General features: G+C 43.9%; 1 protein-coding gene across 1 annotated transcript; it reads left to right on the forward strand.

Moving 5' to 3' along the window:
- Window positions 1-16,815: 16,815 nt before the first annotated feature.
- On the forward strand, window positions 16,816-47,324 carry LOC115133282 (insulin receptor substrate 2-B-like). Its single transcript, XM_029666360.2, is given in 4 exon segments — window positions 16,816-19,309; window positions 19,312-19,847; window positions 19,849-21,185; window positions 42,957-47,324. Coding segments are annotated over 4 exon segments (4,047 nt in total). The 5' UTR covers window positions 16,816-17,140; the 3' UTR covers window positions 42,962-47,324.
- The last annotated feature ends 24,765 nt before the right edge of the window (window positions 47,325-72,089 follow it).

Consider the following 72,089-nt stretch of genomic DNA (forward strand, 5'->3'; position numbering starts at 1 on the left):
TGAGGTTGAAGAGGCGCTGTTGCACCGCCTTCACCACGCTGTCTGTGTGGGTGGACCATTTCAGTTGTTCCGTGATGTGAACGCCGAGGAACTTAAAACTTTCCACCTTCTCCACTACTGTCTCGTGGGTAGGAGGCTGCTCCCTCTGCTGAAGGAATTCATGTGTGTTATTATCACAGCTGTTTACATACTGTCACAAGCAAATGCCCGGAGGCAGTCTTTATTGTCGTGGGTGATTTTTAACCAAGCACGTTTAAAGTACATTTTTCCAAAATATCACCATGTGTCCACGAGAGGAAACAACGTGCTGGACCATCTATATGCAAACATCTGTGATGCATACAAAGCCATTCCCACCCCCACTTCAGCCAATCAGATCACGTCTCTCAGTTCCTACTCCCTGCCTACAAGCAGCAACTCAAGCGAGCCAACACAGAATATTGAGGCGCTGGACAAAAGAGGCAGACTCAATACTGCAGGACTGTTTTGTGAATACTGATTGGACTTCAAAGCTGTTTGTTGCCAAACGAAGCCTCACGCCCAGAAAAGCTTAACACATTCTATGCTCCCGTCGAGGCAGACAATACTGAGCTATGCAGAAAGACTCTCGCTGCTCTGGATGACCAGGTGCTTTTGCTCTCCAAGGGTGACTCTCAAAGTAGACCAAAGCCGTCGGCCCAGATGGCATTCCTGGTCATTGTCCTGCCATTCATTCGCCGCCATTACCTCATGTTACAATATGATAATGCACGGCTCCATATCGCAAGGATCCTCATCAATCACACAATACCTCATAATGACAAAGCAAAAAACAGTTTTTTAGACATTTTGGCTAATTTATCATTTAAAAAAAATGTCATTACATTACCATAGGTATTCAGACTCTACTCAGACTCTACTCAGTACTTTGTTGAAGCACCTTTAGCAGCAATCTTGGTTTCATCAGACCAGAGAATCTTGTTTATCATGGTCTGAGTCTTTAGGTGCCTTTTGGGGAACTCCAAGCGGGCTGTCATGTGCCTTTTACTGAGTAGTTGCTTCTGTCTGGCCACTCTACCATAAAGGCCAGATTGGTGGAGTGCTGCAGAGATGGTTGTCCTTCTGGAACGTTCTCCCATCTCCACAAAGGAACTCTGGAGCTCTGTCAGAGTGACCATTGGGTTCTTGGTCACCTCTCTGACCAAGGCCCTTCTCGCCTGATTGCTCAGTTTGGCAGGGAGGCCAGCTCCAAGAAGAGTTCGTGGTTCCAAACTGGGGATCTTCAATGCTGCAGAAATGTTTTGCTACCCTTCCCCAGATCTGTGCCTCGACATAATCCTGTCTCTGAGCTCTACGGACAATTCCTTCGACCTCATGGCTTGGTTTACACTGTTTTGCAATGAAGGTCTACAGTAACTTCAACAGCACTGTCTGGGATAGCACCATGGTGTAGCCGGAGGACAGCTAGCTTCTGGCCACATTGACTTAAATACAAAATCTAGTAGCTGGTAGGTCTCACCCCCTTCTATAGACATACATGGTAATTATGACCACTTCCGGAGGACGTCCTCCAACCAATCACCTTTTGCTGTATGAACTGACATGTTGTCCATCAATCATAGAATTAGGATCAGAGAATGAACCTGGTGAGTTGTATTGGGGTTGTGCCACAGAGCATTATGGGGGTTCTATGTGTTGAGAAGCTTGGTGACATTGTTGGATAGAGATTAAGAGTGTGTGTGTAACCTTTATTTAACTAGGCAAGTCAGTCAAGAACAAATTCTTAAACAAGGATGACCCTGGGCCAATTGTACAGTCCCATATGGGACTCCCACTTACAGCCAGTTGTGATACAGCCTGGATTCGAACCAGGGTGTCTGTAGTGACGCCTCTAGCAAAGATCAGTTTCATGATGAAGGATGAAAAGGTGCGTGCGTTCAATACCAACTGGCATCAAAAGTATAGCTGGTTAACAGGAGCCTTTCATCAAGCCGCCTGTATTGCTAGCCATAGCTTGTTTTTTGAAAGTCTGAGCCTTGGTACATTGACCATCGATTGTTCAGCAGGCAGCATATACATGTCCATATCGGATTCAAGCTACTGGGAAAAATCTGCATCGGTCATGACGAAAGTCTGCGTCTCCAAACTGGGCGACACAGCCAGAAAGTTAGAAGAAAATGGGATGTTCTCAAGCGGTTTTATCATCACCACTGCGTTTTGGGGCATGCAAGAATGTGCTTTTAGAGGACACTACGAGGTGGAAAGTCCCGCCGACAAAAAGTTAACTACAATGAGCTTGCAGAGGTGATTGCACGTAACAAAGCTTTACTTGCTGAACATATCGAACTTTTGAATGTCTTTTCTGGAATTCCGAATGATTTGATAGCTTCCATTAAAATATTAGAGGTTGACGCAGCTCATGTAGGCTTTCCACTTTCCTCCGGTATTTATTTAACAAAGATGAAAACACAATCACTCCGGACAGACGAGCAAAAACTCATAATATAAATGTTGCAGCAGTCTAGGCTACACCTTTAACATTAGAGATCTGATATGCTGTATGGGATAAAAACTAGACCAATGTTCAGTCTGATCAACGGCAAGCTACTAATAAGAGCAGATGCAAACAGCCTATGTGAGCTGTCCATTTGGTCAGGATATTGGTAATTGGTAACTTTATGTATTTATAGTCCATTTGTGTGTCAGAAGAAAATGTCAACATTGGGCTGGCTAGGCTGGCAATACGTTTTCAATCAAATTATTAACTGGAATTAATCAATCAACATAAAAGTGATGACCGATGTGAGTCAATGTTTTATAAGGCCTAGAACTGCATGATGTAAAAATAAGCAAGCTCAGCCCTGTGAGTTCTATTGTCTATCAGTTGCCTGGGTAGAGGAAATCCCCCCCCCCTAATCTAGTATAAATATAATTCAAATTAACAAGTGTAAGGTTGATGCAGTTTGACAGGGTTTTCATCCGCCCAGGGCCAGGAGTTTTTTTTTCTTCAGTTTTTAAAAACATGTGACTTGATTAGGAAAAACGGGTCCCATCATAACCCTTATAAAAACGTTTTGCAACTGATTAATCACTGTCTTTCCTTATAGGGTCCAGAGTTTTCCTGGTTAGGTTAACAGATAAGGAAAAACTCTGGGCCCCAGGGGGTAAAAATTGCCCCACGGCTCTGGGACCTATGGTGCCACCAGTCTGCTTGCAGTTGTCTGTTATGGTCAGGTATGTGGATGATCAGGGCTTTATTCAGGAATGTTTCTTGGGCTACTTTGATGTGTCAAGTGGGCGAGATGCCAACTCTGTGTTTAACTTCACAGAGAAGCTTCTTAAAACCTACGATGGCGCAGCTGTAATGTAATGTATCTGCTATTTGTATTTCCAGCAAAGTCCCCTCCTGTTCCCTGATCTTAAGAGGTTATGACCAGTCCACTCTGCTAACATTGTCAACTCTGTCCTGACATGAACTGAAGCCACGTCTCATGTGCCCACTCATCCACTTTCACATTGAATGTTTCCTCTCCAAGCACTGTGTACCCCTTTCAATTTTCTCTCATTACTCAATGTAGAGTCAATCACATACACAATCACATTATTACACATCAATGATTTTGCTCCTTGCTTGGACTAACTCATTCTAAGCTCGTTGGTCTAACTGTGTTGTGTTACTGTTTTTTTTGTCTTCCCAGACATTCTGTCCTGCACTGAAGTCAAGCCTCTCACACTCATTCAATCACTGCTGTGATCCCTTCCAACCACTAAGTAACCCTCTTATTCCAATTCCCCATAATATTGTACTATAAACGTCTTTTATTAAACGCTTTAGGTTAAATAATTACTTTTTTGACGATTTTTGAAAAACTCTGACATCTCCGTGCGTTCAGCACCTATACCGTGGGTCTCCATCATCAATTTCTCAAGTTACCAGCCTCCACTGATAGACAGATATATATATATATAAGTCAAAGGTTTGGACAACACCTACTCATTCAAGGGTCAAAATATATTTTCTATTTGAGGTTCTTCAAATAGCCTCCCTTTGTTTTGATGACAGCTCAAATAAGCAAGGAGAAATGAGTCCATCAATACTTTAAGACATGAAGGTCAGTCAATCTGGAAAATGTTACGAATTTTGAACATTTCTTCAAGTGCAGTCGCAAAAACCATGAAGCTTCATGATGAAACTGGCTCTCATGAGGACCACCATAGGAAAGGAAGACAGTTACCTCTGTTGCAGGGGATTTCATTAGAGTTAACTGCACCTCAGACATTGCAGCCCAAATAAATGCTTCAGAGTTCAAGTAACAGACACATCTCAACATCAACTGTTCAGAGGAGACTGCGTGAATCAGGCCTTCATGGTCGAATTGCTGCAATGAAACCACTACTAAAGGACACCAATAATAATAAGAAGAGACTTGTTTGGGCCAAGAAACACGAGCAATGAACATTACACCGGTGGATGTCTGTCCTTTAATGAGTCCAAATTTGTGTCTTTGTGACGTGAAGTAGGTGAATGGATGATCTCTGCATGTGTGCTTCCCACCGTGAAGCATGGTGGAGGAGGTGTGATGGTGTGGGGGTACTTTGTTGGTGACACTGTCTGTGATTTTATTTAGAATTCAAGGCCCACTTAACCAGCATGGCTACCACAGCATTCTGCAGCGATACACCATCTAATCTAGTTTGCGCTTAGTGGGACTATCATGTGTTTTTCAACAGGACAATGACCCAAAACACACTTCCATGCTTTGTAAGGGCTATTTTACCAAGGAGAGTGATGGAGGGCTTCATTAGATAACCTGGTCTCCACAATCACCTGACCTCAACCTGATTGAGATGGTTTGGTAAGAGTGGGACCGCAGAGTGAAGGAAAAGCAGCCAACTAGTGCTCAGTGTCTGTGGGAACTTGTTTTAAGATAAGCATTCCAGGTGAAGCTGGTTTAGAGAATGCCAAGAGTGTGCAAAGCTGTCATCAAGGCAAAGGGTGGCTACTTTCTAAAATATATTTTGATTTGATTTATTATTTCATAGTACATTTGATTTATTATTTAATGTGTTATTTCATAGTTTTGATGTCTTCACTATTATTCTACAATGTAGAACATAGTAAAAATCAAGAAAAACCTCAGTGCTGTGGGCACCTACAAGATGAGACACACGCTTGATGTCCCTATACGCATAGGACTACAGTCAGGTGAGTGGGGACACATACCTTACCTCACCTATCTGTGTCTATCCAATAGGTCCATGTGTAGCAGGGGTAGTAACATCAATCATCAACTAACATCAAGGCGGTGGCCCGTTCCTGTAGGTTCATGCTCTACAACATCCGCAGAGTACGACCCTGCCTCACACAGGAAGCAGCGCAGGTCCTAATCCAGGCACTTGTCATCTCCCGTCTGGATTACTGCAACTCGCTGTTGGCTGGGCTCCCTGCCTGTGCCATTAAACCCCTACAACTCATCCAGAACGCCGCAGCCCGTCTGGTGTTCAACCTTCTCAAGTTCTCTCACGTCACCCCGCTCCTCCGCTCTCTCCACTGGCTTCCAGTTGAAGCTCGCAACCGCTACAAGACCATGGTGCTTGCCTACGGAGCTGTGAGGGGAACGGCACCTCAGTACCTCCAGGCTCTGATCAGGCCCTACACCCAAACAAGGGCACTGCGTTCATCCACCTCTGGCCTGCTCGCCTCCCTACCACTGAGGAAGTACAGTTCCCGCGCAGCCCAGTCAAAACTGTTCGCTGCTCTGGCCCCCCAATGGTGGAACAAACTCCCTCACGACGCCAGGACAGCGGAGTCAATCACCACCTTCCGGAGACACCTGAAACCCCACCTCTTTCAGGAATACCTAGGATAGGATAAAGTAATCCTTCTCACCCCCCCTCCCCCTTAAAAGATTTAGATGCACTATTGTAAAGTGGCTGTTCCACTGGATGTCTTAAGGTGAACGCACCAATTTGTAAGTCGCTCTGGATAAGAGCGTCTGCTAAATGACTTAAATGTAAATGTAAAATAAATATTTCTCAGATTATTACCAATCCCACAAGGTATGACTCCAAAGACCCAGAAAAGGTTACTCTTCCTCACCATTTTAGATAAGCATGCTCCGTTCAAAAAATGCAGAACCAGGAACAGATCTAGCCCTTGGTTCACTCCAGACCTGACTGCCCTCGACCAGCACAAAAACATCCTGTGGCGGACTGCAATAGCATCGAATAGTCCCCGCGATATGCAATTGTTCAGGGAAGTCAGGAACCAATACACGCAGTCAGTCAGGAAAGCTAAGGCCAGCTTCTTCAGGCAGAAGTTTGCATCCTGTAGCTCCAACTCCAAAAAGTTCTGGGACACTGTGAAGTCCATGGAGAACAAGAGCACCTCCTCCCAGCTGCCCACTGCACTGAGGCTAGGTAACACGGTCACCACCGATAAATCCATGATTATCGAAAACTTCAACAAGCATTTCTCAACGGCTGGCCATGCCTTCCGCCTGGCTACTCCAACCTCGGCCAACAGCTCCGCCCCCCCCCCGCAGCTACTCGCCCAAGCCTCTCCAGGTTCTCCTTTACCCAAATCCAGATAGCACATGTTCTGAAAGAGCTGCAAAACCTGGACCCATACAAATCATTGCGGTACTCGTTAGTATCATGGAAAGGAAACAAAACAAAAGGCTAATTTAATTCTTTAGTAAAACAGCCCCAATGTTGGAAACAAACATCATTATGTTGTCATCCCGAGTCACATTTAATTTATTTTCCAAGCTATGGCAAACAATATAGAACAGGTTTTCAAAGGACAAACGAGTTAGATCTGCTTCGTGTTCATTTTTGCCATTGTACAAAATATTGCGATACTGGTATCGTCCAGGCCCTAATATGAAGCACGTACTATAGTTTCTTATAGCATTTTATATCAGCTGCCAATAATGCTCCCTACTGTATGTGTGGAATCCTACATATGTTGTTTGTACTGTACAGTCGTGGCCAAAAGTTCTGAGAATGACACAATTTTTATTTTCACAAAGTCTGCTGCCTCTTTAGATATTGTCTTTAGATATTTTTCTCAGATGTTACTATGGAAAACTGAAGAATAATCACAAGCATTTCACAAGTGTCAAAGGCTTTTTTATTTTTTGGGATGGTTTGTCCTCAGGGTTTCCCCTGCCATATCAGTTTTTAGAAACTTTAGAGTGTTTTCTATCCAAATCTACCAATCTACATATCCTAGCTTCTGGGCCTGAGTAACAGGCAGTTTACTTTGGGCACGCTTTTCATCCGGACGTCAAAATAATACTGCCCCTACCCAAGAGAAGTTAAGTTCCATCCCTTAATGAAAACCAGCAGCAGTGTTGCTGCCAGTCAGACCTCCAGGCTTAGATTTGAATACCCCCTAGTAGAGCCATGTATTTCTAGAGTTATTTAGAAGTTGTAGAATGTTGAATCTTGTTCTAATTCTAGACATTCAGTTGCATAGTATTATTTATTATTTCATGTCCTTCTACAAAACCTTCCAAGATGATGGGGCAGCAAAGCTAAAAGCACTCTTACTAGACTCCATTCTTGTGTTGGGAACATTCATATATAAAACTCTCTCGTGTCTTTCAGGTCTGCCCAGGAGATCAACGAGGACTTCAAGCGGCTCCTCCAGAAGGCCGTGAAGAAGATCTCCACCATCAGAACAGTGGCTCAGATCACAATGCTGGACGATGACAACGTCATGATGCACCACGACTGACCTTTGACCCTAGCCAGAAAGACGGGCATTGTGCAAAGGCTTATTTTGACTCCATTTTGAACCAATGGAACTTGGGTTTGACCAATGAGGGTCACCAATTGACTACTTTAAAAAACAAACAGATTCTGTGGCTCAAAACAATCTCTCCATGGTCAACTTTGAAAGAGAACAGCAGAGTCTAGTGACCAGCTTGTGTATGCAAGTTTTTGGTGACTCTTCAAAAAGGGCAAGTGTTTAGTCATGCATTGCACAAGCCCTGGAACTGTCTCGGGGGTGGGGCAAAGTTGTGTGCTGTGCAGAGGCTACTGCCACTTGTTTTAAATAAGAAGCACCTTGCAGGATGGTAGGATGATGAGTCACATTAGCCAGGGACTATTAATAGGACTCAGTAGGACTGTATTACTCAGCAAACCACGGATTGAATCTTTCAGGAGATGAACACTTTATGCAAAGCCTCATCCTTCTGCTCCCTTCTTTCTTCTCCTACTCCCCCCCCCCCCCTCATTCTCTCATTGTGACCTAATGAAAGTCTGACATGATTGGACACAGGGAACATGACAAACTTTCAAAGGAAGCGCACTTTGTCCGTCTGCTGACTTACTGAAACACAAGGTTTGCATTTTTTTTTTGAAGTCTTATCGTGTGTTAATAATGATGTTCTTTTATGTAAACCTCAGTCTTCTGGGAAAACGCTCCTGGGTTTTGAACAGCAGAGGTTCCACTGGTGGGTAGCTACAGGTGGAAAGACCAAGTCCCCAAATAAGGGAAAAGCTACTGCAACATGTACATTGGTTGATTCACAATGTTTTTTTTCTCCTTTCTATTTATGGGAACTAAGAGGTTGCTGCTATGAACACGGAGACACATTTATGTAATTTAACAGGTCTTATTGTCAGAATCGTGTGTATAGGTGGCAGGGAAGTCAGGCGCAGGAAAGTCAAACGGAGTGTAAATGGAGTATTTTAATATAAGTCCACTTAACATGCTCCAAACACTACATACATACATACATACATACATACATACATACATACATACATACATACATACATACATACATACATACATACATACATACATACATACATACATACATACATACATACGCGCACCTATAAAACAACACTTGACATAAAACAATCTCTGAGGAAGACAGAGGGTTAAATACACAACAGGTAATGAATGGGATTGAAAACAGGTGTGTGGGAAGACAAGACAAAACCAATGGAAAATGAAAAATGGATCAATGATGGCTAGAAGGCTGGTGACGTCGACCGCCGAGCACCACCCGAACAAGGAGAGGCAACGACTTCGGCAGAAGCCGTGAAACTTATCCAGAGCAACTAACAATTATTCATCATAGACATTTTTTTTTAATGTGAGAGACAATCCATCAAAGCTCAATTTGTAAGAGTTATCTGATGCACAATCATACACTCTGAAGCACAAACATTCCCTGTATAAATGTTTTATCTGACTTTTTGTATTGATTGTATTCATCTATAATTGTGTACTGTAATTTTGTTAGCATGGCTTGCATTAGATACAATTTTCATGGCTTCATAATAGACTAGTCACAGACTAGTCACTACTGGTCAATTTACTCACAATAATGCACTTCCATGATCCATATGTGGTGACTCAGACAAACAGTACAAATGCCTACAGTATGGCCATATAGCTAAATGACTGTAACAGTGTGCCGTCTTTCAATAAACATATTTCCCAATATCACAAATACTGTAGCTTTGGTATTCTGAATGACATTCAAATTAGATCCACAGAGGAGCAAGTAAAACCTAATTGCTTACATCAATTATGAAAACTTGTATCTGTACTTAGAGTGCACATTCAACCTACTCCCATGATCGAATGATATCTGACTGTTATAATAAACAAATATGTATCTTCGGTGTTCTGAATGGATCTCAAATGAGATAAAAGATGGGGCAAATAAAACCTAAATCTCAATGAAAGGGTTATGAAAAATATATGTATCATTGGTTACAGGCAACCCCTGTACCTGTAGGCCTACTGTCTCTCCCTATGTACCAGTACATGTCTCAGGGTTTAATCAAACTACAGCACTCCCCCTGGTGGCAGAGGGAGTAAAAGCAGCAGATGGTAACCCAGAATGCAACTGGGACTGGGATTATCTCATAGAGATAGATATAGGACTCAAGTGCCCAAAAGCCTGTTTTAGCATGGACAGTGCCATTGAGGACTTTCACCATTTTGAACTAGCCAACTGGGTGGGACTTCCCATGGGTTAAGGAAGGCTCACATGAGTCCATCTTGATCATAATTAGGGATCAGCCAATGAATTACACTAGTGAGCAAACATTCCATAACTAGGTGGCAGTAAATCTCCAACCTTGGCTTTATACCTGTTCAAACAACACACTCTAGGTGGCAGTTTGCACCCTTTCAGTGTGTTTGCCAACTCATAGAAGTAGTAGTAGTACATGTACTATTTCAAAATGAAGATGGCCTCAATGGCGCTGCCCATGCTCTCACGTGTGCCATAATGGGACAGATACAATGATGCTATGTCTATCTACTCTGAACAAAAATATAAACGCAACATGTAAAGTGTTAGGCCCATGTTTGATGAGCAGAAATTAAAGATCCCAGAAATGTTCCATATGCATAAAAATAGTATTTCTCTGTTAGTGAGCATTTCTCATTTGCCAAAATTGTCCATGGACCTGACAGGTGTGGCATATCAACAAGCTGATTAAACAACATGAACAGGTGCAACTTGTGCTAGGGACAATAAAAGCTCATTCTAAAATGTGCGGTTTTGTTACACAACACAATGCCACAGATGTCTGAAGTTTTGAGGGAGCATGGAATTGGCATGGTGACTGCAAGAATGTCCACCAGAGCTGTTGCCAGAGAATGGAATGTTAATTTCTCTACCATAATCTTCTTCCAACGTAGTTAAAAAAAAAACATTTGCAGTACGTCCACCCGCAGACCACATGTACAATGAACACAATTGCATTTTATTGATGGCAATTTGAATGCACACAGATACCGCGACGAGATCCTGAGGCCCATTGTGAGGCCCATATTTTTAAAGGTATCTGTGACCAACAGATGCATATCTGTATTCCCAGTCATGTGAAATCCATAGATTAGGACCTAAGGAATTTACTTCAATTGACTGATTTCCTTATATGAACTGTAACTCAGTAAAATCTTTGAAATTGTTGCATGTTGCGTTTATATTTTTATTCAGTATAAATCTATGAATTATCTACTGCTCTACTCCCTGCGGCCGGGGCAGTCTGCCTGCTCCTAGAAGGACATCATGTGTATGAGGGCTGGGTCATCCTTTACCATATTATAATCACACTACAGCCCCAGTTATAAACCTGCTCGTAGATAGAGCCACACACAGATTATATGCTGCCTGGGAATATGTATCAGACTACAATACATTAACATTTCAGTGTTATCAGATTCTACTACTGGACAGGGCCAAAAAACAGCAAACCCAGATTATAGTCCCTCTGCACCATTTATAAACCTAATCATAGAGCCACAGACAGATTGAGGTTATATTAGAACACACTGCTGCCTGAGAATATGTATCAGACTAAAGTATAATTTAGTTTACAGTATAATCTGGGTTAGCAGATATTTTTTCAACCCCACTATACAGAGTATATGATAACACTGCTAGTCTGCTGGGAATAAGTATCCGTCTAGTCACCATTTATTGTACATGGGGGCTACTGTCTGAGTTTGCAGAGATTTTTTCCAGACCAGCACTACAGACAGATTATATTACAACACTTCACTGGTCTGCTGTGTTGGGAATATGTATCAACAGACTAAAACACAATTTACAGCACATCAGAATGAGCATAAATACTATGGTTTGCAGGGTTTCGTTCTTGTCCAGCACTAACCAGATCAGTTTAAAAATATTTATGGTGGACTTTAATCAACAGATCACTTCAGTCTGGACCCTAGTTAGTCATATTGGATGTATTAGTGTCAGGCTAGAACAAAAGCCTGCACATAGCTCTCCAGAAATTATTATTATTAATGATAAAGTTCTGTAATACATACTGGTTAAACACAGTAATGTATGTATTGCACAGTATGTCTGCATATGGATATACAGTGCATTCGAAAAGTATTCAGTCCCTTTAACTTTTTCTGCATTTTGTTACGTTACAGCCTTATTCTAAAATTGATTAAATTGTTTTGTTTTTCCCTCATCAAACTACATACAATACCACATAATGACAAAACAAAAACAGGTTTTTATAAATATTTGCAGATTTATTAAAAATTAAAAAACGGAGATATAACATTTACATAAGTATTCAGACACTTTATTCAGTACTTTGTTGAAGCACCTTTGGCAGCGTTTACAGCCTTGAGTCTTCGTGGGTATGACTCTACAAGCTTGGCACACCTGCATTTGGGAAGTTCCTCCCATTCTTCTCTGCAGATCCTCTCAAGCTCTGTCAGGATGGATGGGGAGCGTCGCTGAACAGCTATTTTCAGGTCTCTCCAGAGATGTTCAATCGGGTTCAAGTCCGGGCTCTGGCTGGGCCACTCAAGGACATTTACATTTACATTTAAGTCATTTAGCAGACGCTCTTATCCAGAGCGACTTACAAATTGGTGCATTCACCTTATGACATCCAGTGGAACAGTAGTGCATCTAAATCTTTTAAGGGGGGGGTGAGAGGGATTACTTTATCCTATCCTAGGTATTCCTTAAAGAGGTGGGGTTTCAGGTGTCTCCGGAAGGTGGTGATTGACTCCGCTGTCCTGGCGTCGTGAGGGAGTTTGTTCCACCATTGGGGGGCCAGAGCAGCGAACAGTTTTGACTGGGCTGAGCGGGAACTGTACTTCCTCAGTGGTAGGGAGGCGAGCAGGCCAGAGGTGGATGAACGCAGTGCCCTTGTTTGGGTGTAGGGCCTGATCAGAGCCTGGAGGTACTGAGGTGCCGTTCCCCTCACAGCTCCGTAGGCAAGCACCATGGTCTTGTAGCGGATGCGAGCTTCAACTGGAAGCCAGTGGAGAGAGCGGAGGAGCGGGGTGACGTGAGAGAACTTGGGAAGGTTGAACACCAGATGGGCTGCGGCGTTCTGGATGAGTTGTAGGGGTTTAATGGCACAGGCAGGGAGCCCAGCCAACAGCGAGTTGCAGTAATCCAGACGGGAGATGACAAGTGCCTGGATTAGGACCTGCGCCGCTTCCTGTGTGAGGCAGGGTCGTACTCTGCGGATGTTGTAGAGCATGAACCTACAGGAACGGGCCACCGCCTTGATGTTAGTTGAGAACGACAGGGTGTTGTCTAGGATCACGCCAAGGTTCTTAGCGCTCTGGGAGGAGGACACAATGGAATTGTCAACCGTGATGGCGAGATCATGGAACGGGCAGTCCTTCCCGGGAGGAAGAGCAGCTCCGTCTTGCCGAGGTTCAGCTTGAGGTGGTGATCCGTCATCCACACTGATATGTCTGCCAGACATGCAGAGATGCGATTCGCCACCTGGTCATCAGAAGGGGAAAGGAGAAGATTAATTGTGTGTCGTCTGCATAGCAATGATAGGAGAGACCATGTGAGGTTATGACAGAGCCAAGTGACTTGGTGTATAGCGAGAATAGGAGAGGGCCTAGAACAGAGCCCTGGGGGACACCAGTGGTGAGAGCACGTGGTGTGGAGACGGATTCTCGCCACGCCACCTGGTAGGAGCGACCTGTCAGGTAGGACGCAATCCAAGCGTGGGCCGCGCCGGAGATGCCCAACTCGGAGAGGGTGGAGAGGAGGATCTGATGGTTCACAGTATCGAAGGCAGCCGATAGGTCTAGAAGGATGAGAGCAGAGGAGAGAGAGTTAGCTTTAGCAGTGCGGAGCGCCTCCGTGATACAGAGAAGAGCAGTCTCAGTTGAATGACTAGTCTTGAAACCTGACTGATTTGGATCAAGAAGGTCATTCTGAGAGAGATAGCGGGAGAGCTGGCCAAGGACGGCACGTTCAAGAGTTTTGGAGAGAAAAGAAAGAAGGGATACTGGTCTGTAGTTGTTGACATCGGAGGGATCGAGTGTAGGTTTTTTCAGAAGGGGTGCAACTCTCGCTCTCTTGAAGACGGAAGGGACGTAGTCAGCGGTCAGGGATGAGTTGATGAGCGAGGTGAGGTAAGGGAGAAGGTCTCCGGAAATGGTCTGGAGAAGAGAGGAGGGGATAGGGTCAAGCGGGCAGGTTGTTGGGCGGCCGGCCGTCACAAGACGCGAGATTTCATCTGGAGAGAGAGGGGAGAAAGAGGTCAGAGCACAGGGTAGGATATTTAGAGACTTGTTCGAAGCCACTCCTGCGTTGTCTTGGCTGTGTTCCGAGGGTTGTGAGTTCTATTGGAAGGTGAACCTTCGACCCAGACTGAGGTCCTGCTCCACTCATCTTTCCCTCGATACTGACTAGTCTCCCAGTCCCTGCCGCTGAAATACATCCCCACAGCATGATGCTGCCACCACCTTGCTTCACCGTAGAGATGGTGCCAGGTTTCCTCCAGACATGACGCTTGGCATTCAGGCCAAAGAGTTCAATCTTGGTTTCATCAGACCAGAGAATCTTGTTTCTCATGGTCTGAGAGTTTTTAGGTGCCTTTTGGCAAACTCCAAGCGGGCTGTCATGCGTCTTTTACTGAGTGGCTTCCGTCTGGCAACTCTACCATAAAGACCTGATTGGTGGAGTGCTGCAAATATGGTTGTCCTTCTGGAATATTCTCCCATCTCCACAGAGGAACTCTGGAGCTCTGTCAAAGTGACCATCGGGTTCTTGGTCACCTCCCTGACCAAGGCCCTTCTCCCCCGATTGCTCAGTTTGGCCAGGTGGCCAGCTCAAGGAAGGCTCTTGGTGGTTCCAAACTTCTTTCATTTAAGACTAATGGAGGCCACTGTGCTTCTTGGGGACCTACAATGCTGCAGACATCTGTTACCCAGATCTCTGCCTAGACACAATCTTGTCTCGAAGCTCTACGGACAATACCTTCGACCTCATGGCTTGGTTTTTGCTCTGACATGCACTGTCAACTGTGGGACCTTATATAGACAGGTGTATGCCTTTCCGAATCATGTTCAATCAATTGAAATGACCACAGGTTGACTCCAATCAAGTTGTAGAAACGTCTCAAGGATGAATTTCGAGTCTCATAGCAAACGTGTCTGAATACTTATGTAAATAAGGTATTTTTGTTTTTTATTTATAATACATTTGCAAAAAAAATCTAAATAAACTGTTTTCGCCTTGTCAATATGGGGTATTGCGTGTAGATTATTTAGGGGAAAACATAATTTAATCCATTTTAGAATAAGGTTGTAATTGTGAATGTGAAAAAAGTCAAGGGGTCTGAATACTTTCCGAATGCACTGTATGGCATGCAGAATAGGAAGGAGACGAGAGAACAGTCATTTTGGGATTAATTATGCAATCTGGAGTTGAATGGTGGTTGAGGGGGAGGGGTAGAGGGGAAGGATGGAGGGAATTGAAGGGGGATTGGAAATTGAAGGGGGAGGAAAGGCAATAGCCTATAGCATTATATGTGTAAACATGCAAAGTAGGTAAGCACTTTTACTATTCACTATTCCATTTTAGTTCTATGTCCATGCATCTTTAGATAAAATAACCAAACAACTACAATACATAACTATAGATGTAACTACAGCACACCCATTGCTCTGACACATTGCTTAATCAGGCCTATTACGACATATTATGGTGGTCCCATTATTATCAGATGGCATAACATTTACAGCACAATGGGCAGACCTTCTGTAATGTACTAAGGAAACCAGTAGAGGATGCTCTAACTGTCTGTCATAATGCCAATGCAATACTGTTGAACATTCGTCTAACAAAAGTACTGACAAACACATAACAATGACTATTAAAGGTTGTGGTATAATGTCTTACAGATATGCCAGGAAAGGAGTATCCACTCCTTCAATGGCCAGTATTGTTTGATAAATTCACGTTGGGTAGGCCGTCATTGTAAATAAGAATTTGTTCTTATCTGACTTGCCTAGTTAAATAAAGGTTCAATAAAAATAAATAATAATAAAGATGGGGGGGGGGGGGACTAGTCCAATCCAGGGATGTCCCATGTCAAATAATGAATGTGAAAAGTGATTAAAATAATGTTTGGAAAGAATGAATAACTCATTATTATACTTTTCACCCATCTCTGTCTCTCTGGAGCTTGACCAGACAGCAGGTCACAGGTAAAGTATTGCACAAGCGCCAAGTGGCAACAACAAAACAAAAACATAGGCATGCTGAGTCATGATTCAAACCACTAATCATTGTACAGCAAGCTAACTAATAAGATGATTGCAAAAAGAAAACACAAATTGTCAACAGATTCTACAAACAACACCCTAAATAATTACTGTGGCCCCTGACTGTGACACCTGGCCCTTCCAATTTTGCAGATCTGAAATAATCAGATAGGTGCTATCAGTTTGGTAATATCTGCAACCATTCCAATGGTTTTACTGGAGCCCACTTCTTTGGAATCTGTAAAGTACACCAAATGGGAAGGAGGCAAGGGGTTGTTTTGGGGCACATTTTGCCCAAGGCTTTGCAAAATGTTGGGGTGGCAAGTAGCCTAGTGATTAGAGTGTTGAGCCAGTAACCAAAAGGTTGCTGGATTGAATCCCAGCGCTGACAAGGTAAAAGTCTCTCATTCTGCCCCTGATCAAGGCAGTTAACCCAGTGTTCCTAGGCAGTCATTGTAAATAAAAAACACACCTTCGTGCCAAATCAAAACAGTGGTCAATCAACAATATTGTCCAATGAAAGGGGTAGCATCAACGAACGCCTATCACTGACCCTATAATCATTGGCCAGTCAGCTGTCAATCATCTCGAACACCTCTCTTTAACTAAAGAAAATATGTGCGATGTCTCATTGGTCCACCGTATTGACGTAAAACACGAATGACACAAAACAATTGTCTCGTTTGCCTGTCAGTTCCTGTCAATCTCGCTGAACTTCCAATGAGAAGCCCCGTCTGGCTCATTATTCCTCCTTACTTATGGATGACGCACCAGTCACGTGTTGTTTGTGCTCCGCTCTGTAGAGATATGTAGAGAGGGAGAAGGGGACAGATTGCTAGCCAGCTAGCTTGGATTCTAACGATTATAGAAACGTTGCACAGGGGCGGCTTTATTTCATAAAACCCCATATTGGATACCTATTTTTCGCGAAGAGGCCTGGACCGGTCGTTTTTAACTTAACAATCTGACATTTTTGCTTTGATTGTAGCTAACCATCGCGCGGTGTAGCCACCACAATACAGCAGCGCCAGCCGGAGTCCGTCTCCTAAACAAGAATGGGGTCTAGGTCCACAGCACTGCTTAGGTAAAGTGACCTTTGGTTGTGTTCTATAAATGGCCAATTTGATGAATTACCAAGAAAACAAAGCCGCTATGTTGTTGGTGGAGACGCAACAGAGGGGCATCGGGACGACACCAACGGCTACGGCAGCCAACGGCTACACCTCAATTGGGGAACCCCCTTCCCCCTTATTGAATATCTGCGGTGGCAGTGGAGCTCGTTTTCATCAGCACATGCCGCCCTCCAACCACCACAGCCACCATCACTACCCCCAGAGCTCGCTGCCCAAAGAACAACGCCCGCTGTTGCACCACTATCCGGTGGCGACACAGCAACAGCAGCATACTCTCTCTGGTGAAAACATCCCAGGGTCCCCGGTAAGGAAAGCCTCGTTGTCGTCTTTGAACCTGGTACATGAGGACCCCTCTGCTAGCCACCACGCACTCGCTGCATCGGTGAACGCGGCGTCGGCTGCAATTCAATTGGCTGCGAATGCTAACGTTAGCGTCGCTACCTCAGGGGTCATGGACGACATTCGGAAGTGTGGCTACCTACGGAAACAGAAGCATGGACACAAGAGGTTTTTCGTTCTGAGGGTGGCGAGCCACCTAGGCCTCAGCCGGTTGGAGTACTATGACAGCGATAAAAAATTCCGCAGTAGCCTGCGGTCTTCAGCAGCAGCCCCGAAACGGGTGATCTATCTGTATCAGTGCTTCACCGTCAACAAAAGAGCGGATTCCAAGAACAAACACCTCATAGCCCTCTACACTAAGGATGAGTACTTTGCCATTGTGGCTGAAAACGAACAGGAGCAAGAGGACTGGTATGTAGCCCTGAGTGAACTAATGAGTGAGGGGAAAAAGGGGCATCTAGACTCTGACGAGTTGGATGATGGCTATGGTACAGTCACACCAGGTACGGTTTTCAAAGAGGTGTGGCAGGTGAATGTGAAACCCAAAGGTCTGGGTCAGACCAAGAACCTCACAGGTGTGTATCGTTTATGCCTCTCTTCTAAAACTATCCATCTGGTCAAACTAAACTCTGAGACACCGTATGTCAACCTCCAGCTAATGAACATCAGACGATGTGGACACTCAGAAAGCTTCTTCTTCATCGAGGTGGGTCGGTCATCCTCCATAGGACCAGGGGAGATATGGATGCAGGTAGATGACTCTGTCGTGGCTCAGAACATGCACGAGACCATCTTAGAGACCATGAAGGCTCTGAAGGCCTTCGCAGAGATCCGCCCTAGGAGTAAAAGCCAATCATCGGGCTCCAACCCCATGGCGTTCATCACCACCCGCCGTCACCTAGGCAACCTGCCGCCGAGCCAGACGGGTCTCCAGCGCCGCTCCCGGACTGAGTCGGCGGTCGGTACGCCACCATCGAGTAAGAGCTCCGGTGCCAGTGGCTACCGCTTCAGGACGTCAAGTGAAGGCGAAGGGACGATGAACCGGCCATTCCGGTCTGTTACCGGCAGCCTGATCCACCTGAACACCGCCCGGATACACCTAGGGCGCCAGGAGGGTGGGGGAGGGGCAGGGAACACTGGGGGAGGAGGGCGCTACGCCAGGGCGCTACCGGGCTCCAACTGCCACACCCGCTCCGCCTCGCTCCCCGTCTCCCACTTCTCCTCCACCACCTCCCCCGTTAGTGTGTCCAGCAGCAGCGGTCACGGCTCAGTCTCTGACACCCTCACCCGGCCCTCCAGCTCGTCCATATGCGGCTCCCCCTCTGACGGAGGCTTCAACTCCTCAGACGAGTACGGCTCAAGCCCCGGAGACTTTCGCTACTTCCGAGTCCGTAGCAACACACCCGATTCGCTGGGCAACACTCCACCAATCAGAGAAGAGAACTGCCTGAGTGACTACATGGCCATGGGCTGGCACCGCGAGGTGTTTGGAGCGGGCGGCGTGAGTAGCTCTGGCGGTGCCGAGGCCCCCCACCGGGACGAGAGCACGTCGACGGACGAAGACCGGTCTCTGAGGCGGCGGACACACTCGTTCACGCGGCCCGGGAGTCAGGGTGGTGTTGCCGGCGGTAGCAGCTGCGTGGCTGTGTACCAGAAGATGACCCAGACCACCTTCTCACAGGACGAGTTGGTGTCTGTGGAAGAGGCTCTGTCTCTGGGCCGCACCGGCAGCAGCAACCAACCTTCCTCCACATCGTCCTCCCTCCGCTCCGACTACAGCTCCTGCTCCGAGCACAGCCAGGGCAGACCCCTCTTTCCTCCTACCCCTCCTCCTCGGCCAAGGAGGACAGTGGCTATATGCCCATGTTGTGTGGGGTGACAGCCTCACCCCGTGACACCCCAGATTACATGCCTATGCAACCTAGCTCCCACTCTCATCCCCATCACCACTCTCTCTCACACCCTCCCCAGCCCTCCCACTCCCCCCAGGCCTCTAGCCCAGCCCTGGCCCCACGCTCGGCCCACCAGCTCCAACCCCACCAGCCTACGGACCCCCAGGGCTACATGATGATGCTACCAGGGGGACCAAGCTCCTCTTCTCCAGTCCAGGCCTCCCCAAGTCCCCACAGCAGTAGCAGTAACATGGGTCTGGGTGTCGGTAGTTCTGGTAGTATAGTGGAGCGGCCTGAGACTGGAGAGTATATGGACATGTCCTACAGCAGTGGAAGAGGAGGGAACGCGACAGGAGGACGGAAGCTCTCCAACGAGGGAGGATACTACACACTGAACAACCCTGAAGGTATCCCTAAATCATACAGTCCCTACTTCTCCCTGCCTCGCTCCTACAAGGCCCGTCGCCAGAGATGGTGAACAGAGAAAATGGGAGCATGAGGAATACGTGCCTATGAGCTCCCCAGCTAAACCCATCTACTCCCAGGTCACTGGTGTTACGACAAAGGGTTTCAGTAGTGGGGGGTCAGACACCCCTCACGCCCACCACCCCCCGCCCTACGGTGCCCACCACCAAGCAGCTCGAGGTGACCGACGAACGACTGCGGTTCGGCCCAACCGCCTTCCCTTGGGCCGCCACAGCTTCCATGGGTCGCTGAGGGTTAGTGAGCCAGCTGCTGCCGAGGGACCCTCCAGCCCCGGTGAGTACATCAACATCGAGTTTGGGGATCCCTACGGACCCCCCACATCCTGCCCTCTCTCTGACCAGTACGTCTCACCCTCGATGGGCTCCGCCGAGCAGCGTCACTCCCCTCCCCAGAACCAGGACTATATGAGTGTAGAGGTTGGAGGTGGGCGTGATGATGGTTGCCGCCTGACTAAGAACCAGTCACCCAGACCCTCTCTGGTGGCCCCATGGAACCCACCCAGCTACATTCGACCGCCGACCGCCAATTCCTCCCTGAGTGGAGCTCCTGGCTCTTCTGGAGCTCACTGGCGGAAACAGATGGGAACAGATGACTACACAGATATGACCTTTAACCTTAGCAAGGATGAGGGGTCGCGGGGGTCACAGAGTAGCCCCACAGCTATGCTGCAGCACCTGTGTGTGATGGAGGGCCGGTACCCCCCTACCTTACTCCCCCACACCATCAGCCCTCCCTCATCCTTCAGCCCCCAGCCTGAGCCCCCCAAAGTGGTACGTGCTGACCCCCAGGGGCGACGCAGACACAGCTCTGAAACCTTCTCCTCCGCCCCCGGAGGAGGCAGAACCACAAGCTCCAGCACCGGCACTAATCCCCCCTCGGGCTCAGCCAATCCCTCGGCCATCAACGGAACTCTCCTGGCCGAGGGCTCCAAGTGGGCCAGCTCTGGCTCCTTTGACAGCGTGTGGATGTGTGTGGAGGGGATAGGGGTAGATTTGGCCGCTTTTCCTGCCCAGCCAGGGCCCTCTGATCTGGGCATGGACTCAGCCTCCTCTGGGGGCCCTCCTGGAGGACATATGTGCAGAAATGTGTCTGTGGGATATCAGAACGGCCTCAACTACATTGCCCTGGAGCTGAGAGAGGACCAGGAATCTAACACACTCCCCATACCACAGCAGCAGCAGGGGGGAACCGGGCTGACCCCCAATGCCCCCTCAGCTGGTAATGTGACTGTGCCGGTAGCGGAGAACAACGGCGCCTATGCCAGTATAGACTTCACCAAGTCAGACGGGATGACTGCCACGTTCACGGGTGAGTGACGGAGAGCGTGTTTTTGTGGGGGATGAGTGGGGTTTGTATGTTTGGGGGGGTCTATATTAGCCTAATGCTCATAAGTGTGTGTGTAGCCCTCCAGTTGTCTGTTGGCATGCAGGGAGGCATGCTTGCCCTGCAATGTAAAAGGTGATAATGAGGAGAGGGATTCTCCCCTACTGTACTCAACTAGTGATTGGGGGGTAATCGATAGTTGCATATTGGGAAATAATTTGATGATATATCGTCTCGTTTTGACTATCGCAATGTTATTTTTTTCACTAGTTGGCTGTACCTGCACCAACACTCCAGTATCTTTACTTAATAGCTTGTTCTCCATCTTCCTTTTGAAATAGAGAGCCTATTTTGTTTTCAGCACTCTTGTTTATTTCCATGACTGATCAAAACACATTTTCTCATGCTCTCTTTTCCAACTGCAGCAGACATATAATGAGCAATATATGTTTGCAACATAGAATCACAGTATTGGACCGCAGTAGATATAGAATCGTGAGAATGGCAATGCATATTGTGTCGGCACCAAAGCATCGTGATAATATCGTGTTGCGAGGTCCCTGGCAATTCCCAGCCCTATACTCTGCCCACACTTTTTAAAAAAAAGTTTTTTAATGAATCCGCAGCATTCCTGTATAATGCTGTAGGTGCATCAGTCATGAGTTCAAATGTAACGCCTTGGATGATTTTAAGGTTGCTTCGTAAATTCACTCTAGAGTGTCAGAGGGTGCTCGGAGCGTTTTATAAATTCAAAGGTTGTCAATTGTCCCTTCCTAAATTCAGTGTTTCACTCTGAGCGTTCAGAATGCACACTAGACGCTCTGCAGACCTGCAAACCTGCACACATTTTGCGTACCATGCACGCAATTTGAGTTCAAAGTACGCTGGCATGAAAAACGAATGTAAAATATGCAAAAATAGACTTTTAGTTGGCACATTGGTTTTTGACTCAACCGTCTGAAGTTGGGGCTAGGAGGAAAAAATTAAACGCAATCAATTTTACAACTGGTGTAGAACTTAACTGGCATACATAGGCGGTGTGTGAATTTGGAGAAGATAATTTTCCATGGAATTCTAAGCAAATCTTGTCTGCTAAATGAACTGCTGCTAAATTAACACAGCCAATATGGCATAGCCAGATCCGGGCCTAACATAAGGACAACCCGGAGTATGCTATTCTGTTCTTCTGAAATAGACTAAATATTTTTTATATTTCTTTAGACCTGTCTAAAATGAATAATGGATTTATTGTGATGGTGTTGGCAATATTATACGGATTTATTGGACTTTTTTCAAATGTAGATGTTCCAAAGGTCGGAGTCGGTTGAGACTGGCAGTTATTTGCTTGACCGTCACCAGCTGACAACATTTTGTTGCCCTAGGTGTACCGTATTTTAATATATACCGGTATTGATGCACGGACCGGTTTGGGTTTTTACTTTACCTTCTATAACACTATTTAAATGTTTGGTTTTCTAAATGTGATACGCCTTGCATAAAGTCAATTGTTATAGTTTACGCTGCTACTTCAGTCATCTCTCTCTATGCCACTTTCCACAGACCTAGCCCCGCCCCCTGTCACTCGAGGAGCACGTTTGTTGTTGCTCGACCACGAGACACTTGCATTCAGTCTGCGTGGTTAATGCAGCACAAGCAACAATGTTGATGACTGCGATGCTGTTTCCACTTTGCTTCTTAATATAAATCCACAAGCATTCTATAATTACACTATTAGTTTGTGTTTCTTACATCTGCAAACAGCTAGTTTGCCTTAGCAAGTTGTGGCTAAGTTGTGTTAACCGCTAATGTTAATCGCTAGCTAGCTAATAAAAGTACTGAGTCAGTGCAAAGGTAGCTAGCTATACAAGCCTGATACAAGTGATGGCTTGGCCTAAATCAGCATGTTTTTACAACCTTCTAAATCAGAGGAATATGTCGAAGCATGACTGTTAGCTACATGAAGTAACTAAGAGAATATTTAATGTAGCCAAAGATTATAGGGTGCCCTAGGAAATGATGACCAACTCTTTGATTCCTAACCTGTCACAATAACTCCTCCCTGGCATTTTCATTCGTTGCCATGTCAAACAACACTGTATTCAATGTGCCCCCTATTATCTTACGGTTCACGCAAGTGTTTTGATGCAAATCGCAATTGCAACACTTGGTTAAAAAGAAGAATCTTTCTCTCCCCCATATCTTACAGCCCTATGTGGCAGTGTGAAAATGATCTCAAACGCGTGCAGGAAATGCATATTTTTGTGTGGGCCATAAAACATGAGCAATGGATAATATACCGGTTGAAGTCTGTCCTTTTGGTCTGTTGAGTTCAAATTTGCGATTTTTGGATACAAAACTGCCGTGTCTTGAGACGCAGAGTATGTGAACTGATGATCTCTGCATGTGTGGTTCCCACCGTGAAGCATGGAGGTGTGATGATGGTGCTTTGCTGGTGACACTGTCTGTGATTTATAATTCAAGGCGCACTTAACCTGCATGGCTACCACAGCGATACACCATCCCATCTGTTTTTAATTTTCCTTTATTTAACTATGCAAGTCAGTTCAGAACATTTCTTATTTACAATGACGGCCTAGGAACAGTGGGTTAACTGCCTGGTTCAGGGGCAGAACGACAGATTTTTTACCTTGTCAGCTCAGGGATTCGATCTAGCAACCCTTCGGTTACTGGCCCAATGCTCTAGCCACTAGGCTACCTGCCACCCCTTGCGCCTAGTGCCACTATCATTTGTTTTTCAACATATAAGGACTTCCAGGCTGTGTAAGAGCTATTTGACCAAGAAGGAGAGTGATGGAGTGCTGCATCAGATGACCTGGCCTCCACAATCACCCAACCTCAACCCAATTGAGATGGTTTGGGATGTGAAGAAAAAGCAGCCAACAAGTGCTCAGCATTTGTGGGAACACCTTCAAGGCGGCAGGTAGCCTAGTGGTTAGAGCGTTGGGCCAGTAACCGAAATGTTGCTAGATCAAGTCCCCGAGCTGACAATCTGCCGTTCTGCCCCAGAACAAGGCAGATAACCCACTGTTCCTAGGCTGTAAATAAGAATTTGTTCTTAACTGACTTGCCTAGTTAAATAAAAGACATGGAAAAGCATTCCAGGTGAAGATTGTTGTAAGAATGCCAAGAGTATGCAAGGCTGTTATCATGGCAAAGGGTGGCTACTTTAAAGAACTAAACTTCTTTTTTTTGGTTAGTACATGATTCCATGTTATTTCATATTTTTGATGTCTTCATTTTTTTTATTCTACAATATAGTAAAAATAAAAACCTTTGAGTAGGAGTCAACATTTGACTGGTACTGTATGTGTTGCCACTCTAGGGGTCGCGCACTACTTATAAAGCACATTTTACCATTTTATAATTGTAAAACTTAAAATACCATCCGAAATTGGAAAAATACTGGGATATACAGTATTTTGGCCATATCGCCTTAACCCAGTAATCCCCAAATAAAGTTAAGACAGTTTACATTTTCACTAGACTATTGACATAAAGACACCTAATAATCAATACCCCTACATTTTAACCTAGAAAGAATGTGAGGGTGTTATTGAGACGACTAACTCAATTTCATCTAGGATTCAACACAAGACTTCTGTGTTGTCTACATTGTTTGATATAATTTAAGACTGTTTCAGGAAATGGCATTCAAAAATGCAAAATGCTCCAACTTCCTGAGGGGGAAGTTGACTGACCCAACCTTAGGCCTACATCAGCACCGCCTAGTCAGAAAATCCTAGGGAGATCCCTGATTGTACATTTTAAATATTTCTAGTTAGCTAAGGAAGAGCACCAAGTACTCGTAACAGTCTATTGCCTCAGCAGGAATGGTAGGCTGTCTTCAAACAAGATCATTATTAGGCTAAAAAAGGTGCATTTGCTTATGATTAGAGCAGTGTGGGTGTCACACGTGCCACCGTAGTGGCTGGGTGTGCCACCGCCACGCTGAAGTGGTACTCGTAACAATTCAGGTCTGACTCTGGCTGAGGAGTAGGGTTGATCTGAACGTTCTGACCTCACAACGGTGGTCAAGCACCCAAGCCAACTGGCTGAAGTTGGCTATCTTACTAGCTAGCTATTTCCAGACACAAATGAGAGAACACCTCTCTGAACATATGACTCGCCCTAGCAGAGCTGGTAGAGCTGCTAGTGTTTTCATGTTACCAAGAGGGTTAGTGATGAACTGTTAATGGCAACAATTTAATTGTTTATTTTTGTCTGTCTACTTACACCTAGCATTCCTTAATTATTCTGATGTTTTATGATTTCTTCTTGGAAATGTACTTAATCTAACTGCACTGTCCAATATACAGTAGCTATTAGTGAACAAATGCCATGCTATTGTTTGAGAGTGCACAGTTATGATCTTGAAAATGTATCAATAAACCAATTCTGCACATTTGGGCAGTCTTGATACATTTTGAACAGTAATGCAATGGTTCATTGGATCAGTCAAAAACTTTGCAAATTGCTGCCATCTAGTGGCCAAAATCTAAATTGCGCCTAGACTCCGTAGTCATATAATGGCCTTACTTGTGCATTTCAAAGACTATGTACCAACATTTTTATTTTTGAAATAATGCATATCCTTGCTTCAGGTCCTGAGCTACAGGCAGTATGATTTGGGTATGTCATTTTAGGGAGGGGGGGGGGGGGCGGTGGGGCGTACGATCCTTAAGAGGTTTTAACTTTAGGACAGCTAAACCCTTGTCTTGTGATGAATGGATACTTTTGTAACCACGAACTGTCCCTTGCCATACCCCCGTCGGCAGAGACTGACTCGGCCATCCTCTCTTTGGTCTCGAGTCTCCTCAACCTTTTCCTGGCTGCTATTTCCTCCACCATCACTACAAGCACTTGTTTGCTGAAGCTGTTATTGTGCTTTCCTTGGTTATCCATTTTTGATATAGCTAGTCTGATGGCTATAATGTGTGAAAAATAACATTTGTTTTTGTGTATAAATGGTTTGCGAGCCACCAAAAAAATATATATATTCTCGAGACATAAAGCAGATACTTCAAATGTATTACATTTATTTATCAACACTTTATTATAGTGGGCCAAATCCTACCATCCCTGTCACAGGCTTAATTATGGTTTCAAGCACGTCACTAATGTCAATTAGGAGATATTTACAAAGTTTTTAGGAAAGGTATTTACGAAGTTCCTAAGAACATTTTGAGGAATTGCACTTGTGAACTTGTATTTTTTCCCCTTAAACTTCTTACGTTTTTTTTGTAAGTAGTGTTTTGTGAATCCGGCCCCAGAACTTAATTTGTTTCTACAACATATCCTATGAGCAATCTAATGAAACAAACAAATCCTAGACAATGAGCAATTTCATCCGGGGTGATTGGTGCTTGATAGTTTGACTCAATGGGTTCATACAACCACAGGCTGACTCATATGTTAACTGTTGAGCTGGGGCTGAAATGGACAAAGAGATATATACGTTCGTTGACCCTGAGCCTGGCCAGTGTGCCAAAGTGGGTCAAACAGTACCAAGGTAATCTGGAGAAACCTTGACCTGCAGGGTGTGTGTGTGTGTGTGTGTTCACGTGTGGTGAGTGTGTGTTGCATTGACCCCTTTCTGCACCCCTTAGTGATGTCATGCTCCCATAGGAGAATCAATACTGTTTGTGGGTATGCATGTTTTTGGTTTTCCATAGGGAAAAAACACCTTTCTGACGAAGGGTGTGTTCACTGAAGTGTTTCCGCTGTTGTGTGCCTGAGTCATGCGGATGGTCTTTGATGTGCTCTAATTGGCCCAGCGTGTCTCAGCAGCCTGGCAAGAGGCACAGGAAACGCATCATCACACAGGAATGCACTTCCTGTGGTCTGCCCTGAGCAGCCAGGCACACCTGAGTCTCTTTCAGTACCCTTTCCATTTCTTCCTCCATGAGAAAATTTTGGAAATGGAGTGAGACAAGGAAGTTAGTGGGCTACTAGGTCCTGTTCATTAGGGCACGCCGAAGTGAAACCTTTTGAAATGGGAATATGGGCAGAATGTAGGCTACTATTCAAAGTTGTCTGATAACAGCGCAGACTTTCCTTCTCGTTTTGCTATGTGTGGCATACTGAACACGACCCTGGCTTCAGAGTGAGAGTATATGGAGGGTTTGTGTGTGTGTGTGGAGCATGGTTGAACGAGCGTACCGTGTTGTGCTTGCTGCTGCCCTTTCCTATCCCTGTGACATCCATAGGTAAGGCTCCAGAGTGTGAAAGTGTGAGTGTAGCCTACTGGTTGTCTGGAGCATGGAGTTATTTGGAGCTTGCTTATGGTCCTGTTGAGTACAGAGTAGCGAGTTTTAGCTAGCTGGCTACTGTTTTAGCTTAGAGTAGAGAGGTTAGAGGGCGTTAGCTAGCTGCTGCCCATTCCTATCCCACATCCATAGGTCCCCTTCAGAGTGTGACTGAGTATACTGGTAGTATGGGGCTGAGTTCAGTTTCCTACAGCGGTGTATCAGCTAGCTGCTGTTGAGTGTTCACTTGCTGCCCTTTCCAATACCACCTCATCTATATTTACTGCTTTATTTTCAGACTGACAATTATTTATGAGCCGGGCCTAGCAGTAAGCATGTATAAGCTGCGTCCCCAAATGGCACCCTATTCCCTATGTAGTGCACTACAGAATGTACACTGGCCCTAAAGCAGGACACTACCCAGGCACAGGCAACTGGATCCCTGTGTGTGTATGTGTGTCGAAGAACCTGAACTTGCTTTCAAACACTCTGACGTAAATACATACAGATGTTAATGTAATCACAAGATGTTCGGTCAAATCAATGTTTTAGTAGGCTATATACCGGTCTCATTAATTGCAGGTTGATGTTTATTGGGAGGAGCGCATTAATTGCCCTATCGCTGTATAATAAGTTGCTCTGTAGTAAGTTGCTATGAATGACGATATAAGTCTGGGTCGTTTAATCTCAAAAAGCACGATTTGATTTCAACACATTGTGTAACCACAGCATTCAAACGAGGCTGCAATAAAAACGAAAGGGAATGGTAGTGATTGTGTAGCATTAAAATGCTTGAATATGTTTCTATTCAAGCGTTGCTTGACATGGTAATGGACTAATAGTGTTTGAGAAAAGATGAAAAACCGGACCCCTCTGACACTGTACGTTACATCGTGTGTGTACTTACTACCGTTCAAAAGTTTGGTCACTTAGAAATGTCCTTGTTTTTGAAAGAAAAGCACGTATTTTTTTCAATTAAAATAACATCAAAATGATCCGAAATACAGTGTAGACATTGTTAATGTTGTAAATTAATATTGTAGCTGGAAACTGCTGACGCACAAATTAGTTTTTCTTTCAAAAACAAGGACATTTATAAGTGACCCCAAACTATTGAAAGCTAGTGTATGTCCAGTGGAAACATCACAAAATACATTTCTTTCCCTTGTGCAACAACATTCGCCTGTCCTGCACCCAGGGCCTGGGCAACTCTGGGCCCAGAATAGGCTAGTTGATACAATGTTGCAAGTTTGTTAGACAGGTACTGGATGGCTCTAGTTGATTGTATCAAATGAATGTTAAACTTCACTAGTGAACTCAAGACTTATAGAAAGGGAGCCGAACAGGCTCAGTAGAGATTAATTTGTTTCCAAGAACCAGAATTCATAATTATATTTTCTGTTTGACGGTTTTATGTAGGCCATTTTTACTTAGTTGGCATTGGAAGTTCTAGGCCAACGGCTGCATTGGCCATCTGAGTTCCGTGCGCTAACTGAGGTATTTTAGCCGCCAATGATCACAGTAGGCTTGTCACGATACCAAGATGTTACAAGTGATACCAGGCCAAGTATCACGATACCACGGTGCCCCCCAAACAAAACAGTGGCCTAGAGTACGGTTCGCCTCGTCCCCCAGACGCTTTTTCATGTTTGCTAAACGTTCTCCAAAAACCTGCCACTGAAATTCGCACTTCTACTTAATACAACACATTTGATTTTAACTTCACACTGTTTAGTGTATATAATACTGCATGAAATAGCAAAGGCCTACCTGTGATTTGGCTGGAGGAATGGGAGGAAAGAATATAGTGCTTTTGGAAAGTATTCAGACCCCTTCCATTTTTCGTGACGTTACAGCCTTATTCTAAAATGGATTAAATAAAAAAATATCCTCAGCAATCTACACACAATATCCCATAATGACAAAACATTTTTGCGAATGTATTAAAAATAAAAAGACAAAATACCTTATTTACATAAGTATTCAGACCCTTTGCTATGAGACTCGAAATTGAGCTCAGGTGTGCCAAGCTTGTGGCATAATACCCACGAAGACTCAAGGCTATAATCGCTGCCAAAGGTGCTTCAACAAAGTACTGAGTAAAGGGTCTGAATAAATTAAACTCAAGACCAGGGTTTCCGTTAACTGCAAATTGCCAGCTTTTGCCCCCCCCCCCCAAAAAAAAACTACGGTAGGCATGCAATCGGCACATCACCCACCACTTTACAATGTGAGCTGGAGGCCGTATGCATTTTGAGAACATAATTAATTGTTTGAAACCTGAATATTTTACTGCATATGAGTCATGTCTTGCCTTGCTTGAAAATCCGACAATAGGAAGGTGGAGGCAATTATTTTAGGAAGACTTCATCAGCAGCTTTTGAGTTTCAAGTTTGGGGAAGTATACAAATTATCATACAATTTCTACCGATCTGCGTGTCAATTATAATGTTCATATGTGCATTTTCCTGGTAGTTTGATTTCATTAATAGTTTCTGTTGCCAGCTCAATGCCAGAGTGAAAACGTGACAGGCATGCTTGCAGTTTAACAGCGAAGAAAACAACTCTAGCCTAAACTGTTAGACGAAATATGACCCATATTACCGGAAATGCCTTTTTTCTTTATCGGGTTTCGCACACATTTTATATAATTTCACAAACTATGTCACGGGCCATTTTAAACTAATCCCGGGTCACTAGTTATTGGTTTCATAACAAATAATGTTGTTCAGTCATGTTGCCTCGCTAGCTAACAACCTGGTAGCTTGACAGTAAGTTTAGGCAAATGTGATTAGCACAGCTATTTTTCAGGTCACTCCAGAGATGTTTGATCGGGTTAAAGTCTGAGCACTGGCTGGGCCACTCAAGGACATTCAGAGACTTGTCCCGAAGCCACTCCTGCGTTGTCTTGGCTGTGTGGTAAGTGTTGTTGTCCTGTTGGAAGGTGAAAATAGCTGTGCAACCCACGCTGACCTCAGACGAAGGCATGCGGCCTGCTAATTATCTATAGGCTATGTTTCAACTTGTCAATTTCAAATTACACCGACAAAAATATAAACGGAACATGTGAAGTTTTGGTCCCATGTTTGTTGAGCTGAAATAAAAGATCCCAGAAATGTTATGCACAAAAAGCTAATTTCTCTTAAGATTTTGTACAGAAATTTTTCTACATCCCTGTTCGTGAGCATTTTTGCTTTAAGATAATCCATCCACTTGACAGGTGTGGCATATCAAGACAACGATTAAACAGCATGCTAATTACACAGGTGCACCTTGTGCTGGGGACAATAAAAGGCCACTTTAAAATGTGCAGTTGTCGCACAACACAATGTCACAGATGACTCAAGTTGTGGGAGTGTGCAATTGGCATGCTGACCTGCAGGAATGTCCACCAGAGCTGTTGCCAGAGAATTGATTGTCAATTTCTCTACCATAAGCTGCCTCCAACGTCGTTTTAGATCATTTGGAAGTGCATCCAACCGGGATCACGACCGCATACCACGTGTATGGAGTTGTGTGGGCGAGTGATTTGCTGATGTCAACGTTGTGAACAGAATGCCATGTGGTGGGGTTATGGTATGGGCAGGCATTAACTATGGACAACGAACACAATTGCATTTTGTCAATGGTAATTTTGAATGCCCAGAGATACAGTGATGAGATCCTGAGGCCCATTGTTGTGCCGTTCATCCGCCACCATCACCTCATGTTTCAGCATGCTAATGCACGGCTCCATGTCGCAAGGATCTGTACACAATTCCAGGAAGCTAAAAATGTCCCAGTTCTTCTATGTCCTGCATACTCACCAGACATGCCATCCATTGAGCATGTTTGGGGTGTTCTGAATCGACGTGTACGGCAGTACGTTCCAATTCCCGCCAATATCCAGCAACTTTGCGCAGCCATTGACTAGTGAACAACATTCTACAGGCCACAATCAACAGCCTGATTAACTCTGTGAAGATGTTTGAAGTTCTATTTTTGAACATCAGGTTTGAATTGGTGTGCCTAGTTAATTAATAGAAGTATCCCCTTTTACTGCTGCGGACATTTTTTACGTTTGCGGCATTACTGAGCAGCCCAAGCGCACAAACTTTTTTCTCCCTGGCACATTTCCCCAGGTGGCCCACGCATTGACTTCACTACTACTACTAATAATTTTCATTCCTATCACAGTGCCTTATTACGTTATCATTACAGTTTCTGCATAACATGTTTGTTGATTTAAAAAAAAACTGATTTATGATGAGTTAATGCTAAGCTAATTGCCATGTTTGTTGACATCATACAATGCATTCTGGTTGTCATGTAAACGTCTGTCAGACCAAAGATATTATAACAAAACGAGGTGAAGGGATGATTCACTCGTCTTTCGGGTAAACTTCCAGGAATGATGGTAGATGACATACCCCCTTCAATATACATACTGCAAACAGACCCAACTCTTGTAACTGTTAATCTTTGGTTGATGAGAAAAGAAAAAAAAACATGGCTGCTCGCACAAACTACCTATCGTCGGATTACTTTTGATTTTTAGAAAGTGTTTTACTAAATTCTATCACTGGTGAGGTCACCCGTGTTGTGATGAATTGTAAATAGTCATTTCTAATTCATATTATGGTTTGTCAGCTGAGAGTTCGTTACGACCAATGTAGCCTACATCTCCCGGGAGGATGAGAATTGGTATGCTGTCGCTACTTCTATGGATGTCTTAGCATTGCATCCAAAAAATAAACTGCTCACGTTGAGGACAGCTTTGTAAAGAATGTGTTTGTGAAAAAATGTGTCCAGGTCTGCGTCAAACGTAACTGGACGTTCTAATCACCGGTTTGCGCACACGTCGCAGGGATCACTGTAGAATGATCCCACCCGTGTGTTCGTACGTGTCAAAGGGTTAATCACCGTTACATTATTTCACTGCACGTATTATTTACTGTTCACAACCTGCTACACTTGTGCGGAAACAAATGTAGCTTTTTAAAAATATTTTGTTTTGAGCAAGGTTTGTCTGGTTTCTCTGTTCTGTTGATGTTAATGGAGCGTGCCGGCATGCCTGAGCATTTAAATTTTTTATACATCCATTGTGAATGATAATAGTTCCTCGCAGTAGGCCTATTTAGAAAAATCTTTACAACAATCTCTCTCCTGATAATCACCAAGCCTCTGTGTGAAATAACTACTATTTTCCTTTGGGCACAAATAGTTGTCTGATAGCCCAGAATAGGCTAGACCCAGTTGTTTGATTTGAAACATTGTTGCAATAGCTCAACCTCCGTTCTATCTGTCTTGACAGGCTCAGTATAGAGATGAATGCGATTTGAAAGTACTGGATCTTATCATTTTTTACTTTTTCGGTTTTATGTATTTTTACTTAGGCTATAACTTTTATTGTCAACTATGGGCCAATGCAGCAGTAGGCCTATCTCTAGTTCCATGCACTCATTTCTTTAGCCGCCAATAGATCACGTGTATCAATGTGTCCATATGGCAGAGGCTGGTGCTCTCGCATTTAGTTAAATTGAAACTTTTAGATTTATCATTTGAATTCAGAATTTTGTAATAACCACGTGACTGATTTTGAAAATAAACTTTTTATTATTGAGATGAAACTGTTCCACGAAAATGAGCATATGGCAATCGTAACTGGCACACAGATCGGTAGAAATTGAATTGAAAAATAATTGCCTCCGCGTTTCTATGGTCAGATTTTGCCTGTAGGCTACTTTGAAGCAAGGTAAGACATGCCTCATAATATGAAGTAAAACATTGAGGTTTCAAACGATGAAGTAGGTTTTAAAATAGCAAACTGGCTCACATTGTAAAGAGGCTGCACTGATAGCCTACGGTTGCCTGCACTTGACTGGTGAATGGGAGGCGTGCTTCAAATATCAGTTGAGATATAAAAAATAGTTTTTAAACATGCACCAAACCTGTTAACATTTTAGAATTGTTGCGCGCAATGAATGGGCTTATAAAAACACATGTTTTACTCCAGCAGAGGATGCTGTGCGTGTGTGATAGTCGTTATTTATCCAATAAATAACATAAATACAGATGCCAATTTAATTCCACTAAATTATGCAAATGAACCTAATATATACTGATAAACGTGACTGTCAAATGTATTTATAATGACTGCTATTTTAATCAATTCATAAAAAGTGTTATTTTACAAAAATGTTATGCTGGTCAATTTGGCAGGCTTTAAAATATAAAAATAAATTAACCAGCTGTAATTGCCGGCTTTTGGCCAACGGAAACCCGTGTGTGTGCTGTGCTAAGTGTTTTCTCTGGGACGTTAGATGACTGACTAATAGGCCTTGCTGGAAAGTAAACGTTCCCTCCTATCCACTTAGGAGGAGGATGTGAGGTGACTAATATGAATATGGTTGAGTAATCATGTGCCTTGAGTGTAAAAATCCCCCTCAACGCCAAAACTTAGTGCTGTTTGTATGACCATAGAAGGACAGTAGAAGTTGGCTAATGCTGTTCGTAAGATCGTAGTGTGCTCACTGCGCACATATTTGTTCACTATAATTTAATTGTTCAGTGTCTCTAGTATTGCTGCACCGTATACTGAAACTTCAGTACTTTTTTGATACTAGAACATGGAACAGTTTTGTACTGGAATTTGTTACTTTTGGTACTTCTGTCAAATTTGTCTCACGTCATACAGATTGAGAGGATCCAGTCTGTCTAGTAATTTGTCTGATTCTCCTCAAGGGGACACTAGAAAGCGAGCCAGGCTACTTGCGCATGCAGTTCACACAAAGCAAGCCACTTTTGAGAGGAAAGCGAGAGGGGAGAGTGCTTCTAACGAAAACATCATACCTCCACAAAAGTAGCTCCAGAAGCAAACTATGGGAATGCTTTGCTTACAGAGCAGATGAGGGCCAGCCCACCAAAACAACTAAGAATAATGTGTTCCAAAACCATGCAGTGCAAGGGTATAGTTGCAAAATTACATTTAAAAACTATTTTACACACATTTGCATTGTAACGTTATTCTACTAGCAACTAAATTCAAATGATTTGAGTGACAATGACATTACAACCTGAAAGTAATGTGAAATGTACTCGTAACTTAGCAATGACAGCAATATATTTAGACTAAAGTTACTTCGTGTTTGGCTGGGCTTGTTTGCAGTAGCCAGCTGGCAACCCTGGGTGAAGCATTGCACCCTGGGAATCATAGTAGGCTGTGTAAAATTCATTGTATATTTATGGTGTAGACTATTACAAAGTATAAGCTTCAGAAATTAGTGTTTTTTTGTTAACTATTCATTTAATACAGTAATTGATTTAGCTATAATGAGTCATAAGTCCAATGGATGTAATTTGACCCAATATATGGCCATAGATGAGAAATTTACTTTTCTACTATGGTGGATAGTAGATTGACGTAGGCTAGTGAATTTGCGGTCTGTTACTTGTCTTGTAACCGAGTACGCAATGGCATTCCACACTGCCCTTTCCCACGTGGACAAAAGGAATACCTATGTGAGAATGCTGTTCATTGACTACAGCTCAGCGTTCAACACCATAGTGCCCACAAAGCTCATCACTAAGCGAAGGACCCTGGAACTAAACGCATCCCTCTGCAACTGGATCCTGGACTTCCTGACGGGCCGCCCCAGGTGGTAAGGGTAGGCAACAACACGTGCCACGCTGATCCTCAACACGGGGGCCCCTTAGGTGCGTGCTTAGTCCCCTCCTGTACTCCTTGTTCACCCACGACTGCTTGGCCAAGCATGACTCCAACACCATTAAGTTTGCTGACGACACAAGTGGTTGGCCTGATCAGCGACGAGACAGCCTAAGGGGGGGGGGGAGGTGAGAGACCTGGCCGTGTGGTGCCAGGACAACCACCTCTCCCTCAATGTGAGCAAGACAAAAGAGATGATTGTGGACTCCAGGAAAAGGAGTGCCGAACAGACCCCTATTAACATCGATGGGGCTGTAGTGGAATGTGTTTAGTTTTTCAAGTTCCTTGGTATCCACATCACCAACAAGCTATCATGTTCCAAATACACCAACACAGTCGTGAAGAGGGCACGTTAACATATTTTCCCCCTCAGGAGACTGAAAAGATTTGGCATGTGTCACCAGAGCCTCAAAGTTCTACAGCTACACTATCAAGAGGATCCTGACGGTTGCATCACCGCCTGGTATGGCAACTGCTCGGCATCTGACTAAGGCACTACAGAGGGTAGTGCGTACGGGCTAATACTTCACTGGTGCCAAGCTTCCTCCCATCCAGGACCTAAACTCAGCAAAAAAAGAAACGTCCTCTCACTGTCAACTGTGTTTCTTTCAGCAAACTTAACATGTAAATATTTGTATGAACATAAGGTTCAACAACTGAGACATAAACTGAACAAGTTCCACAGACGTGTGACTAACAGTAATTGAATGTGTCCCTGAACAAAGGGGGGAGTCAAAATCAAAAGTAACAGTCAGTAGCTGGTGTGGCCACCAGCTGCATTAAGTACTGCAGTGGTGGTTCTCCTCATGGACTGCACCCGATTTGCCAGTTCTTGCTGTGAGATGTTACCCCACTCTTCCACCAAGGCACCTGCATGTTCCCAGACATTTCTGGGGGGAATGGCCCTAGCCCTCACCCTCCGATCCAACAGGTCCCAGACTTGCTCAATGGGATTGAGATCCGGGCTCTTCGCTGGCCATGGCAGAACACTGACGTTTCCTTGCAGGAAATCACGCACAGAACAAGCAGTATGGCTGGTGGCATTGTCATGCTGGAGGGTCATGTCAGGATGAGCCTGCAGGAAGGGTACCACATGAGGAGGGAGGATGTCTTCCCTGTATTGCGCAGGGGGGGTGACGACAAGCTCATTCCGATGATGCTGTGACACAACGCCCCAGACCATGACAGACCCCCCCCCCCCATGTTTTTACACTGCTGTTTATTATCTATGCATAGTCACTTTTCCCCAACCCAATGTACAAACTACCATGACTAACTGGTACCCACGCACATTAACTCTGTACTGGGACCATATATAGCCTCGATACTGTTATGTCATTTTATTTTTTACATGTTTTATATTACTTTATTTAGTAAATATTTTCTTAATCAACAAGGCAGTTCAAGAAATGGAGTTAAGGGCTTGTAAGTAAGCATTTCACGGTAAGGTCTACCTACACCGGTTGTATTCTTCAAATGTGACAAATACAATTTTGTGAAATTTCACTTGCATGTTCTGTTCCTTTGAATTACCATAATCGAAATGTGATTTCTGTCATTCTGAGCACCGTTGCCGGACACCCTAATCAGGTTACACACCCACTGAATATGGGTCTGGTAAATTTCTCAAATGTACAGGTAACTGAATGTGCTGCTGGTCAGATGTCCGGCGCCACATTTTCCTGTGTGTGCTTTCCAGGATAGTGTTGTCACGAGACCAGTATCGCAATACTAGTAAGCAAATCATAAAGTGGACTGAATTTCTTGAGGAAAACGGTCCTAATGTTGGGGAAGAAACTGCCTTATGTTGTCGCCCAGAGTCACATTTAGTTTATTTTGCAAGATATAATAGCACACACTATTTTCCAAAAGTAGGCTTTAAAGGACCATATTTTTTTTTGTGTGCTTTGTTTTCTTTTTTACCAAGGGAAATCTGATATCGTAGTATCCTGATTTAGTACCCTAGAAGCACACTAGTTTATTATTTTATCTTTTTTGTATTTTTATAAATGTAACCTTTTGTGTGTGTGTGCCACCCCTCACCCATTATCTATCACCTGGCATTTGGCCATGACCACCTTGTCATGGGTGTGTCTGAGATGGAGTGACAGACCTTTAAGGACACACACACACACACAGAGATCCTTAGGCCAAGTGGAAGGATTGCACTCCCCATTTCAGAGGAGATGAGGGGGAGGCAAGGTACTGAGTGTTGGGAAGCCACATGGGCAGCCTGGTCGCTCCGACTAGACATAACATAGTACACGTTTTGTTTTTACCTGTACTATGTAACTCAAAAACGTATAATACAAATGTGTGAGAGACCGTGTTGACATGGGTGAATGGCATTACCACTAAGCCTGTTTCGACTTCCATCATTTAATTATGGCATTTATCTATTGGACTTGACCCGTTGGATGGAATTGACCTAAAGTTCTTAAACTAGAGATGGTCGGAAGAAGAGGGGGAGAAAGAAGAGCAAACGGAGTGGGAGGAAGAGAAGGAAGGGTGGTGAAGCCGAGTAATCTAATTGGTTTTCAAGTGGGATTAATTAGTCTCCAATGTAGCTAGGTTAATTCCTTCTCTTCCTCCTCCTTCCGGCATCAGCAGTCTTCTCAGGTCAATCTCGCTCCCTCTTTCACACTCTTTCTCCTTTTTCAGTCCAGCAGTCTGTCTTCTCTGCTTATCCTGGGACCGTAGTGTTGGTGGCCATTTGACCTTTTAAAAACCTTTGGTGACTGGGCTAACATTAGGTGTGTGCACGTACACACAGTACAAGTCAAACGTTTGGACACAGCTACTCATTCAAGGTTTTTCTTTTGACTATTTTCTACATTGTAGCGAAGACATCAAAACTATGAAATAACACATATGGAGTCATGTAGTAACCAAAAAAGTGTTAAACAAATGAAAATATATTTTATATTTGAGGTTCTTCAAAGTAGCCACCCTTTGCCTTGATGACAGCTTTGCACACTCTTGGCATTCTCTCAACCAGCTTCATGAGGTAGTCACCTGGAATGCATTTCAGTGAACAGAATTTTCTTCTTTAATGCGTTTTAGCCATTCAGTTGTTGTGGCAAGGTAAGGGTGGTATACAGGAGATCCTTGGCTATTGACTAATCAGGGACACTTAACCTGTAAGCTGATTGACAGTTTACCTTTTGCTGCAGATCCAAACCCAGACCTGACCAGAAAGAAAACGGGGATGGACCTACCTGAATTTGTCCACTGATTTCGCATACATTAGTCTCAAATGATGCTGATGTTCACGTTGGGCCAAATTCTAGCAAACAAGTAGCAGAGACCTGAGGACACCATCCAACCTGGAACTGAGTGAGTGAGTAGTGTTTGGTCTGATGCTATTTTGAAAGCCAAGAAGAAAAATAAAGTACATTACAATTATTTATTTTATGGGGACTGAATGCTGAGTTAAGGTTCCCAGGCTTGCAAGGACAGACCAGATACAAATTAAATTGGCACTAAGGTGTGAAGTAAAAGGTGTCGAGGCCTTTGCACCCAGCAAGTGGCAGGAGTCTTTGAAGCATCCTCTGAATCCCTCTCCTGCTGTTCAAAGACCATTCACTGACATTTTCTACAAGAAATCTGCCTCCAGAAATAAAAGCTTCTCCCAATAAAAGCTACTTGGATTCCACCAGGCGATCTGTTCACCGTCTGCCCTGGCTTGTCTCCCCGTATGGTACAGGTACCCCACCACACTCACCCCTCTCTCCTGAGCTACCGCTCGCCTCCAGCAGTCGCGCACTGTTGGTGCGAGTGACTCTGAACTTACAATGGCTAGCCCCAAGTCCTTACAGATGAAATGCATTTCATGTGCATTTTGCTATTTGCCTCATGACTCCTGCATACTTTGCAGTCAGCAAACTTTCTTTACCCAACCGTGGGACAGACTGTTCCCACACTCGGGACTCTGACTCTCTCTATTTTGGTTACAGACTTTTGACCTCCCATCCTATTCTAACCACCTCTCGCCGGCATTGTATTCATGTTACCTGATGGAATTGCTGTACAATATGATCTTGTTGCCATCTGATGCACATGCAGATGTCATAACTCAGCACTGCAGAGCTCTCCCTGTCCTCTCCCCCCAAACGATTTGATTTGCTGGTTTTAAGCGTAAAACTTTCAAATAGCTCTTTGTTGACTGTTGTTGGGTACTATCGTCCTCCATCAGAACCAGCCTGTAACCTACCTGCCCTAAGCTCTCCCCTGGCCCCTTACACTAAGTCTGAATTTCAAGTTTTCATAACAACTGGTAATCAGCCTTTTTGGATGCCGATTACATTGCAATCCACGAGGAAACTGTGTGGTGTGCTTGACCACCTGTTACGCGAGTCCGGGTCAAAAGGACCTTGTGGCTGTAAGAAGCCGAGGTAAAGTTGCTAGCTAGCATTAAACGGATCTTCTAAAAAAAAAACAAATCTTCTCAATCACTAGTTAACTACACATGGTTGATGATATTACTAGGTTAACTAGCTTGTCCTGCGTTGATTATATGCAATGTGGTGTCTGTTAATTTATCGAATCCACAGCCTACAACTTCGCCAAACAGGTGATTATTTAACAAAAGCGCATTGCTGAAAAAACACAATCTTTGCACAAATGTACCTAACCATAAACATCAATGCCTTAATCAATACACAGAATATTTTTTTTAATCTGCATATTTAGTTCATATTGCCTGCTAACATTCATTTATTTTAACTTGGGAAATTGTCACTTCTCTTGCGTTCAGTGCTAGCAGAGTCGGGGTATATGCAACAGTTTGGGCTGCTTGTCTCATTGAGCTATTTTGCCAGAATTTTACATAATTATGACATAACATTGAATGTTGTGCAATGTAACAGCAAGATTTAGATTTAGGGTTACCACTCATTCGATAAAATACGTAACGGTTCCGTATTTCACTGAAAGAATAAATGTTTTGTTGACCATATTAATGACCTAAGTTTTGTATTTCTGTGTTTATTATAATTAAGTCTATGATTTGATAGAGCAGTCTGACTGAGCGGTGGTAGGCAGCAGCAGGCTCGTAAGCATTCATCCAAACAGCACTTCACTGCGTTTGCCAGCAGCTCTTAGCAATGGTGCTGGCAATACATAACCTAAAACGATAACCTAAAACTTCTTAACTGGGAATATTGAGGAACTGGGAATATTGAACCACCAGCTTTCATATGTTCTCATGTTCTGAGCAAGGAACTTATACGTTAGCTTTTTTACATGGCACATATTGCACTTTTAATTTCTTCTCCAACACTATTTTTGCGTTATTTAAATGTTTCATTATTTATTTGAGACTAAATAGATTTGATTTACTTATTAAAGTTAAAATAAGTTAATTCAGTATTGTTGTAATTGTCATTATATATATTAAAAATAAAATAGTCTCTTTTTTGGTCCTCCAATAATCTGTATTGGTGTTGAAAAATCATAATCGGTCGACCTCTAATCCTGACTGTTATAGGCCCATTTCTATTTTGACCTGTTTATCGAAAGTGTTGGAAAAACTTGTCAATAATCAACTGACTGGCATTCTTGATTTCTAGTATTCTCTCGGGTATGCAATCTGGTTTCTGCACAGGTTATGGATGTGTCACTGCAATCTTAAAGGTCCTCGATGATATCACCATTGCCCTTGATTCTAAGCAATATTATGCTGCTATTTTTATTGACTTGGTCAAAGCTTTTGATACAGTAGACCATTCCATTCTTGTGAGTATTGGTGTCTCCTGAGGGGTCTTTGGGCTGGTTTGCTAACTGCCTCAGAGTGCAGTGTATAAAGTCAGAAAATATGCTGTCTCAGCCACTGTCTGTCACCAAGGGAGTACCCCAAGGCTCGATCCTAGGACCCACGTCTTCTCAATTTACATCAACAACAGCTAAGGCAGTAGAAAGCTCTCATCCATTTATATGCAGATGATATTCTTATACTCAGCAGGCCCCTCACTGGATTTTGTGTTAAATTCTCTACAACAAAGCTTTCTTAGTGTCCAACAAGCTTTCTCTACCCTTGAACTTATTTAGAGGTGTTCAGAACAAGGTTGTGGTTTGGTAAGAAGAATGCCCCTCTCCCCACCGTGTGATTACTACCTCCTGAGGGTTTGAGCTTGAAGTAGTCACCTCATACAAGTACTTGGGAGTATGACTAGACGGCGGTACACTGTCCTTTTCTCAGCACATATCAAAGCTGCAGGCTTAAGTTAAATCTAGACTTGGTTTCCTCTATCGTAATCGCTACTCTTTAACCCCAGCTGCCAAATTAACCCGGACCATCCTACCCATGCCAGATTAGGGACTTAATTTATAGATCGGCAGGTAATGGTGCTCTGGAGTGGCTAGATGTTATTTGCAACCAATGCACCTTATAGGACACATCACTGCACTCGATACTCTTCTGTAAACTGATCATCGCTGTATACCCGTTGCAAAACCCACTGGTTGATGCATATTTATAAAACCCTCTTAGCCTCACTCCCCCCTATCTGAGATATCTACTGCAGCCCTCATCCTCCACATACACCACCTGTTCTGCCGGTCACATTCTGTTAGAGGTCCCCAAACACACATCCCTGGGTCGTTCGTCTTTTCAGTTCGCTGCAGTTCGCGACTGGAACGAGCTGCAACAAACACTCAAACTGGAGTTTTATCTCAGCTTTATCTCTTCATTCAAAGTCTCAATCATGGACGCTCTTACTGACAGTTGTGGCTGCTTTGTGTGATGTATTGTTGTCTCTTTTATTTTTAATCCCATGCCCCCATTTTCCTTTTTGGTAGGCTGTCATTGTAAATCACAATTTGTTCTTAACTGGCTTTCCTAGTTAAAGGTTAAATTAATTCAAAGTTGAGGTAAGTAGATTTAACATGGACTTAGCATAATAAAACAGACTTAAGTATTTTTTTTGTTTGTTAAAGGAATAGTTTGGGATTTTGGCAATGAAGCTCTTTATCTACTTCCCCAGAGTCAGATGAACTCGTGGATACCATTTGTATGTCTGCTTGCAACTTAAAAAGGAAGTATGCTCTCTAGCGTTTACACTAACACTAGTTAGCAACTGTGCAATGACTGGAAGTCTATGGGAACAGCTAGCATGTAGACTTCGTCATTACTCTAATCCTAATTAGCACGGAGTTGCGAAATGACATCTTGTTTCCTTCACTGTACGCAGCGACTTACAAATGGGTGTCGACAAGTTCATCGGACTCGGCGGAAGTAGATAAGGGGTTTCATTGCCAAAGGGGGTCAGTTGAGGCTGTTGTACAGTAGTGTCCAGCAGTGGTTGGAGCCTGAGCATATTGTTATGGTCTAAGTAAACTGATGTAAAAGGATCCTTAAGACCTCTCTCCATCTGTTTCCCCCATCTCTCCTTCCCTTCCTCTCTCGCTCTTTCTGTGTCCCCATCTCCTCCCACTCCTTTCTCCATCCCCCCCTAACAGACAGATAGAAAGCGTTAGCCAGCATTCCTGTCGCTCCAGCCCGTCCACAGCTGAAGCCCTCTCTCAAAGCAACTGTATTGTGACCCAGCAGCCATTGTTATAACAGGACAAAGCCCCTATCAAAGCCCTGCTCAGGGTCAACTGGGGCCAGCCTTAAAACACGCACGCACACAGGGGGAAATATACGCACACGCTTTAGATACAGGGGATATGCACAGCCAGAGCCCATCCTAATCCACTGCCAGAATGTGTGTGGACCACGAAGGGACATGCTTCTTTACCAACTTTTTTTGCTGAAGTTAACTGATGATCTCTCTCTCTCTACAGAATGAAGCTGGATGGAGGGATCTGATCTGAGATGGGGTTTCTGTGGTGTACCCCTCTAACTAAATCCCTCCACCGCCACCCTTCGACCTCGACCCCAAGGCTGGCCCTCCGCCACCACCCTTCAACCTCGACCCCAAGGCTGGCTCACAAGGTCACGCCCCCTTTGAACCACAACACCACGAAGACGGCAGAAGATGAAGACTGAAGGCGCTCGCATTTTAGTCTTTATATATATATTATTTTTTTTTTCGTCAGTGGCTGGTTTTGAGGCTGCTCTCTCTCGTCGTTAAAGGACTTTAGATATAAAAACATTATTTCTGATCTACAGCACAAAAAGGGAGCTTCGCTCAAACATGGTATCGCTGTAAGTTAATAATAATAATAATAATAATAGCCAAATAATAATACAACTCTTAGACTGGGTTGAGACTGGTCAGTAGAGTTTACTCTAAAGTATTACTCTTATCTTAGAGTTTACTCATCTTCTCACTGAGAAACTGCTACATGTATTTAAAGCCACATAGTGCATTTGTTATCCTGACATGGTTTATTTAGTATTTTTCTATTAGCAGAAAAGGGTACTGGACTCGACGATAGTCCCAATATTTTCCATAAAAGACGCAAGTACTTTATTTCCACTCAAGGGCCTTATTAGCACAGGTCTGGCTCAGATGTATGGAGATATATACACATACACACTTTCACTTGTCTGTGTTCTTTAGGCTACAGTCAGGGCCGTAACCAAGGTTTTTGTGAGGTCTGGATTTTTTTTGAGGAGGTGGGCGTTGAAGCTCATTTACTGCATTTCTGTACAATTAAAAAAAAAGCTATTTGTAGAACAGCAAAACAAGCAAAAATGACCACCGCCATTATCACCTTGGCTGCTGTAGGTTCATTCATTCACCTCAGTCGATCTACAAACGTATATTAGCTATACAATTGTAATGTTATATCCCTGAAAGGGGGGGTGAAATAGGAGGAATGATTCAAACTGACACACAGCATCGGCGACTGTTGAGTCAGTTGTAATGATGAATTGCAGTTTTACTTCTCTTTTCTCAAATGACATAGCATTAACGTTTGTATCCCTAGGCATTACTAATCAAGCTCTGCACAAACACATCAAAGGAGCACACAGATCATATTATCACATGCACATGAATTATTAGAATATTATGATTCTGTATTAATATCCAGTGATGTAGTGGTAAAAAAAAGTGGGTAATGGGTAAACTATAAACTCCAGGGGTAAACAGTTACCAATATAAATGAAAACATATGTCATTTTTAGTGTACTGTATTGTTTGAATTTGGAATGTAATGTCGGCCTAGGCCTGTAGGGAAGATGGGCCATGTGGAGATGTTCATATTGAAACATATATTTTAAGTTCCTAACCTGTTTAAAAGATTAGTACAGATTTTCTCAGGGGGGCCCAGACTCAAGTTTGGGAACCACTCCTCTGCTTCCATTGCAGCCTGCCTCAACCTTAAACACTTGAGTGCCACATCACTGTCTGTTTCAGTAGCCTACTTTCTGTAAAGCAAAGGTATTGTGAGATCTTAACCTATTTTTGTTTTTTGCTCCTGTTGAGGTCGGCTTCGTTTAACATTAGCTTCATCCTTCTAGCTGGCCCTCGGCCTGTGCCACAAGAGGGCAAAGTTAGCCGTTTGAGAGCGTGGTGAATGTGCTGCTAAAAAGGAAAATCCGGGGAGGCAAATCCAGGGGACGCAGGCGAACATAACGAACAAACCACTGTTCCTGATTCCACTCGTTCGCAAAGAAGCTGGCGTGATTTAAAAACAGCCAGATAATAATAAAAATAATAAATAAATAATGTAAGCGTTCTGAATATTGCTTTCAGCATTGATCAAAGCTCAGATGTTGACCCATAATAGATTATTATTTTTATTAGAAAGAAAATGAGAGGTCCGGACCGCTGTGTCCTCATGCAGTTACGGCCCTGGTTACAGTGACTGACCACACACACAATGCCCCCTGTTACAGTGACTGACCACACACACACACGATGCCCCCTGTTGCAGTGACTGACCACACACACGATGCCCCCTGTTGCAGTGACTGACCACACACACGATGCCCCCTGTTGCAGTGACTCCACTAATCCACCAGTAAGTGTGCTGGGTGACACACAGGGCTGGGGTGACGTTAGGGGTTCCCCCCAAGGTGCAACATACACCCACCTCTGCCAGCCCCTAACTTCCCTGGTTACGCACCGCTGGACCCCTCCCATTGCCAAGCATGTAGGCTGGCTGTAGTGAGGGAGAGATCGCAGGGGAGTGAGCGTCTATTCTCAGCCTAAACTGGGATCCACAAGAACCAGTTCAGAGAGGTTTTCAGGATATGACAGTAAGGCACAAGTAAGGTCAAATACGTTGTCTAATATGTTGCTTGGAATCCGTGCGCCATTTAACAGAGGAGTGATCAATTTACCATCCTAACTGAAAGACTGCTGTAGGTTTTCCTCTTTCATTTTCTTTCATTTCAGTATTTTGACTCGTGTGCCATGCCTTTAAAAAAATATATATATATCCCTATCCCTAAAAATAAATGTACCCTCCTGTCTCCCTTCTGAAAGGCTGGAAGCAGTGAGTTCTGCTAGAGTACTGTTGTGTATTTTTCTGTGCAATCTGTCAGCCTTTTATATAGTTAACCCTCTCTATGGGTGTAAGTGGGAGGAATGGGGGGGCAGAGGGAGATGATGTTAGTGGCACTATCGATTGCGTGACTGGAGTGTTCATTTTATTCCCTCGCTTCCTTCCCCCTCTTTCCCTTCCCTCTTTTTCTAGATCCCTTAGTCATTTGATATGATGACTGAACCAAAATGTCAGTGAGAAGAAAAGAAAATAGCTTGATGCTTGTTAGGAAAGGGGCGGGGGATTAGAAGGGCTCAAAAGTATCATGGTACGTCTTGTCGGTGTGTTAACTAATGTATGAAGATGATTATGATGATGATGATGATATATTTGTTGGTACAGAATAATGGACTGGAAAAGGTTGACACTCACCGAGAAAAAAAAAACTACTTTCAACAACCCGTCAGATCCCATTTGGTACAACCAATGTCTTATATGGTACTGTTGCGGTGCACAGAACTTACTGTATGTTATGGAAAATGAACCGTTACTGTACCTACCCAAGGCTGAAACCATAGAACTTAGAATCCTCATCATTCTAATTCTGTGGTTGGAACACATTTTAAAGGCTGTACTGTGATTTAAAAAAAAAAATAATGTTTTGGTTATGCTGCAGCGCTGTTCAGCTTTGAACAATCCAAAAACTTTATTTGGCAAGACTTTCTGTGATTTTAAGAAGTCTTACTTAATCAATTAAATAAATAAAAAATAGGCTTGATTATCGATACTCATATCAGCCTTGTTCAGTTCTGTACTATTTGGTGGATGATGGTTCTACTTTGTTCTGTTGATATATTATAGGCCAATATGGTCGGGTCCCACACTTCTTACTCTCGATGGATTGGACATGCATTCTCAGTAGTGTGCTACTAGTGTGCATACTAAGGAGTATGCTAGTGTGGATGTTGGAACGGAGCCGTAGAGTTTTGAGTAAACAATAATAACAAACCCTTTTTAGGAAATAATGGGGGAAATTCTAATAACTACATAATATATTACAGAGGAACTACACGGTACTGCATAAATAAATGTGCAACAGTATTTTTATTTTTGTTTATCTACTTCATAGAAAGAGCAGAAGTTAAATATCCATAGTTTTTTGGGTGTTGTGTTGATACTTTTGATTGAACACTTAAAGATGGGGGTTTAAAATCATTTTTAAGCTAAACGGAGACGGTGGGATAAACTTGTTTTCAAGAGTATGACGATGTAGACACTTAGCAGTTTTGTAAAAAAAAACAGAAAAATAAAAAATAACCTCTGCCTGATGTTTTTGTAACTTACTATTTTATTTGCTGCTGTGTAGTATTACAAAATAACCCGTTTGAATGCTGTTGATCTGATGGCAACCATGACGATGTCATTTTCATTGCTACCTGTGTTTTCTTTCAGAATTGAATGGCATTGTCATTTAAGCTTTATGGAACAGACAGTTCTTACGGTGGAGGTGTTAATCCTCATATGTGCATTATATTTCTCTGCAACGTATGTCCTTAAGGGGGGAAAAGGTGTTAAAACAACAAAAAAGAGAAATTATTTAAATATGATAGTATTTTTTTCATGTTAATTGCGCCTCTTTTTTTTCTTTTTCTCTCACTTCAGGGGAGATGGGGTGAAGTCCTAGTGGAGGAATTTGGAGCATAGTGTTTATATTTATCCAACTTTTTTGCTTTCAATAGAGCTATTGCAATAAAAGTGTTAATGTACATCTTACCACCTCAACTGTCACTTATTATTTGTGTGTGTATTAGTAAGCCTCTTCTGAGCCAGAATGGCCCGTGGGGCTAGAGTTTATCTACTGTTTCTGGAGTGTAAGCGGAGTTGATGTACAGTGAAGGCTGCTGAGGAGGATGGCTCATAATGGCTGGAATGGTATCAAACACGGTTTCCATGTGGTTGATACCATTCAATTGACTCCATTCCAACCATTTACTAGGTGTCACCCTCCCCTCAGCAGCCTCCACTGACACACAGTCCCCTGTCCAGGGGGTATGGTGTGTACTACATGTCATAAGTTGACTCTTTGGCCAATGCACAGTGACTCTGCTTCAAAAGGTCTATACCCAGAATGCAACTGGCCAACAACAGCCACTGACTGATAGTTGGACCACCTCTCTAAAATAAAATGTTGACCTTCTAACAGTTGAGGGCTCGAGTTACCTTTTGGCTCAAACAACTTATACCAGTGTTTTATCAACTGTTCCGTTTAGTTGTCTACTATGATCAAAAGCGGACCCTGACAGCAGTGGAATTCGAACCCACGCCCCCAAAGAGATTGGAGCGCCTTTAGACCACTTGGCCTCACTATCACCTAACCTGTCACACAACTTTGTTTGTTTTGGCAATCCCATGATATCAAGTCTAGATCTACTGAACTTGTAACCGTTGTGCACATTTCACACTAAATATCTATGTGCCATTTCTGAAAAGACTGCATGTACAAATATATTGAGATTCTTTTTGCCAAACCTTCCCACACAAAGCCCTAACCTGCAAGGAGAGTAACCTAAAGAGTCCCTGCAGCCAGCTGGTTTTGACAACACAATTGCACCTAACCAAAAAGAGAACTACTTGACACATTGAAAAAAATAAAAATCTCATACAGCAAAATACTTGAAATAATTAATTGATTGACCACTAACGTGGGTCCAATTAAATGAGAGCTGGGCCATTGTAGCCCTGTAGGGTACTTCGCAAGTAGGAAACCATTACAGTCAGAAAAGGTGATCATGGAAATGAAATAGGAAGTATAAGCTTATTTCGAACCATTTTAGAATGCAAACATGTTTATCTTCGCTCTTCTCACTATCGGCAAATGATTGCATCTTATATTTACTTTATTTTTATGAATACGTGTGCACAAAATACTCAGCATGGTCTCATACAAAGCTTAAATTCTTGTTAATCTAACTGCACTGTCCAATTTACAGTAACTATTACAGTGAAAGAATTCCATGCTATTGTTTGAGGAGAGTGCATAATTTAGAACATGAATGTTATTAATTAACATATTAGGCACATTTGGGCAGTCTTGATACATGTTTAAAATACATGCAATGGTTCATTGGATCAGTCTGAAACTGCATATACACTGCTGCCATCTAGTGGACAACATCTATATTGCATTTCAAAAATAATACAAAAGAATGGTTGTTTTTTTCTTTGTATTATCTTTTACCAGATCTATTGTTATATTCTACTACATTCCTTTTCACATTTCCATGAACATCAAAGTGTTTCCTTTCAAATGATACCAAGAATATGCATATCCTTGCTTCAGGGCCTGAGCTACAGGCAGTTAGATTTGGGTATGTCATTTTAGGCAAAAATAGAAAAAAAAGGGGTGGATCCTTAAGAGGTTGGCAACAACAAAAGGAGAGTGGGTGTATAATGTGAACATCTAGTAACCAAAAGGTTGTGTGTTCGAATCTCATGATGGACAACTTCAGCATTTTAGAAAATACTTTTTGGCTACTTTGCAACTACTTAGCATGTTAGGTTAAGTGGTTAAGGTTACCTAACTCAACCTTCATCCCTCACTGCTAGCCTAGCTAACATTAGCCACAACAAATTGGAATTCGTAACGTATATGTACTGCAAATTCATAATATATTGTACGAATTGCAATTCGGAACATAAACGGTTTGCTATTTGTAACATATAAGAAATGTATGTTGGACATCCACAAATTAATGCATACCATACAAAACGTAACATAACATACTAAATGGAGTGTACAGATTCATAGGAAATGCTCTGAGACCAGGTTGAAATACTAGGCTATTTGCCTGCTTGCAATGCAATACTTCAACCACTAGAAACTGCGTATGAATGGTCTGAAGTTTGCGGGAAGTTAAGCACATTCTCACTTCACGTTCATTTTTTGAAATAAGTCGCACCCATGTTCTGGGGTATATTTTGTACATATGCAACGTTTATAAATGAGGCCCCAGCGCCTGTGTCCACAAAGCAGCTGAGTAGGAGTGTGAATCTACGATCTGTCTATACAATCTTATTCATAATGATCTAAAATTCAAAACTGATGCTAGACAGCTAAACACATTCTAATTGGTACTAACACTGTTTTCAGACGGAGAACAGTAGTAGTGGGATACTGTTTTTGTTTCTCTCTGTCTCTGTCTGTGAATAATTCCCTTTAATTGTTGTTGTTCTCAAACTAACCCAGTGTTAGTCCCAAATTCCACCTCAGAGACAGAGAGAGTCTCCTGACTGTCAAAACAAGTTAAGTTCACATAACGTACAGTTATGAATGGAACTATGGTTCCCTGGAGATGAGGTATAACATACTATGGGGTCTCAGCGTCCAATCCTATTCGCCTGAAGCAAACTGAAATCAAGCCCAACGGGCCAATGGAGGCCGGGCCCACCCTCGGAAGCCCCGCCTTCCTAGATACAATACCAGGGCTGGCATCTATTTCCTCAATTCAGTACCGCTCTTCAGCGAACCCATGCACCCTGGCGGTGCATAGCCAAAATATGTCATGCCTCATTCCCTCCTTCAGGGAACAGTAGTTTTATTCATAACTGTACATTTCAGTCGGTCACTCGGTATAACATACTATGGGGACATACAATCACGCCCCGAGTCGGCTCAGAGGGTACCAAACTAGCAGGATCACGGCAGCTCAAGCACACACAGGTTCCACCGTGTTGTGTTGTGTTCATCATTGATTGTCTAGTATAGCATCCATGATTCGTGTCATCGGTTGGACAGTATTTAGTTTGTTTTTTCATTGGAAATGACTAGGTGATTTGGTGGTTCTATTTCCGTTGTATTTGAGATGCTACTCGTTGAGATAAACGTCCGCTTCAACTGAGAACAAGTGTTTTTGAAAGTATTTCTGCAATATCCCTTCCTCCACCGGAGCAGTTCTTGCCTCATGCGGGCAAACCAACAATCCCATGGGACAGATGGAGGTTGTCGTTTGAGAAGTACATGCTAGCTACCAGACTGGATGTAGTTAGCCCTGAGAGAAAAATGGCCATTCTTCACTGTCTTGGCGCCGAGAGCCTGCACATTTTCCAAATGCTTGGGGAATCACACACATGATGCAGCTGTTGAACTTTTGGATGGACATTTCACAAAGAGATATTTTCGGCATCGCTCACGGGGAGTGGGTGAGTCAGTGGCCGAGTATGTCAGCGATCGTAAAGGGCTAGCACAGTCATGTCAGTTTGGTTATCTTTGAGATTAAATGATCAGGGACCAGTTAATTGAAAGAACCTCAAGTTCATTCGTGCGGGAAAGGCTTCACCTTGAAGATGATGATCTGACTTTAGCAAAAGCTGTAGCCATAGCTTCCCAAGTGGAATCAGCAGCTCACTGTGCAACTAAGATCTCTGAGGCACAAGCACATGCTTCCAGTGCTGTTCAAGCTTTGCAGCAGTCTCAGTGCTCAGACTGTAACTGTCACTCAGACAGTGACATGAGTGCCTCAGTGCAGTTGTTGAGAACCCATGCGTGTCAACGGTGTGCCAACCGTGTTTCCAATAGATACAATTCACGTGCCCCTGACTGCCCCGCTCGTGGACAGACATTTCGACGAGGTCAGCTCCAGCCCATTTTCCCGTGCACCAACTCCCATGCCCTTTGGACACACACCCTGCTGTCATTCACGGCTCAAACCTGGCTGGGTTTTCCACTTGTGCTGTATACCTGGATGACTCCTGCATTCCTCTCGTGCTAGCAAAGGTGTCGCTCCCCAACATTGCCTACCTACGAGCAGTTCTTGTCCCACCTGCCACTCCAGCCACCCAGTCTTAGCCTGTACAGTTATGGGCGCTCAGTGATTGATGTTGATTGATATGCCAAATTCGAACATGAGTTGTCATGCTAGAATGACACACCAGCTCCAAAAAGAGGTTACAGAAGCCACCTTTTCCCCTAATACTTACCCGAGAAGCCTGAACTGTCAGAGCCTCATGTGACTGGGCTATGCACCACAGAAGGCTGCTGTAGGGAGAACGGCTCATAATAATTGCCGGAGCAGAGCCAATGAAATGGCATCAAATATCTGGAAACCATGTGTTTGATGAATTTAATACCATTCCACTGATTCCGCTCCAGTCATTATCACAAGCCCGTTCTCCCCAATTAAGGTGCTATGCACACTGACACACTGCATCCCAAATCCCTACACCCCACGGTTCCAAGAACAATAGTTACCTTGCGAGCCTGAAATGTCAGAACTCATACAAGGAAGCGCAAGTCCAAAACAACAGAACACCTGTCGTGACTTGGTGAAGCGCACACGTACAAGGAAGCGCACACGTCTCATTATCCAAGATGGTGTAGCAGGCCGTGGGGTGTCTTTGTCTTGTCTCGTACCATGTGTATATATATTTTTCTTTGCGTTCTTTTTCATATTTTTCCTTAACCTCAACTTCAAAATACTCCCCTGCAACCCGCCTCACCCAATGTGGTGTGGATCTGTTTTTTTCCCCTAAAGTACTTCTATTTACCTCCGAACTGGAATACCTCAACTGAGGCTAGCTAGCTACCAGCTATCAGTCAGCTAACCACTGCTAGCGGTCATCAGCTAACCTTTAGCTCTGAAAGCTCTCGCCATTTCGTACAACGCATTTCAAACCAGAGCATACCAGACCAATTTTTCTCTCCATATCTCCGAATTCCTACCACAAACTCTGAACCTTTTCATCTGGATCATCACAGCTAGCTAACCGCAACCCGGGTTGACTACTCCTGGCTAACATTTCCATCCCGGAGCTAGCACCAACTAGCCTGGGGCTAGCCCATGCTAGACCCATCTCCCAGCTCACTCCTGGACTATAATGCCCGGACCCCTTCTACTGCCGGTACGGAGCATGGAACTCCGCCGACCCTCTACGACTGGAATTCCGACATAATCTGCCCGAGGATTGCAACAGGCCCCTCAGGCGCGATGTCCGCTGAAGGCCCATTCTGCTAACCTGCTAGCTAACTAGAGCTACTTGGATCCCTACTAATTCCACGACTGGTCTATCGACGTCACCGCACGAAGAGGCAAAAACAGACTTACCCCCATCGCGACATCCCCCATAGGCTAACTTGCTAACCCCGGTCTGCTAACTGCTAGCTTGCCTGCCCCGGTCTGCTAACTGCTAGCTTGCCTGCCCCGGTCTGCTCACTGCTAGCTTGCCTGCCCCGTTCTGCTAACTGCTAGCTTGCCTGCCCTGGTCTGCTAACTGCTAGCCCCTACTAACTGCTTGCTTGCTAACCCGGTCTGATAACTGCTTGCTTGTTTAGTCCCGGCCTACTAACTGTTAGCGTGTTAGCATCGGCCTGCTAACTGTCTGAATCGCCTTGTCCCCAGTCAGCCCAACCACTCACTGGACCCATATATATGTTCACTTGGCTACGCATGCCTCTCTCTAATATCGATATGCCTCGTCCATTACTGTCCTGGTTAGTGATTACTGCCTTATTTCACTGTAGAGCCTCTAGCCCTGCTCAATACGCCTTAACCAACCATGTTGTTCCACCTCCTACATATGCGATGACATCCCCTGGTTTAAAGAGAGACTATGTCTAGTCTAGAGACTATATCTCTCTCATCATTACTCAATGCCTAGGTTTACCTCCAATGTACTCACATCCTACCTTACCTTTGTCTGTACACTATGCCTTGAAACTATGCTATCGTGCCCAGAAACATGCTCCTTTTACTCTCTGTTCCGAACATGCTAGACGGCCAGTTCGTATAGCATTTAGCCGTACCCTTATCCTACTTCTCCTCTGTTCCTCTGGTGATGTAGAGGTTAATCCAGGTCCTGCAGTGCCTAGCTCCACTCCCACTCCCCAGGTGCTCTCATTTGTTGACTTCTGTAACCGTAAAAGCCTTGGTTTCATGCATGTTAACATTAGAAGCCTACTCCCTAAGTTTGTTTTATTCACTGCTTTAGCACACTCTGCCAACCCGGGTGTCTTAGCCGTATCTGAATCCTGGCTTAGGAAACCCACCAAAAACCCTGAAATCTACATTGCTAACTACAACATTTTCTGCCAAGATAGAACTGCCACGATAGAACTGCGGTGTTGCAATCTACTGCAAAGATAGCTTGCAGAGTTCTGTATTACTATCCAAGTCTGTACCCAAACAATTCAAGCTTCTAGTTATAAAAATTCACCTTTCCAGAAACAATTCTCTCACTGTTGCCAAGTCTCTCACCCCGGCCATCCTATAATCCAAGCTTGATGCCCTCAATCTCACACAAATTATCAATGAACCTACCAGGTACAACTCCAAATCCGTAAACACGGGCACCCTCATAGATGTCATCCTAACTAACTCGCCCTCCAGACTCACTTCTGCTGTTTTCAATCAAGATCTCAACGATCACTGCCTCATTGCCTGCATCCGTAATGGGTCTGTGACCAAACGACCACCCCTCATCACTGTCAAACGCTCCCCAAAACACTTCTGCGAGCAGTTCTTTCTAATCGACCTGGCCGGGATATCCTGGAATGACATTGACCTCATCCGGTCAGTAGATGATGCCTGGCTATTCTTTAAAAGTGCCTTCCTCACCATCTTAAATAAGCATGCCCCATTCAAAAAAATTAGATCCAGGAATAGATATAGTCCTTGTTTCACTCCAGACCTGTCTGCCCTTGACCAGCACAAAAACATCCTATGGCGTTCTGCATTAGCATCGATCAGCCCCTGTGATATGCAACTTTTCAGGGAAGTTAGGAACAAATATACACAGGCAGTTAGGAAAGCTAAGGCTAGCTTTTTCAAACAGAAAAAGTTCTGGGACACTGTAACATCCATGGAGAATAAGAGCACCTCCTCCCAGCTGCCCACTGCTCTGAGGCTAGGAAACACTGTCACCACCGATAAATCCACTATAATTGAGAATTTCAATAAGCATTTCTTTGCGGCTGGCCATGCTTTCCACCTGGCTACCCCTACCCCGGTCAACTGCCCGGCACCTTCCACGGCAATCTGCCAAAGCCCCCACCATTTATCCTTCAGCCAAATCCAGATAGCTGATGTTCTGAAAGAGCTGAAAAATCTGGACCCCTACAAATCAGCCGGACTAGACAATCTGGACCCTCTCTTTCTAAAATGATCTGCCGAAATTGTTGCAACCCCTATTACTAGCCTATTCAACCTCTCTTTCGTATCGTCTGAGATTCCCAAAGATTGGAAAACTGCTGCAGTCATCCCCCTCTTCAAAGGGGGTGACACTCTAGACCCAAACTGCTACAGACCTATATTTATCCTACCCTGTCTTTCTAAGGTCTTCAAAAGCCAAGTTAACAAACAGATTACCGACCATTTCGAATCCCACCGTACCTTCTCCGCTATGCAATCTGGTTTCAGAGCTGGTCAGAGTGCACCTCAGCTACACTCAAGGTTCTAAACGACATCATAACCGACTCTGTCAATCACCACATTCTTATTGGCAAACTCGACAGCCTTGGTTTCTCAAATGATTGCCTCTCCTGGTTTACCAACTACTTCTCAGACAGAGTTCGGTGTGTCAAATCTGAGTGCCGGTTGTCCAGACCTCTGGCAGTCTCTATGGGGGTGCCACAGGGTTCAATCCTCGGGCCAACTCTCTTCTCTGTATACATCAATGATGTTGCTCTTGCTGCTGGTGATTCTCTGATACACCTCTACGCAGACGACACCATTCTGTATACTTCTGGCCGCTCTTTGGACACTGTGTTAACTAACCTCCAGACGAGCTTCAATAACATACAACTCACCTTCCATGGCCTCCAACTGCTCTTAAATGCAAGTAAAACTAAATGCATGCTATTCAACCGATCACTGCCCGCACCTGCTCGCCCGTCCAGCATCACTACTCTGGACGGCTCTGACTTAGAATACGTGGACAACTACAAATACCTAGGTGTCTGGTGAGACTGTAAACTCTCCTTCCAGACTCACATTAAGCATCTCCAATCCAAAATTAAATCTAGAATTGGCTTCCTATATCGCAACAAAGCATCCTTCACTCATGCTGCTAAACATACCCTCGTAAAACTGACCATCCTACCGATCCTCGACTTCGGTGATGTCTTCTATAAAATAGCCTCCAACACTCTACTCAACAAACTGGATGCAGTCTATCACAGTGCCATCCGTTTTGTCACCAAAGCCCCATACACTACCCACCATTGCGACCTGTACGCTCTTGTTGGTTGGCCCTCGCTTCATACCTGTCGCCAAACCCACTGGCTACAGGTTATCTTCAAGTCTCTGCTAGGTAAAGCCCCGCCTTATCTCAGCTCACTGGTCACCATAGCAGCACCCACTCGTAGCACGCGCTCTAGCAGGTATATCTGACTGGTCACCCCCAAAGCCAATTCCTCATTTGGTTGTCTTTCCTTCCAGTTCTCTGCTGCCAATGACTGGAACTAACTGCAAAAATCTCTGAAGCTGGAGCCTCATATCTCCCTCACTAGCTTTAAGCGCCCGATGTCAGAGCATCTCACAGATCACTGCACCTGTACATAGCCCATCTGTAAACAGCCCATCTATCTACCTACCTCATCCCCATACTGGTATTTATTTATTTATCTTGCTCCTTTGCACCCCAGTATCTCTACTTGCACATTCATCTTCTGCTCATCTACCATTCCTGTGTTTAATTGCTATATTGTAATTACTTTGCCACCATGGCCTATTTATTGCCTTAACTCCCTTATGTTACCTCATTTGCACACACTGTATAGAGACTTTTTGTTTTCGTTTGTTCTACTGTATTATTGACTTTGTTTTGTTTATTCCATGTGTATCTCTGTGTTGTTGTATGTGTCGAATTGCTATGTTATATCTTGGCCAGGTTGCAGTTGCAAATGAGAACTTGTTCTCAACTAACCTACCTGGTTAAATAAAGGTGAAATACATTTTTTTTTAAATAGCATTGACCAGAGTCTATGAACTACGACAGCCCAAAGCTCAAACCTACAGGAAATCTGTGATAACATGGAAACGGTATACTCCTGTGCAGCCACGGCAGTCCAAGGCTGAAACCCACAGGGAACTGTGGTAACCCTTTGGTCCACTCATTGCTGCTTTAGCAGCCTCCACTCTTCTGGATGTTGGAACATTGCTGCAGGGACTTGCTTCCATTCAGCCACAAGAACATTAGTGAGGTTGGGCAGTGATGTTGGGCGATTAGGTCTGGCTCGCAGTCGGCATTCCAATTCATCCCAAATGTGTTAGATGTGGTTGAGGTCAGGGCTCTGTGCAGGCCAGTCAAGTTCTTCCACACCAATCTCGACAAACAATTTCTGTAAGGACCTCGCTTTGTGCACGCAGGCATTGTCATGCTGAAACAGGAAATGGCCTCCCCCCCCCCCAAAAAAAAGGGGTAATCAGATTTTTTTGTGCGGATATATTGTAGATTCCATCTAAGTTGTCTGCATCATTTCTAATCCCACTTATATTTTTTGTGTGTGTGTGTGTACAGACACAGTTGAAGTCGGAAGTTTACATACACCTTAGCCAAATACATTTCAACTCAGTTTTTCACAATTTCTGACATTTAATCCTAGTAAAAATTCCCCGTTTTAGGTCAGTTAGTATCACCACTTTATTTTAAGAATGTGGGTCAAAAGTTTTGAGTAGCCTTCCACAAGCTTCCCACAATAAGATGGATGAATTTTGGCCTGTTCCACCGGACAGAGCTGGTGTAACTGAGTCAGATTTGTAGGCCTCCTTGCTCGCACACGCTTCTTCAGTTCTTCAGTTCAGTACTCCAGATATAACAAACTGACCCTAGCCCCCCGACACATCAGACCAGAGGATAGATATTTATCCAAAAAGTAAGATCTTTGTCCCCTTGTGCAGTTGCAAACCGTAGTCTGGCTTTTTTTATGGCGGTTTTGGAGCAGTGCCTTCTTCCTTGCTGAGCTGCCTTTCAGGTTATGTCAATATAGGACTCGTTTTACTGTGGATACAGATACTTTTGTAACTGTTGTCTCCAGCATCTTCACAAGTTCCTTTGCTGTTGTTCTGGGATTGATTTGCACTTTTCGCACCAAAGTAAGTTCATCTCTTGGAGACAGAACGTGTCTCCTTCCTGAGCGGTATGACAGCTGCATGGTCCCATGGTGTTTATACTTGCGTACTATTGTTTGTACAGATGAATGTGGTACCTTCAGGAGTTTGGAAATTGCTCCCAAGGATGAACCAGACTTGTGGAGGTCTACAATTATTTTTCTGAGGTCTTGGCTGATTTCTTTAGATTTTCCCATGATGTCAAGCAAAGAGGCACTGACATTGAAGGTAGGCCTTGAAATACATTCACAGGTACACCTCCAATTGACTCAAATTATGTCAATTAGTCTATCAGAAGCTTCTAAAGCCATGACATCATTTTCTGGAATTTTTCCCGAGCTGTTTTAAAGGCACAGTCAACTTAGTGTATGTAAACTTCTGACCCACTGGAATTGTAATACAGTGAATTATAAGTGAAATAATCTGTCTGTAAACAATTGTTGGAAAAATTACCCACTAGATGTCCTAACCAACTTGCCAAAACTATAATTTGTTAACAAGAAATGTGTGGAGTGTTTGAAAAACAAAAGATAACTTTATCCCATTACTCAACAGTATGAAAGCAGATCTAATTAAATGGAACAATATTCCCATGAATCCTACAGGTAGAATAAACCTCTTCAGAATAGCATGGCTCCCAAAGTTTTAATATTTGTTCTCGGTAATATCAATTACCCCACCGAAGAGTATACTTGGTCATAAAGGACTTTATATTTGCAAATAAAACTCATAGAATCAAATATTTAGTTTACTCCTCTTGCATTTAAGAGGAACATTGGGTACATATTGAAGATGAGGATACTCATCCCGGGAATCTTTTAACTCATCTAGTTTCTAAGGATAAAGCTAAGAACATTAACAACTTCATAGTTAAGAACACTATAACAATATAGAAGAAAAAGAAACCTACTATACAATAACCAATATCACTCACTAAAAGCATAACCCTATGGAACAATCCTTGGATAGCAAAAGGAAAGGAGGACCAAGGCACGCTTCATATAATTGATTAAAATGCCTTTATTAGTATGGCATGTTCAATAGAAACAAGTTCTTTTTTTTAAACCGACACGTTTTGGCTGCATGGCCTTCGTCAGGACGTACTTCCATGGCCTTCGTCAGGACGTACTCCCTGACGAAGGCCATGCAGACGAAACGCGTCGGTTTAAAAAAAACGTTGTTTCTATTGAACATGCCATACTAATGAAGGCATTTTAATTAATTATATGAAGTGCCTTGGTCCTCCTTTCCTTTTGATGACCAATTTACCCCTTTTACCAAAGAGCACCTTCTATCTACCAAAATGTACAATTGTGTACCTTAGTAGCGCTTCCCTTCCTCCTCTTTCAATCCTTGGATAGCTTTTGAGAATTCAATTATAAATTTGTCAATGTGGAATACTGATGGCATAGAAACCATAAATGACTTGGTAATAGGAAATAAATATATTTCACAGAATTAAGAAGGAATTTTGGTCTGACCAATGTAGATATTTTAAAATACAAGCAACTTAAAAGTTTCATATCAAGAAATTCCTGTTTGAAATCTTGTGGACTTCAGAGTAATCTTGAGGGAAACCTATTTGAGTCAGAGAATAGGTAAGCTATAAAACCTTGCAGAGAGCCTATTCAACTGGCAATCTCTTAGAATCTTTTTTTAACTCCTGGAAACAATACATCAAAATAACTGATGGTGGCACAAGGTGAGGGAATGTTGGAACATAACGAATGGAATTACAGTTAACTCAAATGTAATGCCTAATCCAGTTTAAACTAATGTATGGAATTAATTACGTAGGCAAAGATCCTGTCCTGTCTTGAGTGTTGTCCCTGTCTTGAGGGTTGGATATCAGCTGATGTACAAAGGGCTATATAAATTAATTTGATTTCATTTCATTTGACAATGACTCAATAATCCATGCCTTCTGGGAATGCTGTAATGTCCAAAAGTTATGGGCGGAGTTAAAAAGTTGGCTGTCAGAAGTATTACAATATCAATGTACTTTTAATTCATCTGTCTGCGTTTCAAAACATGGCAGAGGGTGAAGTGAAATACTCAATGGGTTGGATGTTATTTTTCTCGTCAATCGTCTTGAAAAAAACGTATACTTCAAAACTGGAAATCACAAAGGAAAGATCAAATGCTTTATTATCTAAATGTTGATGGGCGATGGAGAGAAACAAAATGGTGCAGTTTGAGGTCTTGGAGCAGAGAGTGATACAGGCACTGGAGATGGGGGTGTGAGCAGGTGGGTATAGACAGGGGTGATGTTGTGGATGTTTGTGTGCATCTATATGCTGTCGTTTGTATGTGTATGTATGTATTGTAAAAAAAAACACAAAAAAAACATGAATAACAAATACGGATATCTTTGGTCCTATCCATACACCTACGTAAAGCTAGCACCAGACCCAGGCCATTCCAACTCTATTGTTCACTGGAAGCAAAGGTGAGACAGGTAAATGCTCGAAAGTCAGGGACCTGTATGATATGGGTATAACATTGGGAGAAAAAACTGCATTAGGATGTTACCTCACTTTGGAGTTGCCAGGTCGCAAACTCCAAACAGGAAGGGTGTACTAATAGCGAGTGGAAATCCCCCACGCTTGGCCAAGGCCATGAGCAGGGCAGTCTTGTACGAAGGCCCTTCGGGTTCAAAGAATCCTATGGTTAAAAATGGAGGCTCACTCAATGTGGAACCGCACCACCAGAGGATGAGACCTGAGGTAGAGCCGTCAATCCCTACATGACACGACGAGATGTCTTCCATATCAACCTTCAATGTGGAAAAAGAAAGGCCCTGCTCAAAAAGCTCTACAAGAACATCAACATGTCCACCAAAGAACTCTGAAAAAGGAGAAACTCCTTTAACCTGACACCAACCCTCAAACGCGTTACTTTTGGTCACGTAGTATATAAGTGGCGACACTTATATACTACGTGACCAAAAGTAACGCATTTCCACTGCTCAACAGTCCAATGGCGGTGAGCTTTACACCACTCCAGCCGAAGCTTGGCATTGCACATGGTGATCTTAGGCTTGTATGCGGCTGCTCAGGCATGTAAACCAATTTCATGCCGTGCGGTAGCAGAGAGAACAGTCTATAACTGGGGTGGCTGGGGTCTTTGACAATTTTTAGGGCCTTCCTCTGACACCGCCTGGTATAGAGGTCCTGGATGGCACTGGAACTAGGCCTTACGCATTACCCTCTGTAGTGCCATGCGGTCGGAGGCCAAGCAGTTGCCATACCAGGCAGTGATGCAAACCGCCAGGAAGCTCTCGATGGTGCAGCTGTAGAACCTTTTGAGGATCGGAAGAACCATGCCAATTCTTTTCAGTCTCCTGAGGGGGAATAGGTTTTGTCGTGCCCTCTTCATAACTGTCTTGGTGTGCTTGGACCATGTTAGTATGTTGGTGATGTGGACGCCAAGGAACTCTCAACTACAGCCCCGCCAATTAGAATGGGGGCGTGCTCGGTCCTCATTTTCCTGTAGTCTACAATCATCTCCTTTGTCTTGATCACGTTGAGGGAGAGGTTGTTGTCCTTGCACCACACAGTCAGGTCTCTGACCTCCTCCCCATAGGCTGTCTCGTCGTTGTCGGTGATAAGACCTACCACTGTTGTGTCATCGGCAAACTTAATGATGGTGTTGGAGTCGTGCCTGGCCGTGCAGTCATGAGTGAACAGGGAGTACAAGAGGGGACTAAGCACGCACCCCTGAGGGACCCCCATGTTGAGGATCAGCATGGCGGATGTATCCCCCGTAGTCAGGAAGTCCAGGATCCAGTTACAGAGTGAGGTGTTTAGTCCCTGGGTCCTTAGCTTATTGATGAGCTTTGACGGCCCTATGGTGTTAAACGCTGAGCTGTATTCAATGAATAGCATTCTCACATAGGTGTTCCTTTGTGTGAAAGGGCAGTCTGGAGTGCAATAGAGATTGCATCATCTGTGGATCTGTTGGGGCGGGATGCAAATTGGAGTGACCAGCCTTTCAAAGCACTTCATGGCTACAGACGTGAGTGCTACGGGTCATTAGTCATTTAGGCAGGTTAACTTAGTGTTATTGGGCACAGGGACTATGGTGGTCTGCTTGAAACATGTTGGTATTACAGACTCAGACAGGGAGAGTTTGAAAATGTCAGTGAAGACACTTGCCAGTTGGTCAGCGCATGCTCGGAGTACACGTCCTGGTAATCCGTCTGGCCCTGCGGCCTTGTGAATGTTGACCTGTTGAAAGGTCTTACTCACATGGGCTGTGGAGAGCGTGATCACACAGCCGTCCTGAACAGCTGAGGCTCTCGTGCATGTTTCAGAGTTACTTGTCTCGAAGCTAGCATAGAAGTAATTTAGCTCGTCTGTTAGGCTTGTGTCACTGGGCAGCTCTCGGCTGTGCTTCCCTTTGTAGTCTGTAATAGTTTGCAAGCCCTGCCACACCCGTCAAGAGTCGGAGCCTGTGTAGTACGATTCGATTTTAGTCCTGTATTGAAGCTTTTCCTGTTTGATGGTTCATCGGAGGGCATAGCTGGATTTCTTATAGGCTTCCCGCTCCTTGAATGAGGCAGCTCTACCCTTTAGCTTAGTGCGGATGTTGCCTGTAATCCATGGCTTCTGGTTGAGGTATGTACGTACAGTCACTGTGGGGATTACGTCATCGATGCACTTATTGATAAAGCCAGGGACTGATATGGTGTACTACTCAATGCCATCAGAAGAAACCCGGAACATATTCCAGCCTGTGCTATTAAAACAGTCCTTTAGGTTAGCATCTGTTTCATCTGACCACTTAATTCAATCTCCCCGGCCGAATCCGAAGCCGGGGCTTCAGGCTGCCCCGGACGAATGTCATCCAATTCACACTCTTAAAAACCCTCCAGAGCCAATCAGGAATAATATATCATCCCCGGAATCTGGACTCCTTCCTCACAAAGTGAGACAATAGTCACACAAACTGGTCTGACCCAAGGCCTTCTGGGCATGTTTCCACCCCAGGCAACAGGATAGCACTCGTGAGTATATTTAATTTTCATTGTGAAACCACATGCCGTACAGCACTGTCGGAGGTTCAAACCCTTTCTACTGGCCCTCTTACTCATGCAAGGAAGCACTGGCTACACAAGCAGAGCAAAAAGTAGTGTATTTTTAGCCATCACAAAAAACGATACCAAGAGCCAAACCTGGCAACATCTATGGGGACTATTACTCTCTCCCCACTAACAGAGCGAGTTCAAGAGCGAAGAATTGAGGAAATGGATGCAAGCCCCGGTATTTTAGCCAGGAAGGCAGGGCTGCTGAGGGCGGACTCGGCATCCATTGGCCCGTGGGGCGTGATTTCCGTTTGCTTCAGTTGAATAGGATTGGTATGTTATACTGAGTGACCAACTGAAAGGGAACAGTCACAGGGACGGGACAGTAAATCAGCTGAGGTTTAGCTTTGATCAGCTACCACAATGGAGGAGTATATAGCCCTTCTCGCTATAGAGTCAGCTATTCTTCTGGCCACTAAAAAGAGTGTAAAGAGTGTAAAAGCCCTCTTCGGTCAGGGTACAACCTGACCACAACGTCACAAAAGACACGGATCTTCTGAAGACACAGATGCGAACATAAGAGAGCCCCCAGCATAAGAGAGCCCCCAGCATAAGAGAGCCCTAGGTTTTTGACCATCCATCCCTCTTAAGTTATTTACCAGGTCATATCCTCTGTTATAGCTTGTTATCTGGGCCCATAATACCACACCATCGATCCCTAACAACCTGCCACTGGACACACACACACACACACACACACACACACACACACACACACACACACGAACGTAGTTCAGCTGTTGCTTGTTCAATGCGTAGACATTATAAACACTGCTGCAGGGTGTGTTTGAGTGAGCATATACAGTATGCACATGCGGGTGTGCAAGTATAATCCAAATGGATTCAAACATTCATACCCCAATATGGCCACCAACCTACATACGTCATTGGAACACTTGTAATCAGAACATCGATTCCACAAATTCCCCAGAAAATGAGTAATCAGATTCTAAATAAAGGGGGTCACAGGTGAGACGATGGGATCTCCCTTCCTTACTATGTCATTAGGGAACCAGTGACCTCTTTCTCACTTCCTCCACACTGCTAGAGCAATCTGAACATGATAGTCCCAGTGTGTATCTCAGGAGTATGTGTGTGTGTACGTATGCATGTGTGTGTGTGTGTGTGCGTGCCTGCATGTATGCTGGATGAATGTCTGTATGTGTACTGTGTGAATCTGTGTGTGCGGGTGTCCAGGGAGGGGGAGATACAAAGCTTCATCATTAAAGCTTTAACCTGGTTAAATGAAAGGTTAAATAAATCTTGATGACATGTAGATTTACCATATCTCTCTGAAGGAGGAGGACTACAAACGTAGGGCAGGAGGTGAGAGGGGGGTGTGTCTCTTCCAGGGAAATGTCTTCCGTCACGGGGAGACGAGGCTCCCTCTGCCCTGCTGACAGACTGACCTCCACAGGGGCTCTGGAGGTATGGAGATTTGTATGTGTATGCACACAGTCCGAAAGGTACAGAACGGCAGGCTCAGGGTCAGGCTAGGCAGAGGTCAGTAATCCAGGGTGGTGTGACAAGGTACAGAACAACAGGCAGGGTCAGGGCAGGCAGAATGATCAAAAACCGGGAAAGCTTTAAAACAGGAACTAATGCCAGCCAGGACCACGGGAAAAAATGCTGGTAGGCTTGACGAAAGAAAACAAACTGGCAACAGACAAACCGAGAACACAGGTATAAATACACTGGGGATAATGAGGAAGATGGGCGACAAAAAAAAATAGACTCTCAAATCTCACAAATCTGATTGAATGTTGCTATATGTTCCCGTTTTATAGCTTATGTAGCCTAACATTAAAGAAATGACAGGTCAATGATTTTTTTTTTTTACATTTAACCTAATTAATGTAGATCCAGTGAACAATGTTATAATGTGGTTCATTTGTTGTTGATATACAGGCATTATAACCCCTACCTTGGATGATGGTATACAGTGTCGGGGTCCTGTTAGTACAGTGGCTATTATATTGTGAAGTGAATTCCATTAACGCAACTGCTTGAAACTGAATGAATCACACGTTCGTGCATCGTTTTGTTATGAATAAACTTGATTGAATGGTAATAAAACAAAAAAAGTCACGTTCATGCGTTCACACATTTAAGTCACACCATCAATAAAAAACAAATAAATCACACGGTCAACGGTTCATTCATGGCATTTATTACCCCTCATAAATTGGTATGCAGGGTGGCAGGGGGGATGGAGGTATGACGTATTTGTTTGTATGTGTGTGTACAGTTGAAGTCGGAAGTTTACATACACTTAGGTTGGAGTCATTAAGACTTGTTCTTCAAGCGTGTGCGAGCAAGGAGGCCTACAAACCTGACTCAGTTACACCAGCTCTGTCAGGAGGAATGGGCCAAAATTCACCCAACTTATTGTGGGAAGCTTGTGGAAGGCTACCTGTAACGTTTGACCGAAGTTAAGGAATTTAAAGGCAATGCTACCAAATACGAATTGAGTGTATGTAATCTTCTTTATTTTTACTCTGATTAAATGTCAGGAATTGTGAAAAACTGAGTTTAAATGTAGTTGACTAAGGTGTATGTTAACTTTTGACTCCAACTGTGTGTGTGAGAGAGAGAGTGTGTGTGAAATAGGTTAGTCCTGCTGTGTGGGGTTGGTATGGGGGGGGGATGGCAGGTGGCACACTATCATGTGATTGGTAAAGTTGAATTACTACTGCTGTTAGTAGCGAGTTGCACAGAAGTTCACAAACACACACACACACACACACACATAGAGGTAGCGGGTAGCCTCTGGGTCTCAGGAGATAAAGTATTTGTGGCTGACATGAGTTTCAAAACAGAAATGCCTGATGTCTCAGAGTGTGTGTGTGTTTCGAATTTAGCAGTTCATCAAGAGGAAAGGTTAAGGGTTTTATGGACAACGTAGTAAGGCTTCTTTGGTGCGGAGTGACACCACACACACATCATAAATCATCCCTTTAATCATTGTAGGTTCATAATGTTTGTCCCATGTGTATGGTTTAGTAAGGTCAGTTCATGGACCTGAAATTTGCCAAACCTCCTCTCATCCCTCTCTCCTCTACTCTTCCATCACTTGCTCTCTCTGGGGTCATTTCCCGTCCATGGCTCTGTCTTGGGACCGTCCATCGGAGCCTTCTAAGTACTTGACTCCCCACCTATGTGACTGGCTTCTTCTGTGTGTGCATACTGAAGTATCTGGTTCTCTCACCCCAGAGGAGCTGACCCTCTCTTCTTCTTCGTGTGTGTGTGCGTGCGTGCGTGTGTGTGTGTGACCAAAGGGTGGGTGTGTATGTGTGTGTGACCAAAGGGTTCTTTGTGTGTGTGTGTGAAGACTTAAGTGTGTGTAAATTTCCTTGACGTGTCCATCACAGCCTTGACTCCACCTGTATGTGATTAATTCTCTCTGTAACCCCCACAGGAGCTGAATCTAATGAGAAAGACCTATATGGGATTCATTCACAATGGAACCATAGACATTTCATCACTAAACTATACCAGTGATCTTTCCTAGAACCTCTGGGTACAACTGTGGATACAAAACCAGCTGTCCCTCTTAGAACTGACTTCAGGGAGTGCTTTTTACTGCATGCAGTGTGTGTGTTTGTTGTGTGTGTGTGTGTTTGGAATCCTCAAGCCTCTTACCTAAAGGTCCTAGACACCTTCACTCTTAGAAGAAAAGGTGCTATCTAGAACCTTAAAGGGTGCTTTGGCTGTCCCGATAGCGGCACCCTTTAAAGAACCCTATTTTGGTTTCCACAGAAAGTTCTACCTGGAACCAAAAAGTGTTCTCCTATAGGGGCAAACGAAGAACCCTTTTGGAACCCTTTTTTTCTAAGAGTGTATAGGTCCACACCACACTAGATAGACTGACCATTGACTCCTCAGATCCACATGACACAGAAGTGGGGAGACACTTATAGGTTAGATGTGGGCCAGCCCCCGGAGGATTGTGGGTGTATGTAGAGCCTTGGTTACACAATGTACAGTAGCTTGTGCTTTTCGTAATCGGATCAAGGACCAACCACAATCAGTTATTTTAATTGTTGACACACCCGTCTAAAAATGTGGGCACAATAAAGTAAACATTATCACAGCTCGTTTTGCTCATATTTACCAACGGTGCCAATATTAGTGTAGGGCACTGTATGTTGAATTGACGTTAGCTAATATGGTGACAACGATATAGGATGTGTGTAGTGGTTAAGGGTTATGATATGAAGGTTTGGCCTGGAAAGTTTTTTTTGCCTGGTCATACACAGCTGATGTGTTATGCATTGAAGTCCCAAGTGAAGGGAAAAGGTAAGAGGAGGAGAGCGACAAGGAATTATTCAACGATCAAAGGGATCATGCTGTTTATATGTGGCTGCTATGAAAGTGAACTGTGTTTTCGTGTGATCAGGGGTGTTCTCATTCCGCAAATTCTGTTGAAAAACGTTTCTTAAATGAATGAGGCAAGAGTGTCCAAGGCGGAATTGAATGTGTCAATGTCTGTTACCTTGATTACTCAAATTTCTCTTGACCTGTGCACCTACGTTGTACACTTTCATTCATAGGCTAGGTTGTAGCTACCTCGTGATGGGTATAGGGAAAATTAGTATCATGTAATAGCCTAAACCTATCGATGTTACATTGAGCTGGGTGAATGGAATATGAATGACAGTCATCCAATATGCTGTAATAGAAATAAGGCCATGCTCATAAAAAATTGTCTTCCCTCATCTTCGACCACCACTGGATTTGATAAAGACTGCGAGCTGAAGCCAGAGTCTGGAAAGCACTTAATCTGAAGTAGATCTGAAGACATCAACCGTATAGTAGTTTGAAGTTTTAATGTCACACTCACAAGTATAGTGAAATGCCGTTCTTGCAAGCTCTAACCCAACAATCCAGCAATCAATAACAATGTAATACTAAAAATATAGTTCCCACTGTGAAGCATGGAGGAGGAGGTGTGATGGTGTGGGTGTGCTTTGCTGGTGACACTGTCGTGATTTATTTAGAATTCAAGGCACACTTAAACCAGCATGGCTACTACAGCATTCTGCAGCGATACGCCATCCCATCTGGTTTGGGCTTAGTGGGACTATCATTTGTTTTTCAACAGGACAATGACCAAACACACCTCCAGGCTGTGTAAGGTCTATTTGACCAAGAAGGAGAGAGATGGAGTGGTGCATCAGATGACCTGGCCTCCACAATCACCCGACCTCAACCCAATTGAGATAGTTTGGGATGAGTTGAGTTTGACCGCAGAGTGATGGAAAAGCAGACACAAGTGGGATGTCCTTCAAGACTGTTGGAAAAGCATTCCAGATTAAGCTGGTTGAGATAATGCTAATGGTGTACAAAGCTGTCATGTGATTCCACATGTGTTATTTCATAGCATTGATGTACAATGTAGAAAATAGTTTTTTTAAATAAAGAAAAACCCTTGAATGAGTAGGTGTGTCCAAACTTTTGACTGGTACTGTAAACATATTTTCCTTTATTATTTTCCACTAACTCTACCAACCCTCCCCTAATTGGAGTAAACTAATGAACAACAACACTTTGGCTTTAACTTTATAATTTTTTTTTACTTATCTTGTACATAACGTTGCCTCTACCGTCTATTATGACTTGAAAATAACTTCTAGACATCAGGACTGCGATTACTCACCAAGGACTAGCAGAATCCTTTTTTTCCTTTCATGACTCTGACAAGCCCGCCGCGAAGGATATACTGCTTCCTCGGGAACAGGCCACGATTCCTGTGGATCGAGGAGGCTGAGTAAGAGGAGCCGAAGGGTAGGCTGCCTTCTGAGAATTCGTAGGTGATCGAATAAATCCCCACTTCCCTCCATTTTGCTAGTAAACGTGCAATCTTTGGAGAATAAAATCGCCAAGTTACGCGAAATATTAAACTACCAACGGGACATAAAAACGATAATATCTTATGCTTCACGGAGTCGTGGCTGAACGACGACACTGTCAACATACAGCTGTCTGGTTCGACGATGTACCGGCAGGATGGAACAGCGGCGTCTGGTAAGACAAGGTGAGGCGGACTATGTCTTTTTGTAAACAGCAGCTGGTGCACGATATCTAAGGAAGTCTCGAGCTGATGTGTAGAGTATCTCATGATAAGCTGTAGACCACACTACCTACCGAGAGAGTTTTCATCTGTATTCTTCGTAGCTGTTTTACCAAGACAGGCACCAAGACAGCATTGAATGAGCTGTAATCCGCCATAAGCAAACAAGAAAATGCTCACCCAGAGGCGGCACTCCTAGTAGCCAGGGACTTTAATACAGGGAAATTTAAATCCGTTTTAACAAATTTCTATCAGCATGTTAAATGTGCAACCAGAGGAAAAAGAGTTCTGGACCACCTATACTCTAAACACAAAGACGCATAAAACGCTCTCCCTCACCCAACATTTAGCAAATCTGACCATAATTATACCCTCCTGATTCCTGCTTTCAAGCAAAAATTAAAGCAAGAAGCACCAGTGACTAGATCAATAAAAAAGTGGTCAGATGAAGCAGATGCTAAGCTACAGGACTGTTTTGCTAGCACAGACTGGAATATGTTCTGGGATTCCTCCGATGGCATTGAGGAGTATACCACATCAGTCACTGGCTTCATCAATAAGTGCATCGATGACATCATCCCCACAGTGACTGTACGTACATATCCCAAACAGAAGCCATGGATTACAGGCAGCATCCGCACTGAGCTAAAGACTAGAGCTGCCGCTTTCAATGAGCAGGACTCTAACCCGGACGCTTATAAGAAATCCCGCTATGCCCTCCGACAAACCATCAAACAGGCAAAGCTTCAATACAGGAATAAGATCGAATCATACTGCACTGGCTCTGACGCTCGTCGGATGTTGCAGGGCTTGCAAACCATTACAGACTACAAAGGGAAGCACGAGCCGAGAGCTGCCTAGTGACACGAGCCTACCAGATGAGCTAAATTACTTCTATGCTCGCTTCGAGGCAAATAACACTGAAACATGCCTGAGAGCACCAGCTGTTCGGGATGACTGTGTGATCACGCTCTCCGCAGCCGATGTGAATGTTGACCTGTTTAAAGGTCTTACTCACAAGGCAACAGGGCCAGATGGATTTTCAGGACGTGTACTGCAAGCATGCGCTGACCAACTGGCAAGTGTCTTCAATCACATTTTCAACCTCCCCCTGTCCGTGTCTGTAATACCAACATGTTTTAAGCAGACCACCATAGTGCCTGTGCCCAATAACACTAAGGTAACCTGCCTAAATGACTAACGACCTGTAACATTGAAGTCAGTAGCCATGAAGTGCTGTGAAAGGCTGGTCATGGCTCACATCAACACCATCATCTCAGAAACCCTAGACCCACTCCAATTTGCATACCGCCCAACAGATCCACAGATGATGCAATCTCTATTGCACTCCACACTGTCCTTTCCCACCTGCACAAAAGGAACACCTATGTGAGAATGCTTTTCATTGACTACAGCTCAGCGTTCAACACCATAGTGCCCTCAAAGCTCATCAATAAGCTAAGGACCCTGGGACTAAACACCTCACTCTGCAACTGGATCTTGGACTTCCTGATGGGCCGCCCCCAGGTGGTAAGGGTAGGTAACAACACATCTGCCACGCTGATCCTCAACACGGGCCCCTCAGGGGTGCATGCTCAGTCCCCTCCTGTACTCCTTGTTCACTCATGACTGCACGGCCAGGCACGACTCCAACACCATCATTAAATTTGCCAATGACACCACAGTGGTAGGCCTGATCACCGACAACAACGAGACAGCCTATAGGGAGGAGGTCAGAGACCTGGCCATGTGGTGCCAGGACAACAACCTCTCCCTCAACATGATCAAGGCAAAGGAGATGATTGTGGACTACAGGAAAAAGAGGACCGAGCATGCCCCCATTCTCATCGACGGGGCTGCAGTGGAGCAGGTTGAGAGCTTCAAGTTCCCTGGTGTCCACATCACCAACAAACTAACATGGTCCAAGCACACCAAGACAGTCGTGAAGAGGCCACGACAAAAACCTATTCCCCCTCACAAGACCGAAAAGGTTTGGCATGGGTCCTCAGATCCTCAAAAGGTTCTACAGCTGCACCAATTAGAGCATGGCTGGTTGCATGGCTGACTGGTTGCATCACTGCCTGGTATGGCAACTGCTCGGTCTCCGACTGCAAGGCACTACAGAGAGTAGTGCGTATGGCCCAGTACATCACTGGGGCCAAGCTTCGTTGCCATCCAGGACCACTATACCAGACGCTGTCAGAGGAAGGCCCTGAAAATGGTCAGACTCCAGTCACCCTAGTCATAGACTGTTCTCTTTGCTGTAGCACGCACGGCAAGAGGTACCGAAGCGCCAAGTCTAGGTCCAAGAGGCCTCTAAACAGCTTCTAACCCCAAGTCATAAGACTTCTGAACATCTAGTCAACTGGCTACCCAGACTATTTGCATTGCCCCCCCACAGTATATTTTACATTAGTTATCTTGTTGTTATTAGTCCCACCCTTCAGCTCCATTCAACCCCTCCCATCAATCTCTTAACACCTTCCATATTGGATTTCTATTTGTCCCATATTGTTCAACTGTGCTGTGATGTTTCACACAATTCTGAAGATTGTAATTTTAAAGATGAACATTTTTGCTAAAAGTATTATTCATTGATTGACTATGACTTTTCAAATCACCCAGTTGTGCTGCCTGCAGAGTTAGCTCAAGGTAAATGTTGTAATTCTTCAGCCATTCCTGAACCTGTGAACAAAAATAACATATGGACAGTACCAAAATAAATGATCTAATGACTCTGTCTCTTCGCAGCAAAATCTGCAGAGCTGGGAAGGTTGTATCCCCCATATATATATAACATTTGAATTGGTTGCAAGAATTATGTATAGTAATTCAAATTGAAAGATTCTATGTTTTGAATCCGCCATCGTTTTGCGTATGAGTTCATAAACCATGTGCCATGGAATCGGTACATCGTAAATCTCTTCCCAACTATTTTGCAATCTATATGGCACTGCTTTCAATTTTTTGGTCGTTAAATGAAACTGGTATGGTTTTTTATTCATCGCAATTGTCTTTAGCCAATTTTGGTCTTTAATGCAGGGCTGACAGACAAGTTCCTTAATTTTTCCCCTTTCCACTTGCCTCTTCCATTTTTGCGGTAATGCTGCAATGAGTTGATTGTAATTTTGGGTAGAGCAGATATCTCCATCTCCACCTCCACAGTTAACGCAACCCTATAAATCACTCCTTTCAATGGTGCCCTGCTCCTAAGAGCAAAGCAAGGAGAAGATCTTGACCCAAGTTGCATGACACGGAGCACTCGCTCCCTCTGGTCA

The sequence above is a fragment of the Oncorhynchus nerka genome, linkage group LG8 (genome assembly GCF_034236695.1).
Source record: "Oncorhynchus nerka isolate Pitt River linkage group LG8, Oner_Uvic_2.0, whole genome shotgun sequence".
NCBI classification, from domain to species: Eukaryota; Metazoa; Chordata; class Actinopteri; order Salmoniformes; family Salmonidae; genus Oncorhynchus; species Oncorhynchus nerka.